This window comes from Apium graveolens, chromosome 1 (assembly GCF_009905375.1).
Source record: "Apium graveolens cultivar Ventura chromosome 1, ASM990537v1, whole genome shotgun sequence".
Classification (NCBI taxonomy): domain Eukaryota; kingdom Viridiplantae; phylum Streptophyta; class Magnoliopsida; order Apiales; family Apiaceae; genus Apium; species Apium graveolens.
Genome location: NC_133647.1, coordinates 202,022,321 through 202,094,409, shown reverse-complemented (window position 1 = coordinate 202,094,409; position 72,089 = coordinate 202,022,321). Strand labels below are relative to the sequence as shown.

Below are 72,089 nucleotides of genomic sequence, written 5' to 3'. Positions count from 1 at the left end.
GGTTCATGTATTTTTATACATGATTCGTAGGTAATTTTAACCATCTTACTTGCCCTGTGTAATCAAGATAGATAACTTGTGCTTAAACTGTTATATTGTCAAATTCTATAGACATATAGGGTCTCAATATATTTGGTGCCTAACCAGCTTCTATCTCTTTTGTGGATGTCTGGTAGAATGGTACTCGTGCAACGAAAGTTGGCGTTTATCAATTTCATGTTGTCTGATTAGTTTCATCACCATCGCATGCTAAGGTTAAGAACAATAAGGCTATTGAATGAAGTATTTAATGACGTTAGAATCCCATGTTGTCATTCATATTAATTCAATCAATCTTATTCTCATAGTTATAATTATTAGTTTAATTCTTAGTTAATAACAAACTCAATTTGTGATTCGTCTTAGCATTGAATAATAACCGTACATTGTTGCTTAGGTGCATGAATTAATTAGTTAACCAATACAGTCTATGTGGGAACGAACTAGAAAAGATTCTATACTACTTGCGAACTCGTATACTTGCGTGTATTATTAGCGCGTGTTTAGAGACTAACACTAGTATATAAAGCATGCACCGGTCATTAGTTCACAAGTAACAAACAGATCTAGATTTTCTTGTATTTCCTCAAGATAGAAGTTGAGTTCTTATTTTCTTAAGAACACGGAAATTGTAGCAAGACAAACTTAATTAATACAAATTAAGTGAGTTTTGAAAGTACTGTGCTTGTTGATTATTTCTGTAAACATAATATCTCTACAAAATCTAAACTGCTTTGTTTACCTAAAATCCAAACAAGTTTAAAAAGGCTAAATATCCAAGAAACACATTCACCCCCCCCATCTGTGTTGCATTCAATATCTAACAGAGGTCCTGGTCGGCCATAAGGCCTCTTGTGGCCTACTCGGCCAAGTCTGCTCTTGGTTGGCCATGGAGCCACCTCCATGGTGGTCCTGGTCGGCCGGGAGGCGAACGTTCCTCAAACTTTTTGCGGTGAATTTCCTACTCTTCACGAAACTTATTTCTGTGGATGTTCTGGTCTTCACGGAACTTGTTCTCGTAGACGCTCCGGTCTTGATGGACCTTGTTCTCGTGGACGTCCTAGTCTTCACAAAACTTATTTCTGTTGAGAGCCAACTTTTCCATTAATTTTCAAGAAAGTCACAGGAGGGCCACCGAAAAACCTTCAGGAGGCCCTGGACCAAACCTACAGGGGTTCTTGGTCGGCCAATCCTGCTCTTGGTCGGCCATGGAGCCACCTACATGATGGTCCTGGTCGACCGGGGGGCGATTATTCTTCAAACTTGTTGCAGTGAACGTCCTACTCTTTTCTGGTGGACGTTCTACTCTTTTTTTGGTGAACGTTCTGTTCTTGTTCTCGTGAATGCTCTGTTCTTCACGAAACTTGTTTTTCAAAACGCTCTCGTGATCGATTCGAGGCTACAGATGGCCATAGATGTTCATCCAGGAGCTTGATCTTGCTCTAATCTTCAAAGCTTTCACTAATCATGGTAATTAGCGTAATTAATCGTTGAGTTAAGACTAACGACTTGTGTTTAGAAAAAAAATCTAAAATTTTTATCATATCACTAAAATATACAGATATTGACATATGTAAGGTTGGATCATTCATAAACATTTTTTAAAAAAAAATAAAACATCGATATTGGACTAACACTAGTAAGAAGTACTGGTCAAACTACTAGTTTACTGTAAAAATAGCAAACCAAATACATTTATTTTTTTCTAAAATTTTTATCATATCATTGAAATATATAGATATTGACATCTGAAAGGTTGGATCATTCATAAATATTTTTTAAAAAATCGAAACATCGGTATGGGAGTAAACACTAGTAATAAATACTGGTCAAACTACTAGATGACTATTAAAATAGCAAATCAAATATATTTATTTTTTTCTAAAGTTTTTATCATATCACTAAAATATATAGATATTGACATCTGTAAAGTTGGATCATTCATAAAGATTATTTGAAAAATTGAAACATCAATGTTGGACTAACACCAAGAAATACTGGTCAAACTACTAGTTGGACTGTTAAAATAGCAAACCAAATACATTTATTTTTTTCTAAAATTTTTATCATATTAATGAAATATATAGATATTGACATTTGTAAGGTTGGATTATTCATAAGCATATTTTAAAAAACCGAAACATCGGTATGGGACTGAACACTAGTAAGAAGTACTGGTTAAACTATTAGTTGACTGTTAAAATAGCAAACCAAATACATTTATTTTTTTCTAAAATTTTTATCATATCACTAAAATATATAGATATTGACATTTGTAAGGTTTATCATTCGTAAATATTTTTTTAAAAATTGAAACATCGATATTGGACTAACACTAGTAAGAAGTACTGTTTAAACTAATAGTTGACTGTTGAAATAGCAAACCAAATACATTTATTTTTTTTCTAAAGTTTTATCATATCACTAAAATATATAGATATTGACATCAGCAAGGTTGGATCATTCATAAACCTTTTTAATAACAATGAAACATCAATATGTGACTAAACACTAGTAAGAAGTAATGGTCAAACTACTGATTAACTGTTAAAATAGAAAACTAAATTCATTTATTTTTTTTAAATTTTTTTATCATATCACTATAATATATAGATTTTAATATCCTTTTTCCGAAGAGCTCAGTTCGCGGACAACTCTAATGAAATCTTTGTGCACTCATTTTGATCCAACGGTTGGAGTAAAAAGTTACCAGGTTACTCAATTAATTTAAAAAAAATTATGAAAATAATAAATATAATCGAATGCAGTTATAATAGATAAATACAACTTATTTATATTAAAATTATAATTTTCAGAAAGGCGGGAAATTTCCCCTCACTTTTGCAACTATTTTTTAGAAAGGCGGAAAATTTTCTACAAATTCAAAATATCAAATTCGACCAAAATCGGTTGAATTTAGGAGTGTCAAAAAAAAAGACCGGCGGTAAAATTCCCCCCATATTTTTATAAGGCTAAATTCGAACGGATGCAGTTGAATTTAGGAGTGCGGCTAAATTCAACCATATATGGTCGAATTTGTTGCTAAGGCCTAACTCCCGAGTTTTTATTAGGGAGGGAAGTAAGTGATAGAGAGGTAAAGTACTTTCATCCCAAAAATGGGATGAAAGTTTTGGAGGTAAAGTATGTAAAATTTAGTTTCATGGTCAGTTGCTTTCGTTCCTTTTAAAAACTTGGGAGCACGATTAAAAATGAAAATGAAACTATGCTTTCCATCATTTTTAAAACTCGGGAGCAACGGGTAAATTTGACCGCGTAAATACAATCGTATATAAATACGACCGCTTGCGATAAATTTAGATGTGTCCTTAAATTCAACCGAAAGTGGTTGAATATAATCTCAGTTGTATTTGTGCAGTTATATTTAACCACACATGACATTTTATAATTATTTTGAAAATTAATTTTATACTCCTATTATTTTTCTATATATTACTTCAGTTATTGAAAGAAAACTTCAACCTTTCAATTTATGTAGATTAATGCTAGCTACTTAATATTTGGTTTAAACACCACAAATGAATTTGTGAAGGGTTCGTAATCTGCAACACTTCAGCAGCGTTCGAGTTAATTAAAAGGATAAAATGCTTAAATTAATTTTAGTAATAGAAATTCAAAAAAGCAAAGTCGTGTTCCTTGTCATGTGTGCAGCAGTCAACAAGTATCAGTTTCCTCCTCTTCCAGCTTTATTAAGTGCTACCTTAACATTCTGATTCACCAAACATTAAAAGAGTGCATAAATTGACCTTATCCAGAAAACAATATATATGATGCGTACGTACACACGAAACACTTGATAAATAATGGTTGAACATATATTTGAACTGTTTGTGAATCATAACTGCTGTAGATTGGACACACAAATTTAAGACAAACAATCAAAATCACATTATGTGGTGTATATGTATATATACTGCATGTCTCTGTATAGAGTTTAACAAGCTGCATGTATGGTTTTAAAATTCATCGACTTTACGAATTAATCATCTGATAAATTGTTATAAGGTACTCTATTAATTCAATTTTTAGAATTTGATTAATCGCTAAATATTTTTTAAATTAATAAATTAAGTTTAATAAATTAAATATTATTATTTTAAAATAAATTCGACTAATATTTCGATTAGACAGCGATATATGATTAATCATTACAAAGTACCTCTACCGATTAATTGTGATTCCCGGTTTTTAGAATATATTAGCCTTATGTGACCAACATTATTGATATATATATAGTGTTTTCTTATTTATCTTCAAACAAATATATATTTATATATATATATATATGAACGGTTTATTTATACAAGGAAATATTGTTTACGTACAATATTTGAAAATGTGACTTTGAATTTACGCTATTAACTGATATTTTATCTTCTTCTGAATATAGTTATCAAAAATCTCAATAAGTTAACAAATGGGATACAAGTGAAACTCTAGATTCGTATATATTATCCTATATTTCATAATTTCTTTTTGGAAAAAAGTAAAATTAATGAAATCATAATATAATTGTTATTCATTTGTTGTAATACTACTTAATTATTAGTTGCACTTAAATTAGTCATGTATATCAAAAATCATGTGATCCATAATCGGCTAGAACGCTTATAAGAGTAAGTTCTTAGAGGCAAAATAGTTTTAGCTATTGCTATAATATAGTATCAAAAAATACATTTTGATTTTAAAATAAAACTTGCTCTGCTAGTTACATAAGTAGTTTCAAATTTTCATAAATCTTTTAACTTATACTTAATTTAATATTATATTGATACTTTAAGATGTACAAGACAATAATTGTTTAACTTTTTTTTCCCATTTGTAATAATATATGATGTGGCAAGGATTCATATATACATCCTTCCTTTCAAATATAGAACCAAGGATGCATATTTGCATCTAAGTATGGCATCGTTGAGTTTTTTTGCATTTGGTACTCTAAGGAATTACAGTTGTGAAGCAAGCTTCGTACAATTGATCATCAGACAAACTACGCAACTACGCAAACTGAGATGTCGTGTTTATATATATTCATGGCAATGATCTTAATTAGCTCAAACGTACACGAAGTGGCGCACACAGGGAAGATATAGATTATATGACCAACTCAGAGCTCAAGAATATTTGTCGCAGATGTCAGGTATTATGTACATGTATATTCTTCGTTGTAAATCCAGGGTATAACGTTCATCAGTTTATGATGACCTTAGCTTAATCGTACAGAAATTAGCATACACATGCAAACACAGACAGTTTAAACAATTTGTAGGAACTTGCATGCTTGATATTTTTCACATCAAATCTCTCGGTATATTACAGAAAAGAATTGAAATAATTCATCTTCCATTTAAATAGTTAATTAACTATGTATGTACTACATATGAGATCACTGATTTTTATATATTTTTTCAAAAATATGAGAAAGATATATAGAGGTAGTGGCTGTGAATCATTTGTTGGATTTTCTGATATCCTCCAACAGATAAGTTGACAATTACAAGAAAAGAATATTTCCTTAGAAGGAGAAAGGAATCTTGTAGTACTTGCGCAGTATTACAGATTTCGAAAACCATAACTATTCGGTTGAGGTACTGATTTACGATTTATCAGATGATTTTTAAATAATCGGATGATTAATCGGCGATTTATTGGAAATTAGTCAAATCGGACAAATATTTTTGAACGATTTTTGAGGAATTTATCGACGATTTTTGAAAAATCGGCCGATTTTTATAACAGAGCTTGCACGTGAGTTTTCATTCCTCGATATGTAATTTATTTACTTTTTTATACTTTTTTCTATATAGTTAATTGATAAAACAAATATTTTAACGGAATAGACAATCGTCCGACTTCTAGAGACAGGGATCGTTCTCATATCTCTATTGTACAAATCTTAGAGAATATATAGCAGAACATGCACATATACAGAATTATATTTTTCTGATTACGGTGCTCATAATTATTCATCTGAATAATTGAATTTTATAGTTGGTAATAATAAATTAATATAAATGTCCTGAAATAAGATACAAGAATATACTGAACCTAGACCGAAAGATGGAATACACGTGGCACTGCATATTTGCATGTTTAAATTATTGCACAATAATAAGTTTAAAAAGATATACGTGTACACATATATATTTTTAGGTTAGTTTATTTTAGAGAGGGAGGAGTTCTGAATAAATAAATTTAAAAAAAAATCAGGCAGGCAAATTATTATTGTCCAAGCAGAAGGACTGTTATTTTTTTTGCTAAACAGAAGGATTGTTAAAATACAAATCCGGACTTGGAATCAGAAATATTATCATTTTAGTCAAAACCTGGAGTTGGATCAATTGAAAGGAAGTTTTTTGTATGTGTCCATGGGTTTGAAATTGGGCTGAATCCTTGTAATTTGTTTTGGGGCTTTTACATCATATTTTTGGCTGGGCCTAATATTTTCCAACCCATCATGTATACATCTAAAATTAGCAGTTAAAAGTGTACTTTATGCCCGTCCTTGGCCTACTTGAGCACTATCGTACGCATATGTTTATGCTTGCTCTCGTAATCTACCAAGCCATCAAAAGAACATTGACTTGAATGCTTCTAGAACGGAATTGTATATACAAGTCTGTAAACTCATTATGTATAATTGCACCGAGAGAAAAACTCGGAGAATGGCCAACATGATATAGCATTGACATATTGACATTCAACCGTTTCGCAATCATTGCTAGTTTGGAAGAATCAAAGATCTAAAGCACTGTTAACCAGTCTAATCTGAGTGTGTATGTGGAGGGGGCCGGGGGTGAACTTCATGCAAGCTAAAAGACAGATTAGGGAAACTGCATCAGACGGCTATGGCCTGTGTATGTCAAACATTACCTCAATGTGACCTTCATTTTCATTCTACATCTTATGAACAACACATAATTAGTCAACCAGGTGAAAATTATTGTTCTGAACACAATGTGTGTGAACTACATATTTACATGCATTATTATACATACAGGTCTATGTGATCATGTGTATACTGTAGGTAATCAGTACTGGACGCTAATAAGTATTCAGCAATTATCGATATCAAGATTTTGATTTTTTTTTAGAGAAGTACGAAATGAAAAAAATATAATAATAAAAAATTAAGGCAAATCCGACTTGATGATATTTATGCTATTTTTTCAAGTTAAATTTGATAAAAATAAGAGAATGTTGAGCTCAATGAAATAGCTCAAGTAAGTAGGAAGAGTTAATCTCTCTTGTCGTCTCACTTCCAGGTGCGCTTCCTCTTAGGCAAGAGTTGTTAGGTCTTGGGTTTGATTCGAGACCAGCAAAGCACCCTCATATAATTAATAGCTCAAAAATAGAGAGTTTGCTAGAGTCATTCTAGATATTACTCCATCTCATGTTCATTAATAAAACGATTCATTAATTAATTATGTCCATTAATAAAATGATTTATTAAGTTAAAAAATATAATTTGTGGTTGTATATTGATCATTAGCTATAGGCATATAATTCTCGCTCATTACGAGATTTGCTAGGTCCTCGGTTTCAATTCTAGACCGGCAAAGCACCCTGACATTGATAATCAAGCTCAAAAAGACGTGGCTTGCTAGAATCATTTCAAATATTTCAACATTCCCTGTCCATTAATAAAACGATTTATTAAGTTTGAAAATATATTTTGTAAATGTATACATCAGCTAGGCATAAATTTTAACACTAGAAATGCATACTCTGTAGAAGACAGGAGATTTTTACATAAGAAATTTATTGATTTGCTAATTAGAAAGGTAGGGAAACTTGTCCGATAAATAGTCACTGAACAAAAGCAAGTAGTTATCTAGTTAGCTAGGATTTATCTATATAGGCATCCTCTGTATGCTGGAGTCAAGTAATCAGGTCCAGTGTTCTCCCTATACATTTGAGGAGTACATGATACTGGAATCAAACAAAGACCTCTGCTGCTAAGATCCAACTTTACATGATCTCCTCTATCTTTTCTGTCTAGTCCTCCCCATGGGTCCTGCAAAATTAATGTATACAATGCATATATTATTACTCAACAAGATGTAAATATAAAAAGATCGATCATCACTTCAATTCAATATCGATGAAAAGACTTAGATAATTGAGAATCTATAGCATAAAGTATTCTTGCTTAATTACCTTGATGTTGTTTGTTGTCTTCATGTATGGATTGCTTAATAACTGTAAAATTAGAAAATTTATAATCAAAATCCAGCATGTTGCAGCCAGCTACGTACCTATAAAGTTTGTATTAATTTTGTTTAAGTATATATATATACACCGATCATAGCTACACTAATATTTTACCTGCACTTGCTCTTGCAGGAACTTTATGTAGCCGATTGCTTCCCATAACACAGATGCAGTATCCGTCTGCAGAATTCAAATAACTATATATAAGATCATAGAATCAATATAATTTGTTAAAGAATCATAGATTAATCAATTTAATTTGCTTCCTGTTGTAATACTTAAGTAATAAACAATTATCCATATATAAGATAATAGATTCAATGTTTGTTAAAGAGTATTGAAACAAAAAAGTATTCTCAGCATAGAGTCAAACCTTTCCAAATGGTGATACAATTTGCTGTAAAGCTGTGATTTTATCTCCCAGTTTAGCCTTTGGCACCTGTACCTATAAACCAAAAAATGATTTATTAACTTCACTAATCAATTAAGGCTAAGGATCGATATGAAGCCAAATTCAATGTTTATGAGCATTAATTTAATAATTTTATTGTAGTTTCTTTTACAAGTGTATATATATACCTTTATGGATGAAGCTGTAGAACTTTCGTGTTTCAGCTTCTTCAGGATAGCATCCGATTTCCCTTCAGATCTTTTCTTTTTCCCTTCGTTTGCAAGCATCTGTCCCTTTCTGTTACTTCTTGCCAGTGTATTATTGCTTGTAGGCTGAAATCATTATTTGTAAGAAGAATAACACGACATGATCGAACACATACAATTAAACATATATTTGGTGCAATTCTCCACACTAATTATTATGTATCTGATCCAGACTAGAGTTGATCAGTTCCAAAGATATTAATTATGTTATGGTGCAATATAATAGACTGCTTAAGCAGTGATTAGTGTAAATTAAAAAAACAGTAAACTAGAAAGAAAGGAGTACTAAACTTACTGTATAGGAAGCTTGTTGTGTATGTTTCTTGCAATCAGATAAATTCAAAGTCTTTAACATAGGTTTAGATGGAGTAATATTATTAGTCGGTGGTAATTTATTGCTGAAGGCGCCATTACTGAAAGCTAGAGCATCTTCCAAATTTCTTCCGTTATTGCAAGAAACATCTTGTACCCCATAGTAAAGCTTGCTGTTATCTCCATTTATGGAATTGTTCATTCCCATTTGATAACCAATCCGAGTACCATTATTATAAGCTCTCGGAAATTGGCTATTTCCATTTACCTCAGCGTTATCATCTCTTTGATCATTAAGCTCTACTTTTAGGTCATGATCATGACCATGAGATGAATATGAACCCAGTTCTCTGTTAACATCTTGCTTCATATAACATACATCACCCGACCCTGAATAATGATCCAAGTTAGGACGACTTAAAGAGATGTTGCATGATTGCGGATCAAATTGAGGTGGACCATTTATTTCTGGATCCGGGGGAGCAATAGACCAGTTGCTAACTAAATTTGACAGCTTAGTTAGCCTTTCAGCTTCAAACATGTTGTCATTGAATGATCCATTGAAGTTCTTCTGATCAAAATTATTGAAAGGAGCAGCGTTATCCCATCCGTTGTCCATCTTCTTCAAGTAATCACATGGTTCGAACATTAAACCAGTTGTCAAGTTCTTTGAAGAGAATGCATTGATCAAATTGTTTCCCGTATCTTGATTGTTGTGCAACTCTCCGTTATTTCCTACATTTCTGTAAATTAAATTAAAATTTAGTTATTAAGAAATTTATCTCACAAACTTACACAAATGATCCGCTACAACAAAAACAGCATCATACAATACACTAATCAGACTAATCATACAACAGTCGAATATACTTAAACACATGTACTTCTATCTGTTTTACAATCATATAGTATACTATTTGATTTTCCTTGTTTTTATTATGTCTTATATTCTTGTTGCTATCAGTGCCCTAGCTATGTTTAGGTTATTAAGTGTAGGAGGACTTACATGTAATATAGCATAGATACGTACATAAAATAAACTTTTCAGAGTAACACAACAATCGGTTGCTTAATTAATATTACAGAAAATAAAATATTATCTGCAAAAAAATGGTGGAGGTGTATAGATAAAAGCATATGTACACAGAAACTTACAGAAAGACATGATTCCAAAGGTGATTATCAGGAGTCTCTCCAATTAACTCGTTATTAGCAACACTTTCGACGAGCCTACGAGACGACTCAACAGTGAGGCCAGAGTGATTAGAGGCATTAGTAAACGAAGTAGACATAGAAACATCTTCCTCTCCTGAAGATCTAGAGTTGTTGGAATTAGGGTTTTGAGGGTTACTCCAGGGATTAATATTACTAGTGTTGTTACTCCACGAACTAAGAGAACTCGAATGAAGATGATTCTCAGCTGGCCACCAATTCGGTATAGAAGAAGATGTTGCAACAGAACTTTCAGTGCAATCTTCAGCCATGGCTGCTCTAATGCTTGAAATGCTGTTGAAAGGAATCATATTGAATTTTTTTTTTCTTTTTAAGATTAGTGGTTGTGGTGTTTAATATATAGAGGAGCTAGGGTATGTATGTAAATGGAGTGACGTACGTACAATTGTATTATGGAGGTCAATTATACTATACGGCAGACAATTAAATATGCAACCTGAATTTTCCACTAAGTTCGTGCGCAATTATTTTATTTTTATAGGACATAGCCACCAATAAGTCTTTCATTATATTGGCTAAAGTTTCTTTGTTTTTTCTCCTCTCCTCTTTTAAGCCCACTGTTTTATAATTAATACATGTATATGTGTGTGGACTGTGGATAAGAGCTTTATTTAAACACAAATTTTACGTTTTAAGAGCTCTGTATACAAAGTGGGTGTAACATAACAGAGTTTTCCGATCTACCTATATCTTTAAATTTTAGGTTAAATTTTTGTTTAACCTAAATGTTGAGAATATTAATTCAGAAAGAGAATTAGGAAGGATTGCACTTTACTTGGCCAGAATATGAACAAGGAGAGTACTCTATATTGTACTCCTATCCATATAAAAATTATACTACTATATATGTAGCTTACTTTGTAATGAGTACAATGTGTGACACTACTTCTACAGACATTGGATACTGTTTGCAGTGATTATAACAATATGATTACAAGTAGGAAAGCTTATGCATCAATGTCAACACCTAAATCTTTGCATTTCTCACATCTAAAGTTGTCGTATTGCTAACATTTTGCTGCCTTTCAAATAGTCATAGGGATGGCTAATGAAATTTGTGAATACAATTCTGAAAACAGATTTTGTGCGAGATATATGTGTTTAGTTAACAAGCGTAAATATAACATTGATCATGACAAGCGATTATTCTGATTATTTGTCCGCTATAATCTTCCGTCGATATGTTTAACATCAAATTTTTTTATAAATTAAGAGTTGTCTATCAACTCTTAATACATTTCTTTGGGTGTTTTTTCGTGTCAACGAAAAATTATAGCGGACAGATGGTTAGCAACAATATATAGTTTGCCAGTTTTCTAGCAATTGTAGTGGACTAATAGATAGTAACAATAGTTAGCAACAATATTTCGTTGTTAATGGTCATATTTGCAGTAGTGATGGTATCATGTCAGTATCTGAAGAAGAGTCTCTAGACTGTAAGTTAGCAAGTTATAGTTTTAATGTGAACGGAGGACAAGCAAAGAAATAGTGTTGTTGTTGTTGAAGTGGTGATCGTATATTTTAATATATGTAATTCAGTAACACAAATGATGATGTTATTAATGTGCCCCCTAATGATTTCTGTTTGAAACTAGTTTAGCACTCGTGCATGCTTCTCTCTTATTCAAACATTTTTCTATCTTTAATTTATTTGTACCCTTGCACTCACCTTAGTGCTAGTAGGCCCCTTGTTGACCCCCACTGTTAACCTAACTAAATTCACAAAAAAGTCAGAGAAGAACTTGACAAAATGACAATACTACAGTAAAAGTAAACATGGTTTATTTCAGCTTATTAGTTAGATAAACATATATACATATTGGTTCAATTTCACAATTAGCACACAACTTATCACCTGATTATAAGTATAACCAAGACATGTTTTGATGTGAAGCTGATGGGGAATTCTGCATCTACATGTTTAATTGTGTTCCTGGCTTTTCTTTGTACAAGGAAGGGTGCTTTCAATGTCCATACTCTACCTTAACCGTTAAGGTGGTAAGTTGACAAAGCAACATGTCACTCTATGACCAGGGTCTTCTTTTATATACAAAAGGTCTTACAAGTCACTAAGCATAAGTTTATATCCCTAATTATTCTATTACTTGATTTATCAGTTCTAATTCCTCTTGCCTTTCTGAGAAATAGTACTATATAGCAGGAGCGAACAATTTCAAGTTGGCAAGTGCTATTCTTTTTATTTATTTGAACTCTCTACATCACTTCTTTTGCAGTTCCACTGAGGTCTACTATATGTCTATACTTCCTTTTCTCGTCCTCTTTCTAACGATGCCAATTCTCCGTGGTTGCTTATAGATTGTAAATACAAAACGAGCTGTATCATATAGCTATAAGCAATAAGGAATTAAGTAAGCATCTCTCGGATATAACGCAATGAGATAACTCAACTAACAAGAGCTTATCTCTTGTGTCAACCTAATTTCAGGATTTGATTTTCGTTCATTTTGAGATTTATTAAAATGCATACTCATTTGTAAGGCGTATAATATTATCTGTCCTGCATAAGTTGCGAATCCAAAGTTCAAGTTTAATGTTTGTACGCAGACAAAGTTAGAGAAATTTAATCTGGGTTCTGAACAATCTTTACTTAATGTAAAGTATTGCAAGTACAAGGCAAACTGTAGCGAAACAAGATTTTCCGACCACAAAAAACGGTGGTCTGGAACGGATGAGACAATGTTCAGTCGAATACTCACAGCGCTAGCTAGTAAGACTCATATTCGGTAGTAAAGATTAAACCATGGAGAGGCTTTAGTATACTTACGCAAGGCGATCTCATAGGTCAGCCGAACCTTTCAATTTCGTGAGATTTCTTGTTAGTTAAATCCCTCACGCACGCACAGTCCACACACACATGTAGCTAATCCATTGTACCTATAACAAAAAATTGCTTCCTTTCTTCATCTATAAATATAAGTAGGTTGATTTTCGATCATCTTTTAACCTTTCCGGTCTTTAAACATTCACCAACACGTATATGAAAAGCAACTTGTTTTATTACTTAACGTTAATATAGTTTTAGTATGTATGTTATTAGGTTTGTTCAAGATAAATTGTGGCCACAAGCGTCACATTTTACTTGGTTAAATCTGAACTAGTACATTCCGTATGCATATAATATGAAGTGAAAATCTGTCCAACCGCCAACTAAAAAAAAAGATACTTATACCTTTGCAAGAAAAGTGTCCCTGTAAATAGTTCCTATCAACTCATAAAACAATGACAAATTTTAGCAAAACCCTAAAACTTATTTATCTTAAAACTTTTCTCAGTATTAAAATTTGACTTTCATCGTTTCTGAAATATTTTGAGAAAAAATATTGTATTCGACCCCAACATAGGCGGATCCGGGGTGAGAGGGTCCCGGGGGTCCTTGACCCCTGAAATTTGAATAAATGTTAGCTAGTTTGTATTTTCACTCATTGTTGCTGCAGAGCAAATGGATTAAGGTTGTGTATCTTACAAACCAGAGCACTTCGATTTCTCTGCATCTTGATTTCATCTCTTGTTTTTACAAATCTATTACACTTCTATTCTAGTCAAACCAGCCTACGGAGGTTAATTTTTTTCAAATTTTAAACATTCTAAATTCGTGCAATGCAAGTATCTGTGCACTAATAATTTTACAATATTAACATGATTAGATTTTCTAAACTAAGGTTAAAACACAAAAATAAAAATATGAAATAGAGATGAGATAGTGTAATGTTTTAACAAGAGTTTGAATGTGGTCGAAATTATCTGCACTAGATTATAAATTTTGATAAGATTTAATGAATTTTTGAATTGAGAACGGCATTTATATATAGCAAAAAAATTAATTTGAACCCCTAAATATAATTTATGCGTCTGATACCACACACAAACAAATGTTTTTAAATGTTAAATTATACTATATTATGATGTGATAAATTGGAATTTGGGTTGTATTTTGTTTAGAAATAAGTACATTATAAATGTTCTTCGGTTAGTTGTAAGTCTCCACGAGTATACGTACAGACACTCTTCCATTTTATCGAAAGCATGTTAATTCATATATATTTTAGGGTCGTGAAAGTTAGGTGAATTCGACACACATCATCCGTGCCTAATATAATCTCTATAGCATTCAATTCAATTAATTAAATAAATCTTCATTATCGATCATAGTGGCATCCAATATTGTCGTATTTTAGACATATGCTTTTTACCTTTCTTTTTGAGATAGCTATTTCTAGATTAACAACTATTTGACACGTGTCAAAGTGTTGTTATTTTATTATCAGGATGGGATGAGACAAGAGCGAGAGTTCAATGGGATGAGACTTTTTAATTTAAATCCGATTAATTTATCTTGAAAAAATCAAGTGAAATGATGACTAATATTGCATAGGATTGTTAAACTTGTATTTTTATTGAAGGCGTGTTTGCTTGTGAATTAATGCGCAGCTACAAGAGCTCCCTAGAAACTGCAGTATCTGTATATATGATTTTATATTCTATACATGACTCCATCTTGACTTGGTAAAATTGGCATGGATTGATGATTAAGTTTCCTACACTTCTACTAGAAAGTTCCTGCAGTTGTAACCCTCTTTTGTTCGACGGAAGACCTAAAAATGGCAGACACCGATTATGTACTGATGTATGTATAGTATAGTCGTATATAGACAGAGTTTATGTTTAGGTGTAATGTAAGTAGTGGGGCGAATACGGGTTGTTTTGGTCGGGTTAGCAACCCAATTTTAATAGTTAGGTTAAAATTTTTAACTCATAACCTAAAAATATTTTTTTTTTAACCAGTCCTATTAATTATTTGTACTAACTTAAATTCCGTGTTATACACGCATTTATTACTATTCAAATAATTTTAAAATTTTGTTGTTCTAATAAAATTTAAGTTAATGAAACTACATATAATTAAAAAGAAAAATTGCATTAATCGTACAATTTTATTTATTATATATTTTAAAATAATTTTTTATAATTATTATTTAATATTGATATTTTGATTCCGGCCCGTGTTTCGCACGGCTTATTTACTAGTTTTTTAAATGTTAAATTATACTATATATTATGATGTGATGAATATAATAAATATATATTTATAATAAAAATATTAAAAGAATTTGGAAGAAGTGTAATCGTAGTTTAGCAGGATAAGTTTTGATCGTAGTTTAGCAATTTAGTAGTTTAACATGTACATAATACTATTTATTTTTATTTTTAATGATTAAAATACAGGATAACCGTTGAAGCAAAATATACCTCATTCCAGTTATTATATTATAGTATGGATAGATGTTGGGTTAACTTGGGTTGGATTGGGTTGGATTAAAACCCAACTATATCACGTCAACAACCAAATATTCATCCAACGTTAAATTCAAAATCATAATAATTCAAAATTTCACTAAAAATTTTGCAATGTTAAATTATTACAGTAGTCCCCAATATCTCCCCAATATCAATTACACAAAATTCACTAATTTAAAATTTAAAATAATAGCAATTATTATTTAATCCAGCTTTAAATAACATGATAATTCATAACATGACATAATTTTTTATGAATAATTTGTTAACAATACAAATCAAACAACTTTTTATTTTGTTATTTATGAAAATATGATAAAAGAAAGATTATGATTAATAACACTACAATAAATTGTGAGATATTTGGGAAGAGGCTGAATTATGAGAATGAGAATAGGAAAGAGTCGCTACTGTCTTCCCGACCTTGATAGTGTATGTATGTGTGTATATATATATAATAAAATATTTATTTATATTATACAAAATAATTTATTAAAAAATTTTAAAATATTTAAATTTTAAAAAATATATAATCTATAATTTATTGATCAATTTTTTTACATTATATAATAATATTAGATATTTTTATAGTTTTTAAATATGTCGCTTATTTGTACTATATATTTATTTTAATATGATTTGATGTTAAATATATGAGATATTATCATTATATTTATATATTAAGAAGTAGTAGATTATTTTTTAATTAAAAAATATATTTTATAACATAAAAATATTATTTTTAATTAAAGAAAAATGCATTTAATCATCATGGGGATCCCCGTTCCTCATTCGAGGCGGGGATCGGAGAGGAATAAAATCCCCATTATGGGTTCGGGGCGTGTTTGGGGATCGGTATCGAATTCGTGGATCGGGACAAGGATACCATTCCCGACCCTAAAGTGCCCTCGTGTCCATCCCTAAATCAAACCTATTCGGTTTAGAAAATTGAACCCATTTATACTTTAGTTTTGAGCGGCTCGATTGGTCGGCTCAAAAAAATGATGGATTGGGTTGGGATTATTTTTGCAGGATGATCGGATCTTTTTTAATCACTAGTATGTACCTAAAAGTCAAACTGCCTTTTTATTTGAGTTCTTAACTCAAAATATAAGGAAAAATAATGAAATTGGAACTATAATAGGCTCTAAGCTACTGACTTCTCATATCACTAAAAATCTTTCTTTCTTTATAATATTAAAAAGGAATATGTTAGGAGAATGTTAAACTTGGCCCTAGTTATAACTTGTAACTCATATTTTATAGTAAAAAAATCTTCTCACTTTTTTTCTTTCCCCTTCTGTCATGATTTACTCTAAATGAGATTATTGCATTGTTATAACGATGTTATTGGTCTATCAATTATCACGTGCTCAATCATGTGCTAACATTTCAACTAGTATTATTTTAAATAGCAGTACTAGTGGTTGTTAGTATTGGACTAGTAGTTTGCTGACACGTGTCGTGTTACAGCCTCTATATATAGTCCAGGGGATGTTATTGGTAAAATCATGAATTGAGAATCATCTTTTGCTTTTACCTTCTGTCTTGTCTCATAGTGTAAACATCTAACTGTGAAATCCTAACCCTACCTCTGACACTTGGTATCAGAGCTTTAGCTCCTCGGCCGCCGCTTACCCAAAAACTCATAATCACCATGACAGAGAAAAGTAGTCTACAGAAATGTGAAAGCTCAATTTCTACCATGGCTGATAAACTGAGTATGTTTGAAGAAGGTCAGTCTTTTACTCAAGAACAGATCTCTTCCTTAAGATCTGAGTTTGAGACCCTTTCTCAAGATAACAAGGAAATGAAGAAGGGTATTGCAGAACTCACTGAGCTATTCAGAAGGGATTTTTTATTGAGAAACAAGGAGCTGGACACCGGACAACAAACAAACCCACATACCACGTTATTCACCACTACTGTAAGTCATACACCCCAAACCCCTACTCATTTTGCTACAGTTAATGATTCTACTAGTAATATGCAGTCTAAATCTAGAAGCATAAACTGGGAAGGGCAGGTTTACAACCCTATTACCCAGCCCTTCGAGTTATCTGCTAGATTCATTGACCCATTTTCGTTACCTGAATACAGACATCTTACACCTAGAAACTTCACTCATCCACCGCCTTTTAACACTGAACAGTCACACCATTCCACTCAATACATACCATCAAGTCTCAATCCCTTTGCACAACCGTTATATCTACAGTACCCACCCCCTTCCTACTCCACCATGTTTTCCGCCCAGGGCACCACCCCTGTTAATGTTATACCTTCCAGCACTGTAATACACACAAACACCAATATGGAACAAACTCACAACCGACCACCAAACCCCAACCATCTCACTTATAAAGTACCTAAGCTTGATTTCCCAAAATTTGAGGGTAAAGATCCCAGGGGATGGATCAGTAAATGTGACAAATTCTTTCAACTACACCCCCATACTGATTTAAGGTCCAGAGTTTTATGTGCTGCTCTGCACATGGTGGGTGAGGCAGATGTTTGGTACAGATGTTTGGAGAAGGAAAAATACAACTTATTGTGGCCTGAATTTGTGACCTTAGTGTGCCAAAGATTTGCTAAGTCGGGTTACGAGAATTTGGTAGGACAGTTCAATAAGCTCACGCAAAAAGACAGAGTAGATGATTATATCTATCAGTTTGACGAGTTAAGAAACTATATGATGGTGGATGAGGGATTCCACATGGAGTCATATTATGTGGATAACTTTATCAGTGGATTGAAGGAAGAGATAGCACAACACCTCTATAACCACAAACCAAAAAATCTCCAAGAAGCTAGAGAACTAGCTAGAGGGCAAGAGCATTATCTGAGTGTTCTTGACAAGAGATACAAGTCTGCAGGCCAGAATCAGAAACCAAACTCAGTTTCTTATACCTCTAATAAACCTACTAAGCCTTACCAAGAGAATACCCTAACAACAACCAATACAGAGGGATATAAAAAACTTACACTGGCAGAAATTACTGACAGGAAACAAAAGGGGCTTTGTTTTTATTGTGACCAGAAATTTGAACCTGGCCACAACTGTAGGAAGAAGAAACTATTTATTATGATAGGAGAGGAAGGAGGAAAATCTGAGCAGAACAATGAAGAGACAGCTTTAGTTTGGGAAGGTGATGATGCTGCCACTATAATTCCAGAGAAGGAGTTGAAGGTTTCCCTGAATGCACTAACAGGGTGGAAGGGTACTAATACCCTGAAAATACAAGGGAAGACTCAAAACAAGCTTATCAGCATTCTGTTGGACAGTGGATCTACTAATAATTTTCTTTCACAAGGCCTAGCCAAGCAATTGCAACTGAGACTAAAGCCATGTTCACCAATGCAAGTAACAGTTGCAAATGGTGAAGTGTTGTCCTGCTCCAATGTTGTTGAACAATTTAAGTGGACTATGGCGGGTGAGATCTTTATTGTTGTTGTACACATACTACCTCTAGGGGGTTATGACCTCATATTGGGTGTAGAATGGATGGCATCTGTCAGCCCATTAACCTTTGATTATGAAGAGGAAATAGTCACTATAAAGAAGGATGATAAAAAAGTCGTATTATCCCAATACTCTTTGTCACCCCAAGTCAAGTTACAACTAAAACCATCAGCTATGAAACAACGTAAGAAGAAGCTTTCTTCCTGGTCCAAATAGCTGCTATTGAGGAGGTCGAAACCACTGATAAACCAACAGCCCCAAACCCTGTAATCTCTGACCTGATCATGACATACTCAGACATCTTTGCCCATCCAACCAACCTTCCACCACCGAGAAAACAAGATCACCACATTCCCTTAAAACCTAATAGCTTCCCAGTTAACTCTCACCCATACCGTTGTCCCATAGCTCATAGAGAAGAAATAGAAAAAATTACAAGGGAAATGCTTTCGGCTGGCATAATCAGAACCAGCACCTCTCCGTTTGCTTCTCCTGTGCTGCTTGTTAGGAAAAAAGACAACATTTGGAGGCTTGTTGTCGATTATCGAGCCCTCAATGAACTCACTATCAAAAACAGATTTCCTATTCCCGTCATTGAAGAGCTGTTGTCAGCTTTGAAAGGAAGCCAAGTCTATTCTAAATTGGACCTCAGAAGTGGATACCACCAAATTAAGATTCATCCGGATGATATCTACAAAACGGCGTTCAGGACTCACCAAGGGTTGTTCGAATTTGTAGTCATGCCCTTTGGCTTGACAAACGCACCAGCCTCCTTTCAAGAACTGATGAACGAGGTTTTCTCAGATTATCTCAGAAAGTTCGTCCTGGTCTTCTTCGACGACATTCTGGTTTACAGCAATTCGTTGGATGAGCACAAGAAGCATCTCCAATTAGTTTTTGATAAACTCAGTGAGCACAAACTCTTCGTGAAAGCCAGTAAATGTGAGTTTGCTAGGCCACAGGTTGAATACCTTGGCCATATCATATCGGGTAGCGGAGTGGCAGCCGATGACAAGAAAATACAGGCCATGAAGGACTGGCCAACTCCAACAAATGTCAAGTCGCTCAGAGGATTCTTGGGTCTAACGGGCTATTATCGAAGGTTCATAAGAGGGTATGGCATGCTGAGTAAACCACTGACCCAGCTGCTCAAAAAGGGGAAGTTCTCATGGGGAAATGAAGCACAAGAAGCCTTCACCACTCTCAAAACAGTGATGGCTACCCCCCAGTACTTGTTGTCCCGGATTTCACCAAACCTCTCGTAATTGAAACAGATGCGAGCAAGAATGGGGTAGGGGCCGTTATGATGCAAGATGGACAACCCATAGCATTTCTGAGTAAAGCATTGGGACCAAAACACTTGGGTTTGTCCACTTACGAGAAAGAATTGCTCGCTGTGATCATTGCCACCCAGAAATGGAGGTCATATCTGCTTGGCCACCACTTCATCATAAAGACCGATCAGGAAGCACTCAAGCATATTATGGAACAGAAGATCACTACTAGTCTCCAACAAAAATGGTTATCAAAACTTTTAGGATTTGACTATTCAGTGCAATACAAAAAGGGGAAAGAGAATGTTGCGGCCGATACCTTGTCACGGATGCATGGTGACAGCGAATTATATTCTCTAAGGCACAATATTAAGCCTATGTGGAAGGAGGAGTTGTCTGAAAGTCTGGATCAAGATCCTGTTGCTCAACAGATCATCTTAGAGCTATCTATAACTCCCTCGAATAGTGAAGGATATCATATACTCAATGGGGAACTCAAAAAAGACAACCGATTCTATGTTGGTGCAGCCACAGAATTAAGGCAAAGGATCATCTCAACATTACACAGTGGACCTGAAGGAGGACATTCGGGTATTGCTGCAACAATAAAAAGAATAGAAAGAATTTTCTACTGGCCAGGTCTCAAAAATGATGTTACCAAGTTTGTCAAGGAGTGCACTATATGTCAGACAAATAAAACTGAGCATGTCAAGACTTCGGGGCTACTACAACCGATTGAACTACCAAATAATGCTTGGGAGGCCATCAGTATGGATTTTGTTGAGGGGCTGCCAAGATCAAAGGGGAATGACACTATCTTAGTGGTGGTTGACAGATTTACTAAATACTGCCATCTAATCCCTCTGTCTCATCCATACACAGCATCTAAGGTGGCTCAAGAAGTCCTTGATAATGTTATAAAACTCCATGGAATGCCACAGATTATAATCTCAGACAGGGATCCTATCTTCATCAGTTCTTTTTGGAAGGAATTATTCAAATCACTGGGCACAAAAGTCAAGCTTAGCTCAGCCTACCACCCTCAAACTGATGGCCAAACCGAGCGAGTAAATCAATGCATAGAAATGTTCCTACGTTGCCTTGCGGGTCACAAACCAGGATCGTGGTCTTCTTGGTTATCCCTGGCCGAATGGTGGTACAACACTTCACACCACTCAGCCATCAACATGTCCCCCTTCCAGGCTCTATACTCTGTTTCCCCTCCCTCTGTTAACTTCTTGTATCACAGAACCGCAGACAGCCAAGTAAATAAGTTTCTCAGGGATAGGAGCTCAACTCAACAGCTAATTAAAGACAACCTCATTAAAGCCCAGGAGCGTATGAAGTGGTTCGCGGATAAGAAACGTAGTGAAAGGGCATTCTCAGTAGGTGATGAAGTCTATTTGAAGCTACAACCGTATAGACAACAGTCACTAAATGAAAGAAGGAATCATAAGCTCTCTGCTAGATTTTATGGTCCTTACAAGGTTCTGAGCAAGATTGGACAGGTGGCTTATAAACTTGATCTCCCTCCCTCAACAAAAATACATGACATCTTTCATGTCTCGCAGTTAAAGAAGAAAATTGGTCACAATAAAGAGATTCAGAACTCTCTGCCAACTGCTGATGATAATGGTATCCTAAATCCTCAACCTGTAGCTGTGTTAGACCGGGGATTGGTTAAAAGAGGTAACAAGCCGGATGTTATGGTATTGATCCAGTGGGAAAATGGTTCTCCTCAGAATACAACGTGGGAACGATTGGAGTCCATCAACAAACGTTTTCCAGACTTCCATCCTTGAGGTCAAGGATGCAGTGAAGAACGGGGATATGTCATGATTTACTCTAAATGAGATTATTGCATTGTTATAACGATGTTGTTGGTCTACCAATTATCACGTGCTCAATCATGTGCTAACATTTCAACTAGTATTATTTTAAATAGCAGTACTAGTGGTTGTTAGTATTGGACTAGTAGTTTGCTGACACGTGTCGTGTTACAGCCTCTATATATAGTCCAGGGGATGTTATTGGTAAAATCATGAATTGAGAATTATCTTTTGCTTTTACCTTCTGTCTTGTCTCGTAGTGTAAACATCTAACTGTGAAATCCTAACCCTACCTCTGACACCTTCTTTGTTCTTTTGCAATTTCAATGTAATTTTAATTATAAAATAATAAAATAATGAATGAGTTCAAAGATTATTTTGCTGAAAATGAATCTACATTATTTTAATACAAGCTAATTTTGTATATTACTTATAAAGACGAGGCTAAGAGCAAGTTGCAGATGCTCCAATTATTAGATTAATAAGTGTGTGATATCAACTATATATCGAGTCATTAGAAATTCATCAAAATATGGGGCAACGCTTCTAGGAGTACTTTAAGATATAGTGCAAAATATTTAATGATTTTTTTTTATAAAAAGTTGTGATAATTTTAAAAAGAAAACTTATCTTTCAAGATTAAATAAATCAAGGTGTAGTAAGCAAACAATAATTTATCCGACTCAATCACTGTAAACTAGTTAAATTACAATAATACATATATAAATTTTATGCTTATACAATAGTATTACCAATATTTTTACAATCTATTATATTTTTTCTATTTTACTATCTAGTAATAGCTGAAATTAGGATTGTAGCCCAAATCTAACGTAATTTAAGCCGAAATATGCCCCAATATATGATAATAAGTTGCACAATTCATGACATGTGACATCCAAGTCATGACTATAGTTTCTTCTTGATAAACACAGCTGATAATGGCCAATGATTAGCACAATCATCTAGAGGACAAAATATGTCAAATACGCGTGATCACAAGTTTCACTTAGACAGGTCTAACCATCTACAACACCATCACTACTAGAAATTTGGCCTTAGACATCGGGTAAATCCCAATGTCTTTGTAAAAAATGAGTGATGTTAAAAGTATTTTTACATAGATATTGCGTAAAATTCGATGTCAAAAGCAGTCTTACACAATACTTTTGGAAGATTACCGATGTCATTATCACATTTTTGTAGTATAATTGAATAACCACAAGTTTAGAACTGCAATATCAGGAAGTCTGGATGTATTTAAATATGTAATACATGGGAAAGAAAACAGCATTAATATCGGTTATATAGAAAAAGTGATGTCTATTAAATTAATTAACATCACTTTTCTAAGGAACCGATTTTAATTTCCATGAATGACATCGGTTTTATCTTTGTAGTCGTCCTTATTTTTAATTTTTAGCATCGGTTTTATTTGTCTAACTGATGTTAACCTCACATATTAACATCGGTTTTGTTCTTCTGGATGTTGTTAACTTCTGTTTTTAACATCGATTTTAGAACTTCAACTGTTTTTATATCCTTTTGTTCACATTGATTTCTTTAGTTGTAGTTGTTGTCTTTGTAGTTTTTAGAAATCAGATTTATGTCATAAAAGTGTATTGCACTGCTTTCATATGAACTAAACTAATAAATTAGTCAACCAACAAAAATTACAGCACTTACTACATATCATTCGTAACTCCAATTTAAAGTCAAGCAAAATAAATAGCCGATACAATTCATGTTATCTACAACTAACAAACTAGACATAAAACATCCGACAACAACACTTGCAATCATCTAGGACTTTCAACTGCTTCTGCAAGTGATTCCTTTGTATCTGAATCAATAAAAATCTCCTTCATTATTCCCCATTATGACATTGAACTGGATCTGGGAGTAATTCCTTGAATTGGCTCTTTTATGCCATATATAATTGATGCCTCTACTCTGTTCGCTATCTCCAAGCTTGATGTTCAGAAGACAATTCAGCGCACTCTAGTATTCCTGATTCAGCAAGAAAGAAAACCATAAGAAAACATACATAAATATGGTTTACTACACTGATTCTAATATCAAGAATTTAATCTCAACTATAAAAATCAAAAAGTGCAAACTGATTACCAATATACGTTGGGATTGTTAGGTCACACAACACTGTAGAAGGGGGTTGAATACAGTGTTTAATACAATCAAATCGATTTTGAACACAAGTAACAGTAAACAGATATATTCAATATGATAAACTCTGTTACAATAGAACTGTTCTCTCTCAGTGATGAACAATTATCACTAAGAGCTGCTAGGTTACAATGTATAATCTTCTCGATAATGATAACACATATAGTATAAACCCTAAGCTGTGTTTATATACTACACAGTTACAAGATATATTCTAATTGATATGGAATATAATTATGTCTCCTAAAATATATCAATCAGATATCCTCTACAAGTCTTTCAGTCCTCTAACTCTTTCCATGCATATTTTCCTTTGTTTTAGTCTCGATCTTCTACTGTAAATCAGCTTCCTTCCTTAACTGTAAGTCCTCCCGTACTTAAGTTCTGATATGACCTTAAGTCCTGATATTATGTTCTGACTTCCAGTAAGTCCTGATTTCAGTAAGTCCTGATATTTTCTGTTAGTTAAGATCTGAAAACTAAACATGAAACATATTAGACATGACATCTCAAATATATCTAGCAATCTCCCCCAACTTGTAAATTATGCAAAATATACAAGTTAATAGATTTGATGATGTCAAAAACATTTAAGTACAAATGCATTAAGAGTTTAACTGAATAACTAACTACAACTTACAGTCCTTGTAGCTTTTACCAATCTCACTGAGTCAATCTGAATCCATAATGATTCTTAACAAAGTTTGATATCGGCTTTTCTTCTTTAATCCTCAGGACCTGAGAGAGTGTAGTCTTGACTTGCTTCATCTCTTCATTCTGACTTCCAATCTGATAGATTGCAGTCCTTATAGCAGAGATATGGTTTCTTTATAAACCATCATTCAGTCTTATTACCCTAGGATGAGAAGAATCTTCATTTTAGTAGAGACATTTCTCATTCAGTATTACCTCAAGCTTAGCAGAATCTTTCTTCATAGGAATTTCACTTCCATCATCTTCAACAATATTTGGAATGAATTTTGTAAATCTTGAACTAGAAATTCTTGCTTTATCTCTGATGGTCTTCAATATGAATTCTGACCATCTCCTGGTAATATCAGACTTTACCTCTAAAAGGTAATGAAAGAATTGAAGTTCTTTCAGAGTTTTGTTCAGTACATCTGATTCTGACATCTGATATGTCCTTCCATCTTCAAGAAATAGAATCATATTTTCTTTGATTTTGTGCTTGTTATGAGCATCCAGTACCACTTGAACAGATATAACTTTATCAAGATGTTTTTGTGTAACATCTTCAAGAGGTCTGCCAGTCAATAGAAATGGATCTCTAGTAGCAACTTCAACTCATGTCTTGATTTTAGCTTCATCAGATTCTAGTCCAGCCCTGTCTCTTGCTTCTCTGGCTTTCAATCCAACAGTCATGAAATCAGATAACAATTGGCTTTTCTTTGGATCTGATGGTTTGATATTCTTCCACATAAGTTTCTTTTTATCAGATATTTCCATCTTGTCTAAATCAACTTGAGCAATATCAGAGGTTAATTTCTTGACTTTATCAGAACTTGCTGCTTCTTTTGTAGCTTGATGTTTCTCACTCTGAACAACTTGAGCTTTGTCAGAGGTTGTCTTTGATTCTTCAGAAATCTTCTTTCTTTTCAGAGTTTGAACATCTTCATCTTCAGCAAGAATATCATCAATAACTTGAACCAGTTTGCACACAGGTTTTATCAGGATTTGAGAAATTTTCATCTCCTGTGGTTTTATAGGTTCATCAACTTTTTCTTTCCCTTTGTCTTTGGGATCAATCTGTGATCTTGTCATGGGCTTTGAAGCCTCAGAATTTGACTTCTCCTTGATCACAATGCCTTTCTCTTTAGGCCTAGGAGGTTTCTTTGCAACAGAAGCTTTAGACTTTAAATCTGTCTTTTCAGCTTTAAATCTTGCTTCTTCCTTCTTGAGACTTTCCAAATCCATTCCTGGATTATGCTTCAGAAATAATCTTCTAGCAATTTCATCATCAAATGTCTGAATCTTGGGATCCTTGTAGTAGACAATTGTTTGCTTTCCCTTGAGCTTCAGAGTTTGCATGACTTTTGAGAATCTTGAATTCCACCTTGTATTTCAGCTTTAAATCTAGCTTCTTCTTCCTTGAGACTTTCCAAATCCATTCCTGGATTATGCTTCAGAAATAATCTTCTAGCAATTTCCTCATCAAGTGTCTGAATCTTAGGATCCATGTAGTAGACAGTTGTCTGCTTTCCCTTGAGCTTCAGAGTTTGCATGAACTTCTGATAATCTTGACTTCCACCTTGTACCAGAACATCAGGCTTTGTCATCAGACTTTGCTCATCAGAACTTGATATCAGATTTTGAGTATCAATACTTGCTATCAGATTTTGAGTTTGAGCAGCTTCAGAACTTATCTTCTTTTGAATAGAAGATTTGCTTGCATCAGTAATTAGTTTCCTTGAAGAAACCTTGCTGCTCTGCCCTTTACTTTGAACTTGACCTCTACCCTTGCTAGGTTTTCCCTGGACATCAGCTTCATCATCTTTCTTCTTCAGTGCTTGATCATTAGAGCATTTGGACTTAACTATCTTCTCCCCCTATTTGGTATCATCAGGTAGTAGGAGTGAGAGAAGAAGTTCTACTGAAGATTGAATTTCATTCAACTGAGTTTGCTGAGAAGCTTGATTTTGTAGGACCTCGGAAATTTGGGTTTGTTGCTTCTCTTGAGCTTTCTCAATTGCTTCTACCTTTTCAAGTGTAGCTCAGGATATGTCAATTCATATGTAACATTTGTTTGTCAAATCATCACAAATTATTAGTAACCACAATATTAATCAAAATATTCATCAAGAAATACATTTCAAGTAGATGAAGTAAAGATTAACAGGTTACAATGATAACATTCACAAGCACATAACACGAGATAAACAAAGACTAAATCTTGCAATCAACAGAAATTTCATTAAAATATCAAAAGAGTACGTTATATGAAATTTGTAGATTATATGCAAAAGATTACAAGATAATCCTAGTCTAAGATAGTGAACATCAACATCCTTGGTCTCAGAAGGAAAGCGATCAATTAGTTCCTCCTGCTGCTGACAAATAACACTGCAAGACGGATGATCCGTTCTTGCTGAAGAAGAGCCTCTCTCCGTTCTTCTTCCAAGTGATCAAGATGAAGTTGATAGTCCATCTCAAAGAACAAGAGATTTGTCTGAACCTCTTGTGGAACCAAGTTCCAGATCTCTTCAGGAATGGCAGTGATGTGCCATTCCTGTTCCCAATCACCACAACTGAACTCGACGTTGAAGTTTTCATAATTCATAATCATGTTTACAAGAACCATTTTTATGAAGAAGGAAAATGGTGAGAATTAAAAGAGAGAGAGAGAGAGAGAATGATTTTGTGTGAGAATAGGAGATGATTTGTCTGAGATGATATGTCGGTTAAATAGCCAATGGAATATCAAGGGACTAGAGGATTAATTAATGATTAAGTGTAGATTTAATGATGCCTCGTCTTCCTAGACCGATATGTAATGATAACAGTCAGTAAAAAGTTAAAGCAGGAGTTAATGGGCACAAGAAATAAGTAACAATTACTGTGTACATGCAGGTTTTCAAGACAAACATGTTTACCACTAACCCAAATGATTATGACTATTTATATCTCACCTAATTATATTCTGATTTAATATGACCGTTACAGTATTTAACACAAATAAGTCAAGTAAAAATAATGTCACGTAAGCATCAGAGTTTCCATCAGAATTTAATATCAGAACTTGACTATTATCAGATCTTAACAGTCATCAGAACAGGGATTCTTTACTCAAAAAGTGAATGTTTGTATCTGTGATTCTTTATACAAATACTGACTTGTTTTCTTCAGAGTTTAATCATCAGAACTTGTCCTCAGAATTTATGCAAATGACACTTAACTGTTTATCTAAAATAACTTAATCACCACAATAATTTTCATCATTCATATGGAGTGAGAGTGTGTGCATTTAGCAAAATATCAGATAAAGATTGAAGTCTGATAAACTTCAGTACATCTTAGAAATAAGGCATAACTAAGAAAGGTGCTTAAAATCTATCATTAATAATGAAGTCTAATATAGAATAAATTTATGCAAGAGTCCACCTCAACTGTTTGTGCTCATTTGATGCATATTTTAACATTTTTTTCACAGTGGCTTCTCAGTGTAAGTGAGTCACGAATGCTATCATAATTTATGCTATTTATCAGAGTATTTCTCCAGTAATCAGAGAATGTGAAAAGTCACCAAGAAAAATTTATTTGCTTTTCTAATGCATATTACTTAATACCAGGAATGCACTTAGGTCTTCCCTTCCACATATTTACTCTAGATCTCAAAGGGGTACCTGACATTAATTTATTTATTTTTTCTTCAGATAAGTGAGGCTTATCAAGCATGTGATTCATCCTTAAGATTTACTGACATCAGAATTTGATAGATGAGAAGCAAGAATCTAGTTTGTGACTTAATAATAAGATACACAAAGTAAATTTGACTAAGCTCTAAATCAAAATTTACCTATGTTAATGAGTTTCCACATAAACAACTAATTCAAACATGGGATTTCTAGTATGTTAGAGACTACTAGGTCAGCATCTAGCACAGTTATCCTTTTGGATTGAATAGTCACGGAACATTCAAATCCCTATCAAAGTATATAGATCCACATCAAATAACAATCAGCATTTAATGTATTACAATTTAAGCACAGATTACATAGAAATAAGACAATTTGTAAACACTGATCATAAAGTCTGATGCATGAGAACAAAAACTAAGCAGATTTAGAAAAAGAACCTGAAATCATTCCAAGTTCATTTACCAGTCTTGTAAAAGTAGCTTCACAAAGTGGTTTTGTGAAGATATCTGCTAGTTGTTGATCTGTTGGGATAAAATACATTTCCACTGTACCTTCTATTACATGTTCCCTTATGAAATGGTACCTAATGCTGATGTGCTTTGTCATTGAGTGTTGAACTGGATTACCTATCATAGCAATAGCACTTTGATTATCACAGTAAATAGGTATTTTAGAAAATTCTAACCCATAGTTCAGTAATTGATTCTTCATCCAAAGAATCTGTGCACAACAGCTTTCTGCAGCAATATATTCTGCTTCTGCAGTTGATATGGAAATTGACGTATGTTTCTTGCTAAACCAAGAAACCAATCTGCCTCCAAGAAATTGGCAGCTTCCACTAGTGCTTTTTCTGTCTATTTTGCATCCTGTAAAATCTCTATAGTTAGTAATATCTATTGATGAACCGGTATCTTTATCTAACTTGGTTGCAGTGGCCATGGGAGTTGAAGCAGTAGAACTGTCTTGCATTCCAAATTTCTTGAGTAGATTTCTGGTGTACTTGGATTGACTGATGAAAGTACCTTCTTTAGTTTGTTTGACTTGAAGTCCCAGAAAATAACTCAACTCTCCCATCATACTCATTTGATATCTTGACTACATTAGCTTGGAAAATCTTTCACAAAGCTTTGTATTTGTAGAGCCAAAAATGATATCATCAACATATATCTGTACCAAAAGTAAGTCCTTTCCATGGTTGAGGTAAAATAAAGTCTTGTCAATTGTGCCTCTGTTAAAACCACTTTCCAGAAGAAATTGAGCTAAAGTCTCATACCATGCTCTTGGAGCTTGCTTAAGACCATAAAGTGCTTTATCAAGCCTGTAGATATGATTTGGAAATTTAGGATCTATAAAGCCTGAAGGTTGTTCAACATATACCTTTTCTTCCAATTCTCCATTGAGAAAAGCACTTTTTACATCCATTTGAAAGACTTTGAACTTCTTGTGAGCAGCATAAGCCAAAAATATTCTTATGGCTTCCAATCTAGCAACTGGTACAAATGGTTCATCATAATCAATACCCTCCTGTTGAGAGTAGCCTTTAACAACCAGTCCTGCTTTATTCCTTGTAATTATGCCATCACTGTCAGTTTTATTTCTCAACACCCATTTAGTACCAACAACAGATCTATTCTTTGGTCTTGGCAATAAAGTCCAGACTTTATTTCTTTCGAATTCATTTAACTCTTTCCGCATTGCTTGTACTCAATCAGCATCTTGAAGAGCTTCTTCCACTTTCTTTGGTTCAGTCTGGGATAGAAAGGAATGATAGAGACATTCATTTGATGTTGCAGTTCTAGTTCTGACACCTGCTTCAGGATCTCCAATTATTAAGTCAGGTGTATGTGCTTTAGTCCACTTCCTTGCAGATGGAAGTTGTTCTCTAGAACTGGATCCTCCCTCATGATCCATGTTGTCTCCATCAGCATTTTCTGATACTCCCCCTGTCGTTATGCTCTCTAAGACTTCAGAATTTGAGTTGGATCCATCAGGATTTGAAGAATCAGAGTTTCCAGAATTTTCAGAATTTGGCTCATCAGAACTTAATGAATCAGAACTTGAAGAGCCAGTGACAGGTTTTGATGCTTCTTGAGAGTCTTGAGTTGTGGTAGGATCTTCAGCTTGCTCCCCTGGACAGGTGCATTTTCCCTTAGAGTAGTTACCACAGTTTCAATGACATCAGACTTTAACCCGTCAGAACTTACAGGATCAGGATTTAAGTCATCAGAACTTGCAGAATCAGAATTTAAATCTTCATTTTCAAATCTCAGCTGATCATGATCATTGAAATCTTCAAGTCCAGTAATCTTCTTATCATCAAAAGATACATTGATAGATTCCATGACAACCCTTGTTCTTAAATTGTAGACTCTGAAGGCTTTTGGGGAAAGTGGATATCCAACAAAAATTCCTTCATCAGCTTTTAGATCAAATTTTGACAGCTGTTCAGGATGAGTCTTAAGAACAAAACACTTGCATCCAAATACATGAAAATATTTCAGATTTGGCTTCTTTTTCTTCACCATTTCATATGGTGTTTATCCATGCTTGTTGATCAGAGTTGAATTCTGAGTAAAACAAGCAGTCTACACAGCTTCAGCCCAAAAGTAGGTTGGTAGCTTTGCTTCATCAAGCAAAGTTCGTGCAGCTTCAATGAGAGTTCTGTTCTTTCTTTCTACAACTCCATTTTGCTGTGGAGTTCCAGGTGCAGAAAATTCCTGTTTGATTCTATGCTCTTTGCAGAACTCTTCCACTATTGAATTCTTGAACTCAGTGCCATTATCACTCCTTATGATTTTAACAGAATCTTTGACCAATTTATCCAGCTATTTGACATGATCAGTTAGAGTAGATGCAGTTTCAGTCTTCTTGTGCAAGAAATACACCCAAGTGTATCTTGTGAACTCATCCACTATAACCATGGCATATTTCTTCTTTGCAATAGACATGACATTGACTGGACCAAATAAATCAACATGCAGTAAGTGATAAGGCTCAAGAATTGAGGATTCAGTTTTGCTCTTGAATGAAGATTTTCTTTATTTTGCCTTTTGACATGAATCACAAAGGCCATCAGGAGCAAATACTAATTTTGGCAGTCCTCTCACAATGTCTTTCTTTACAAGCTCATTTATCTTGTTGAAATTTAAATGAGAGATTTCTTGTGTCAATTCCAGCTTTCTTCAATTGATGCTCTACTCAACAGACAGATTGCAGAACCATCAGAGTTTGTTGAAAGTTTGGCTTCATAAATGTTACCATGCCTGTAACCTTTCAGAACCACTTTGCATGTAGAATTGCTTACAACTTCACAGTGTTCTTCAAAGAAATTCACATGATAATCTCTGTCACAGATTTGACTCACACTTAGCAGATTGTGTTTAAGCCCTGAGACAAGAGCGACATTCCCAAGATTGATATTGCCATATCCCAATATTTTTCCCATGTTTTCATCTCCATAAGAAACTCCTGGGCCAGCTTTCTCCACAAAGTCTGATAGCAGGGCTTTATTTCCAGTCATATGTCCTGAACATCCACTATCAAGAACTAGGATGTTTTTCCTGTTACCCTGCAATCGCAAAGACCACTATTGGTTAGTTTTAAGGACCCAGACTTGCTTGGATCCTTTGGCCTTATTAAGTTTGTTAGCATTTGCAGCGGATTTAATTTCAGAGTTTATGCTAACATGTTGTTTATCAGAATTTACAGTATCAGACTTTGCATCAGAACTTAAACTACAAGGAATAATGCTAACTTTCTTTAAAGAAGGTTATATTTGATAATAATCATAGTACAAACTATGATATTCCTTACAAGTATAAATGGAATGCCATAAACTACCACAATGAAAACAAGGATTTTGTGGCTTAAACCTAACAGACTGATTCTTAACTCCTGATTTAGGAGGTAAAGAGTTTATATCCTTATTTTTCCTGCAAAAAAAAGCAAGATGGTTAGAGTTTCCACAGTTATAACATCTCTTTCTAGGAGCATTAGGAACAGGCATATAATTATTACTTTTATTCACACCTTCCTTTCCATTCCTATTTTTCCTAGCTTTCTTTACCTTGTTTACATTTCTGATCTCTTTCAGCTTATGTTTAAGATGTTTTTTTATCATTAAGCCTATGTTAACTTCACCTGGTTTATCATGTTTTAATTTGTCAGAAGTAGACTTTTCTTTGACTTTTGTCCTAGACTCTTTCATCTTTTCAGAATCAGAGTTTACAGTTTTAGCTACAAACTTAATAGGATTTACCTTTGGATTGACAATTTGTTTAACAACGATTGGCTCAATTTGCTTAGTTCCTTTTTCACTTTTTTTTTCTCCATAACCTAATCCCTCTTTCCAGTTTCCACTACTTAGCAAATTCTGAGTTGTTCTGCCAGAGTTAGTCCAAGTCCTGATAATCTCCCTTTCTTTTTCTAATTCAGTTTTAAGAGATTCATTCAATTTTAGCACTTCATCTCTAGCATACACAGCATCATCTCTCTCTTTCTGAATTTGATGGAACATAACTAACTCATTCTCTAAATAGTCATTCCTTTTCTTAAAAACAAGATTTTCAGAAGTTAATCTTTCACATGTTAAAGTTTGATCTCTATAACTAATGAACATGGTTTTAAGATATAATCTCAACTTAGTAATATCATCAGTATGAAAAGCATAAGTTGTTTGAGGTACCTTCAATTCAGCAGTTTCAGAACTGCTATCAGCATTTGCCATTAAGGCATAATTTACCTCTTTTTCAGAATCTGAAGTGTCTTCCAGGTTTTTCTTGCAATCAAGAGAGATATGGCCTTTGTCAGACTTTCCTCCTTTGACTTCAGTCTTTCTGAGCCCTTTCTTTTTAGGACTTCCACTTTTCCTGGAAAGCTTCTTTACGGGGTCTTATGTTTTTGATTGATCAGACATGATTGATTGTTTGGATCTTTACTAGGCCCACCTGGGTACTCTATATAATATTTTTTATGTGTGTTAACAGAAAGGCTCTGATACCACTTGTTAGGTCACACAACACTATAGAAGGGGGTTGAATACAGTGCTTAGTACAATCAAATTGATTTTAAACACAAGTAACAGTAAACAGATATATTCAATATGATAAACTCTGTTACAATGGAACTGTTCTCTCTCAGTGATGAACAAATATCACTAAAAGCAACTTAGCAAAAAAAAATATCACTAAGAGCTGCTAGGTTACAATGTATAATCTTCTCGATAATGATAACACATATAGCGTAAACCCTAAGTTGTGTTTATATACTACATAGTTACAAGATATATTCTAATTGATATGGAATATAATTCTGTCTCCTGAAATATATCAATAAGATATCTTCTACAAGTCTTTCAGTCCTCTAACTCTTTCCATGCATATCTTCCTTTGTTTTAGTCTCGATCTTCTACTGTAAATCAGCTTCCTTCCTTAATTGTAAATCCTCCCGTACTTAAGTTCTGATATGACCTTAAGTCCTGATATTATGTTCTGACTTCCAGTAAGTCCTGATTTCAGTAAGTCCTGATTTCAGTAAGTCCTAATATTTCCTGTTAGTTAAGATCTGAAAACTAAACATGAAACATATTAGACATGACATCTCAAATATATCTAATAGGGATAAATATTAATAGATTAGCTTCTTTTAGAAGTGTGTGCACTACATGTTTGTGTATATGCTTTTATGTGTTTCTATATTGATATAATTGAGTATTTACATCCTAACTTATGGTAATCTACCATTTAAAACTGATTAAACACCGTAATTTTGCACAATCAGTGGAAAGCTTATGGTATTAACTCATTCCACTTTGATTCATCAAGATATATATTCTTACAAAGTCAAGATACAATCAAATAAAAATCAAGAAAAATATACTATATGCAGGAGAATTAATTCTTGATGTCCATCAACACCTTGTTATTCCCAAACAATCTAACAACTAGAATTATAGAAGGGGGTTGAATGTAATTCTTGGTTTCTTTTCGATTTTAAGAACTTCTCACAAATATAAATATATCAGTGTTTGAAAATGCAAAAGTGCGGACTGAAAATATAGATGTATTCAAACACAAAGTAATTAAACACAAGGATTAAAAACATTCTGGGGGATTGAACTTACCCACTGGAGATATATATATATTGATGAGAACTCTGTGATGCAAAAATGCACACAGCTACTTACAAGTATGATACACTTAGAACAGAGAAATTCTTAACAGATACAGATTTTTTTATTTCTCAGTTCTTGCTTGCATAGTTTTCAACTTGCTACTCTTGATTTATATATCACCAAGTTACATGATAAAAAGACAAACTAGTAAGACAAAAGTGTCTTAGTCTAATTACATGCTGCTCCATTTATCCATCCAACATCTTTGTATTTCTTCAAGTTAGCATGGAAGTGGAAATGCTTCTTTGTTCTCTAAAACCTATTATAGCTTCCACATTCCATTTGCATACAATCAACCCATGTGACTGTCAAGTCACTATCAACTGCTTTTTCAATTTGATCATCTGTTGAAACTCTGTTGGGTAATCCGTTGAGACTTTGTTGGATCATCCGTTGAAACTCTAGTTGATCATCCGTTAAAACCTTGTGGAATATCCGTTGAGATTATTTTTATAGCAGTTAACTCTATTTCACTTATGCAAGATTACAAGGCATCTAATATTTAAAATTAGCCAACCTATTTTGCATATCAATCTAGTAGTCAACATGACTTAGAATATATATCCTACAACTTCTAGTTCTTTAAGGCATTACAATATGCAGGAATATGCTACCAAAACTTATTTAAACATAAGCTACTCTTTCAACAGATGACAGAGTACATTATCTGTTGAAAGCTACAATTACACTTAATCAAATCTATTAAGGTGTTTTGTAGCATATCATCAAGTCTACAACATATTCCTAATAATATCCCCCAATTTATGTCTACTAGAATTGTAGGCATAAATTTAGAGGTACTTGATGATAACAAAACACCTTTTTTACATAGAGATTAGTCAACATTAGATAAAGCTGATAAGTGCTGCAATTTATTGAAAATTGTACAAAAAAAGTTCATAGAAATCTCACAAGCCATTTTTCAAGGTGCTCCTCTAGTCTGAGCAAATTAATATTTTCTCCTTGAATGTCTAGTCTTCTTTCCCATCCTTTCATTGTTCTCTTCAATCTGGTGTTGGAGTTATTTGTAGAATTCAGATTCATCTTCATTTGATTGATCCAGCATCTCCTGTATTTTCTTAAGAGTTTCATTGCTTGATATCTTTATTTGATCATCTAATTTGAATAATCTTCTTATGTTCTTTTCATCCTTGAACTCCATTAGTTAATATGGCCTCAAATGCACTTTATCCCCAGTGTAAAGAATAGTTAAGACTCTTGGGAGTGCATTTGGGTCTCTCCAGCTTTGTCTTATTCTTTCAATCTGGTTGAGTATCTGCTTTTTGGCAGCAATCTTAAAGCCAAAGTTTTTTTTGATTGAAGAGAAAATCTTCACTAAGACAGAGAAGCCTTCATTGAGAATCCTATGAAGAGGCCAATTGACTTCCATGCCACCCTTGTACTTGAACACCAATATGTTTGGTATTCTTTTATGAGCATCAATAGCCCTTACTTCATCTAGCTCATTAGGTTGATGTCAGAAAATTCCTTTATGTCACAAATATAGAGTTGATCTCCTTTGTTGACAGTAGGTTTGGGTGTGGATAATGTTTTGGATTTTGATGGTATGGACTTTACTAGTTTGTTTGGTTTGTTCTTTCTTCTTTTAGAGGAAGTTAGAATAGGGAGATTAAGATCAGGGATAGGTAGGCTTTCCCAGTCTATTATTTCATCCTTTGGAATGATTGGTTCACCATGAAAATTCACATCAGGATTGACCTTGAATTCAGCTTGCTTCATTGTGGGTAAAGTTGATTGATTTGTAGTAGTAGACTGGGTAGGCTCAGGTTCATCTTCTTTCTTTTCTTTTTCTTCAAATTCCAGCTTCCTTTTGGCTCTTTGCTTTCTATACCCCTTTCATGGTTTATGCTTTGGTTCTTCACTCTTCTCAATTTCAGTTATTGTGGCAGGCTTCTGAATTTTTGATTTGGTAGCAACCTTTTCAGCTTCATTCTTAGCTTCTAAGGCATCCTGCCTTTTCTAATTCTTGAGTCTCGGTTTCTCTTCTTTCTTGGCTTCTACAAATTGTGGATGTCCAGCCAGCACATAAATTTCTTTTCCATGTCTATAGACTTTTGCTATCCTTTTCTTTAAAACTGAGTCTTTGGGATCCTTGATATTTGCAATAGAGTGACCAAGTAATTTCTTTTCATCAGATTGTGGAGTTGCATAGACTAGGTCCAAAGAATTCTTGGTAGAATGTTTTGATGAATGATTCTTGGGCTTCAAGATCACATTGGCATTTGACTGTCTTCTAGCAGAAGTTTGACCTCTCTCCATATTCCTCAAGCTCATTTCACTAATAGGGATTTGTCTCAATTATGTGAAGTGGTTCACAAATTTATCTTGCTTTGCAATTGGACCAATAACCTTTTCAATCCTTTCATCGATCTTCTTTATTTGTTCATTTAACCTGAGCTTAGTTGTTGCAATATTGATCAAGTCAATATTGTCTATAACTGGTGGTTTTGAGAAAGTAATTGATGGAACAATCACTTTGCTGACTTGAATGTGCACATCCTTCTCCCCCTCACTAGTTTGGACAATAGCATCTTTCTCCCCCTTTTTGTTATCATCAAGTAAGGCAGAGGTTGAAGTTTGAGCATCCACCAATTTCTGAAGAAGGAGTGTCTGATGAACTTGGTTGATCTGGATCTTGGTGATTAAATTTTCCAGTGTTGTCAGCCTAGTGTCCAAAGAATCAATTTTTCTACTTAAGTCATCATCCTTCCTGATTTTCTGGTGAATGTCTCTTATTTTAGCTTCAAGAAGTTTAGACTCCATTCTTTTATTGATGTCCTTCTTGACTTGTGCAATATTTATCTTGATGTCATCCACATCTTGACTCTGTTTGAGAGATTGAATCTTGTGCAGTTGTAGAGATTCAAGATGGGCTTGGAGAATACTTTTGGTTGGCATCTGTAGTGGCTTGAAAAGCTATTTGAGTTTGATGGGTAAGTTGGTGTATAATTGATTTAAAATGATGGTCACTGCAGTCCTTGCTAAACATCCAGGCTGGAGTGCTTGTGCTTGAGCTAGGACCTGCATCTCCTCCTATGTCTATGACATCATCCTCCTCATTAGAAGCATATCCAAATGTACCACTAGAATCTAACTCAAAGTCATCACTAGATGTAGGTGGATGAGAGTTGATTGCATCATTGGACCTTAGCATGGAAGATGTTGTGTGCATCATATTTAATGACTTCTCAGCAGCCTCATTTCCCTGTTCAGCTAGAATTTGATAAGCTGGAACAAGATGAGTAAATGCCTCAGTTTAAAAAGAAACAGAGTCTAAAACAGCTTGATATTCTTGTTAAAATAGCTACTTCTTTTCTGCCTCATTGACATCCTTTAACTCACTAACAATGGGCTCTTCTCATTCTTCTATGGTACCTGCATTTCTCTCATTATCTCTCTTTTGTTGCATCAAGGGCTCCCCTTGGCTTCCCACCCTCACCTTCACCATCTAAGGTGGGACTCCTCTCACTCACTTTTGCCATGATGGAAGAAATATCATGCATTGGGTCACTCTTTTCCTCTCCTTTTGCCTTAAAGAAACTAAGCCTCTCACTCAGTTCACTCCCTTCCCTCAATCATAATAGTGATTGAACAACCACTAAGTCATCCACACTTGTAACATTTGTAGAAATTTCAAGTTGTGTAGAGATTTTCAACGGATGAGTGACATCCTTCGAATTATTAGTTGTGAATGTCAATGGATAATTGTTGTTAAGCTTATCCGTCGAGAGACAATCATAAATTGACGGATGATGAATATCTGTCGAGAGAGGAGAATTGATAGAGTTAGGAGTTGAAACTAATGTAGAATCTGTGGTAATTGATTTGAGATTATGCACATATTTCTCAGTAAAATCAAAAAGAAATGGCAAGTTAGCTAACAAATTATTTATAAGATGATACTCACTTGTTTTGGATTTTGGCTCTTCCATGAGAGTTAAAGAAGGAGAATCAGGAATTGATGAATTTATCATGTCCACATCTAGTGAGTTTGTGGGAGAATTTTGTGTTTGAGGTGTTTCAATTATGAGAGATTTTGGTTGTGACTCCATATTTATTGGAGCCACATCAATCTGACTTTGAGATGGTGCAGTAACTGAGTCTTTGACTGCAGTTGGCACTGTGTGTGCACCCTGTGACTCCCCTATAGGTTTAGATTTCTTCTTTCTAATATAAGTTTGAGGTTGGTTTGTGTCCCTTCCCCTTTTGTCATGTGCTCTTGGTTGAGAGCTTGTTTCAATAGGTACATCCTTTTGGGAGGATGCAACTAGTAAAGAGCTTATATCCTTATTAAGCACTGCAGTCTGTTGGGAAACTGCAGTGTGGTTGGCTTGGGTCACACAAACCTTACTCTCCTTATCCTTTGGGTTTCTTTGATGTTCACCCTGTCCCTCACCAATCTTACTTCCCTTCACACTCCCCTCTTTGGATTTAGTAGTTTTTGAAACTAGTCCCTTTTGAGAGAAACTAGAGTGGGGTTTCTTAGACTTGAACTTTGAAATTTTTAATTGTGTGACTTGGGTAGGCATCTATTTAGTCATTATCACAGATGCCATTGTCACGGAAGTTTTCAAAGAAATTGGTGGTTGGGAAGTAGTAGAGACAGAAGTGTTTACCTCACTTACCTGAGGTTCCTCCATGATTGGCAAAAGGATGAGGGGAACCTCACTGTGGTGATTTGCCTTGTTTAAATCAGCAATAACTCTCTTCTCTTGGACCCAACAATCAAGCTTATTTGTTGGGTTCTCAATAGGGAGATCCGTAGAAATATGATTAGCTATCATCATAAAGAATCTAGTATAATAGATATTCTTATTTCTCTTCTTAATGTCTCCTAATTTGAAACCTAACTCATACATGACAAACTCACTAAAGTTATAGTACTTATCACTAAGTAGCATATATAGCATGTTAACAAGTGAGTATGTAACTGCATCAAAATTGCTTATCTTACCAGAAAATGCCTAATAAAGGAATCACAAAGAAAGCTCCATTCTTTTCTAAGGCCCATCCTCCTAACTTCACCTAACTTGGCAGGGTTAAGAGCATAGCCCATAGAAATAAGCATGGCACTGACATCTGTGTCTGTGTGTGGAACTAGTGTATTGTTTTCAGGCAATTGTAAGAAAGCTTGAATTTCATCACTATTTATACAGTAATCATTACCTTTCAGAGTGAAGGCAATAGTTTTGTCTTTGGAGTTGTACACTGCTGTAGTCCATATCTCCTCCACAACCTCACAGTAGATTACTGGTGATGCCAACATTGCATAGCTCAGTTTGCAACCTTGAATGAAGTCCATCATTTTGTGATAGGCCTCAGAAGCAGCAATACCCTTGTTCACCAGTTCTATAAAGTTGTTCTTTTTATACACGAATCCAGAATGAGACATTATCTTGACTACAGGTGTCATTGTTGTGAATGAAAACAGTTACAGAAAAGAGGGGTTTTGGTTTGGAGACGAAGAGAGAGTAGAAATTGCTTTGAGAAAGATAAAAGTAAAATATAAAATGAAATGGGGCATATATACTTTCTTAGAAATAAACAAAAAAAAATAAAAAGTAAAATAAAGTACCAAATAAATTTTGCCCAAAATAGCCGTTTAAAAATAAACAAACTGTAGAAATTCTAGAAATAATCCGTCGAGTTATCCTTACAGACTGTAAGTAAATTCAACGATTAAGGAATAGAATTAACGGCTATGATGAAAGCAATTCAACGGATATGGATTAAACAGATATCCGCCGATATATAAAGTACCTAGAAAAATATTTAATTTTCAACAGATAATGAAATTCAACGGATATTCATTTTCAACGGACAATAAACATCCGTCGAGATGTAAATTTTGACTTAGCCAAAATTTCATCTTAATAATAAAAATCAAATATGATTCTGGCTGCAATACAAATTGCTTAGACATCAAAATAATTCAAGAATAATTAAGTATACCTAACTCACTTACCAACCTAGTGAAGGTGGACTCATTAAGTGGTTTGGTAAAGATGTCTACAAGTTGCTTCTCACTTGGAATAAAATAAAGTTCCACGGTACCATTCATGACATGTTCTCGAATAAAGTGGTAGTTGATGTCAATGTGCTTTGTCCTTGAATGCTGCACAGGATTTTCAGTAATGGCAATGGCACTTGTGTTGTCACAGAAGATTGGAATCTTGTCCATTTATGGACCATAATCCAATAATTGATTTTTCATCCATAAAATATATGCACGGAAACTGCCAGCAGCAATATATTTAGTCTCAGCTGTAGAAGTAGAGACTGAATTTTGTTTCTTACTAAACCAGGACAGTAGCTTGTTTCCTAGAAATTGACAGGTTCATGTTGTACTTTTTCTATAAATTTTACAACCTGCATATTCTGCATCTGAATAACCAATTAGATCAAAACCAGAATCTCTAGAATACCAAATGCCAAGTTTTCGTGTTCCTTTGAAATATCTGAAAATTCTCTTAATAGCTACTAAATGAGATTCTCTAAGATCAGCTTGAAATCTAGCACAAAATAAGTAGCAAATATAATATCTGGCCTACTGGCTGTTAAATATAAAAGTGAGCCAATCATGCCTCCATAACTTGAAATGTCCACAGACTTTTCAGTAGTGTTCAATTCAAGTTTAGTAGCAGTGGCCATGAGAATTTTTGCAGATGTGCAATCCATTAGGTCAAACTTCTTTAAAAGATCATAAATATATTTGGTTTGACTAATGAATATTCCATCACTAACTTGCTCAACTTGTAAACCAAGAAAGTAAGTTAGTTCTCCCATCATGCTCATTTCATATTTACTTTGCATCAATTTAACAAACTTTTTGCAAACTTTTTCATCTGTAGAGCCAAATATAATATCATCTACATAAATCTGAACAAGTATATTAGAGCCATTAACATTTCTAAAAAAAGAGTTTTATCAATAGTACCTCTTGTGAAGTGATTTTCTAAAAGGAACTTTGACAAAGTATCATATCAGGCTATAGGTGCTTGCTTGAAACCATACAGTGCTGTCAAAAGATAGTAGACATAGTCTGGAAAGTTGGGGTCTTCAAAACCAAGAGGCTGGCTGACATAGACTTCCTCTTCCAAATCTCCATTCAGAAATGCACTTTTAACATCCATTTGATAGACCTTGAAATTTGCATGAGCTGCATAGGCTAGAAAGATTCTGATGGCTTCAAGTCTTGCAACAGGAGCAAATGTCTCATCAAAATCTATTCCTTCTTGTTGACAATAGCCCTTGGTAACCAATCTAGCTTTGTTCCTGACTACTATGCCATTTTCATCCATCTTATTTTTGAATACCCATTTGGTGTCAATATGATTTTTGCCTTTAGGCTTGGGTATCAGTTTCCAAACTTTATTTTTTTCAAATTGGTTTAGCTCCTCCTGCATAGCTAAAACCCAATAAGGATCCAACAAAGTTTCTTTTACCTTCTTAGGCTCTTCCTGAGACAGGAAGCTGCTATATAGATATTCTTCTTTAGTTGCTTTTCTGGTTTGCACTCTTGAAGATACATCACCAATAATTAGTTCAAAGGGGTGATCTCTAGTCCATTTTATTTATTGTGGTAGATTAGCTCTAGATGAAGAGGCCTCATAGTTGTCTTGATGTGTGACTGAGTTTTGATTAGAAGAAACTCCCCCTGAGTTTGTGGATCTTTGACTCGAAGTTGGGGTTGTTTCACTGTGTGATCTAAAATGACCTTCAACTTCTATTGATGGCTCAACGGATGTTGATCTTTGCCTTTCAACGGATGATGCAGTTTGTCTTTCAACGGATGATGCACTTTGTCTTTTGACGGATGATGAGTTATGTGCTTCATTTGTTGTTGATTTTTCTACAATCTCCTTAGGAATTATTTCTTGATCACTATTATCATCACTTTCATCACAATACATCTCAACATTGTCAAATTTGAGGCTTTCATGGAAGCCTCCATCTTTCAGTCCTTCAATCTTCTTATCATCAAACACAACATGTACATATTCCATAATAATGTTGGTTTTAAGATTGTAGACCCTATATGCTTTTCCCACAGCACATCCAACAAATATCCCTTCATCAGCTTTGGCATCAAACTTTCCATGTTGCTCAGTTTAATTCCTTATAATATAGCATTTGTATCCAAAGACATGTAGAAAGTTAAGTGTTAATTTCTTGTTCTTGAACAATTGATAGGGAGTCATGCATTTTGCTTGATTGACCAAAGAAATATTCTGAGTGTAGCATGCAGTATTTACAGTTTCAGCTTAAAAGTAAGTTGGTAACTTTGATTCTTCTTGCATTATCCTTGCAGCTTCAATAAGAGATCTGTTCTTCCTTTCCACCACTCCATTTTGTTGTGGAGTCCTTGCTGCTGAAAATTCATGCATGATCCCATTTTCTTCACAAAATAACCTCATAACATAATTCTTGAACTCAGTTCCATTGTCACTCCTAATTCTTTTAACTTTGAGACCAGGATGATTGTTGACTTGTCTTATACGATTGATATGATTTCACTAGCTTCATCTTTAGTTTTGAGAAAGTATGTCCAAGTAAACTTTGAGAAAGCATCAACAATCATTAGGCAGTATTTTTTCTTTGAGATTGACAACACATTGACTGGTCTAACCAAATCCATATGCAGAAGTTGTAGAGGTTCTTCAATTTTAGATTCAAGTTTCTTCTTGAATGATGCCTTGATTTGCTTTTCCTTTTGACAGGCATCACACAGTCCATCCTTTGAGAACTCAAATTGAGGAATGCCTCTAACAAGATCTTTCCTAACTAATGCAATCATAATCTTGAAGTTCGGATGGGACAGCTTCTTGTGTCATAGCCAACTTTCATCTTGACTTGCTTTGCTGAAAAGACAAGTAATAGAATTTGCACTTGATGAGTTGAAGTCAGCTAAATAAACCTTTCATTTTCTCACTCCAATGAGAACCACTTTGTTGTCCTTCTTATTTGTAACAACACAAGCTTCAGAATTGAATGTACTGATTTGCCCTTGTCACATAGCTGGCTGACACTCAAGAGATTGTGTTTGAGTCCATCCACTAAAGCAACTTCTTCAATGATGGCATTGTCTTTTCAAATCAAGTCATATCCCACAATATACCCTTTGTTATCATCTCCAAAAGTAATATTGGGGCCAACTTTCTCCTTAAACTCAGTGAGCAGGGTAGAATCTCCAGTTATTAGTCTTGAGCAACCACTATCCAGATACCAGAGATTCTTTATATTTCCCTGCACACAACAAAATCAAATCAAGTTGATTTTGGTACCCAAGTCTCCTTGGTTCCTGCTTTGTTAGCCTTCTTTTTAGGTTTTTTAAGCTTTTCCTCATTTAACTTAGGTGACTGAGATTCAACCTTAGTCATTAGAGTAGGGCTTTGAAAATCATTCATCACAACAGATTTATCATACACAGGTTAGTTAACATGAAATGGCATACTTTGTGCAAACATGTAATTCCAGTAAGGCATGCTAAATGGAATTTAAGGTATATTAAATGCAGCATAGTAGGGGTTTTGTGCAAATGGCATATTAGCAAATTATGAATTCAGATTCGGTGTCGGCATAACAGGCATGACATTCAAAGGCAATGTAGGCATGTTGGGAAATGAGGGAGGTGCAGACATGGATGCAGGCATAACATATTTGCAATTAACAGACAAGTGATTAACACCACCATACTTAACACGGATTTTTCTAGGAGCATATTTTCCAGGTGTGTAGTTGTTATGTTTGTTAATATCCACTTTTCCATTCCTATTGTTTTTCCTTTTTGAGTCTGCTTTAACCTCAATTTTATCCAATCTGTCATTCAATTGCTTAATTGACAGATGTCCTACATTAGCAATCTTGTTTTCCTTGACTTGACTTGTTTCTACTGTAACAAAGTTCTTGGAAATTGATCCATATTTTTTATTTAATTTAGAGAGTGTAGAATTGCTAAGGAGGAACTGACTGAATCCTTAAAGAAAGAGGAGATTTTAAGAAAGCAACTTGAACGAGAAAAGGAGGTAATTAAGGCTTGGAAATCATCTAGAGATGTCCATACTCAAATTACCAAAGTTCAAGTTATAAAGTCTTTCTGTGAGGAAGCCTGGAAAAAGAGTAAAGAGAAACTGGATCCTAGTTTGGTAGAAGGACTTTTAACGGATGTGGATTCAACAGATAAACTCAATAAGTTGAGTTTCTAACACAACATTTCTCTCACTTAAAAACAAATTATTATCTTTTATTCTTGTGTTCTTTTTGGTGAGTGATTTAAGTGTAACATACAAATGATATAACTCCGTGGACACGTCATTTATAGCATCATTACACTCATCTTTAAAAAGATGTGTTAGGTTAATGGTGATTACCTGATTGCTTGAAGAACTGACTTCTGCTTCATCTGATTTAGCCATCAGGGCTAGGTTGACATAGTTTGTTTCTTCATCTTCATATATCCCATCTGTAGCCCAATCATTTTCCTGAGTCAAAAAAGCACTTACCTTTTGTTTGAGCAGCTCAAAGTACTTCTTTTTGTAATCCACGGGCTAAAACTTCTTTTTCTCAGAATCAGGCTTTCTGCATTCACTAGAAAAATGACCACTCAAGCCACATTTGAAACACTTGAATTTGGATTTATCCACCATGTTTCAATTTGGCTTGGTTGCTCCAAAATTCTTTTTATATTTGAGCTTGGCAAACCTTCTTGACAAGAAAGCTAGATATTCATCTACATTTTCCATTTCATCTTGACTAAGATGATCTTCATGATCAACTACTAGCCCATTTCCTTTGCCTTCACATACCCTAGAGTTTGGTGCAGATTTCAAGCTTCAACCTTCATCTCTTTCCCTCTCTCTTGCTCAACTACCAGTGCTATAGATCCTCCCTTCTTCCTTCCATTCTCTATTTGCTCATCTTGTTCTAACTTGAGTTCATAAGTTTTTAGAATTCCATACAGTCTCTCCAAGGTGAATTCCTTATAATCTTGTGAATTTCTGAGAGAGACAGTCATATGATTCCATTCCTTTGGGAGAGATCTAAGGAACTTCAAGTTTGAATCTTTGGTTTTATAGACCCTTCCATGCAGCTTCAGTGCATTCAGTAGTTTTTGAAATCTACTAAAGATATCACTTAAAGATTCACTGTCTTCATAATAAAAGTGCTCACACTGCTGGATTAAGAGTTGCATCTTGTTCTCCCTACTTGTTCAGTTTCATCACATATGATTTGAATTGTATCCCAAATTTCCTTAGAGTGCGTTTGAAAACTTTCATTTCAATTTAGAAATTTTAAATGATAGGATTTGAGTTGTCATTTTAAATTTTCATGTTTATACTAATATTTGAATGTCCTGGATTTCAAATAAAATCCAAATCCAAATTCCCAAATACCTTATTTGATGAAATCCATAATTTCAAATGAAATCCAGTTTTCCAAACGGACCATTAGCAGTTTTGCAATTGATGACATTGTCAAACATATCTTCATCTAGACCATTGAACAGAATATTCATAGCCTTTTATCTTTATGTACTTGCTCAATGTCTTCATCTGTCCATTCTGCTTGTGGCTTTGGAACAGTTTGTTCATTGCCTACAGCACCATCAGCATCTGTAGCAGCTCTTCGAGGAACATGAGGTCCTTTCTCAATGCAATCAACATACCTTTCATCATTAGAGAGAAGACGCAGGTGCATTTTCACCTTCCAATAGTGATAATTGTCTTTATCTAAGAACGGGAACTTTACTCCAACATCCTTCATGCTCATATTGTTAGTTGATTTGATCTTTAAACTCTTAGTGTGTCAAGAGCTTGCTCTGATTCCAATTATTATTCCCAAACAATCTAACAACTAGAATTACATAAGGGGGGTTGAATGTAATTCTTGTTTTCTTTTCGATTTTAAGAACTTCTCACAAATATAAATATATCAGTGTTTGAATATGCAAAAGTGCGGACTGAAAATATAGATGTATTCAAACACAAAGTAATTAAACACAAGGATTAAAAATTTTCTGGTAGATTAAACTTATCCACCAGAGATATATATATTGATGAGAACTCTATGATGCAAAAATGCACACAGCTGCTTACAAGTATGATACACTTAGAATAGAGAAATTCTTAACAGATACAGATTTTTCTATTTCTCAGTTCTTGCTTGCATAGTTTTCAACTTGCTACTCTTGGTTTATATATCACCAAGTTACATGATAAAAAGACAAACTAATAAGACAAAAGTGTCCTAGTCTATTACATGCTGCTCCATTTCTCCATCCAGCATCTTTGTATTTCTTCAAGTTAGCATGGAAGTGGAAATTCTTCTTTGTTCTCTAAAACCTGTTAATAGACTGCCACATTCCATTTGCAAACAATCAACCCATGTGACTGTCAAGTCACTATCAAGTGTTTTTTGAATTTGATCATCCGTTGAAACTTTGTTGGGTCATCTGTTGAGACTTTGTTGGATTATCCGTTGAAACTCTAGTTGATCATCCGTTGAAACCTTGTGAAATATCCGTTGAGAGTATCTTCAAAGCAGTTAACTCTATTTCACTTATGCAATATTACAAGGCATCTAATATTTACAATTAGCCAACCTATTTTGCATATCAATCTAGTAGTCAACATGACTTAGAATATCCTACAACTTCTAGTTCTTTAAGGTATTACAATATGCAGGAATATGCTATCAAAACTTATTTAAACATAAATTACTCTTTCTACGGATGACAAAGTACATTATACATTGAAAGCTACAATTACACTTAATCAAATCTACCAAGGTATTTTGTAGCATATCATCAAGTCTACAACATATTCCTAACACACCTGTCAATTTTGTTTAAAAAAAATCTCATAATTTAGCTAAGAATATACAGTAAGATGCAAGTTTAAATTTTGAAAATTATAAATCCTTGATTTGATATTAACTTTCTCTTGAAAAAGTTAGGTTGTCTAACCATTAACAAAGTTCTCCATTTATATTCAAGCGCCTACCAATCCAATCTCTAAGTAGCTCATAATATTATACTAACTGTTTTCACGAATTTTCACCGAGATCATTGGTGGGAATTCCTCTAGAAACTAGCAACAAACCAGAAATTAAAACCATAAGTTATATATCAACCAATATATGAAAGTGAGAAAGCTTACAAGAATCATGTTGTCCAAATTGCGGAGAGCTTGCAGATTAACATAAAAATAAATTATGGGTGTGTAAGTCCTCACCAGTATCATAGCATAAAATCAATAATACAAGGAGAAATTTATTAAATATTATTTAGGGTCTACAAGTCATTACCTATATCATAGCATATTTCTATAATACATAAATAATTATGACAAAATAAATATATGACAGAATTACATAGAAACCGTCACAAAGTTCATGCTCTAATTAAGCAGCTTTATAGGTCAAAATTGACAATTCTGCACAGGATCTAATTTGCAAACAATTTGTCAAAAGAAAATAGGTTACAAATTAATTCAATTCAGGAAAATCTGCAAAATCAGCAAATTAATTTCACCATTGAACTAATAGGCCGTGCCATTACAAAATCTGTAAAAAAAATAAATTAATTAAAACCAAAATCTGGCTACTATTGTAAAAATAATTGTCACGCTTTATCTAAGCATATAGTTTTTTTGCATCTTACAAGATTTAAGTAGCTCGTCAATTTAAACATTCGGTATGCCCGACTACCAAAAGTTGGGATCCCGTTTCATGAACAACATGTAGTTTTGTCCAAGAAGCACACAGATATAACACATTTTTAAGTTTTTCAGAAAAAAAATAAAAGCCAAAATTGGTTTACCTGGATGCATAAAATATCCTCCTTCGAGCTGACAGGCACACTCAAGCAAATGACCAACTAAAGATCCATGTGTAGCACCTGAAACTTATTCCAGTCGCAACCTAGTTCATAAACATATTCATATATATTTATATAAGACTGATTTTAAAACATCACTAAAGAATTATACTATACTAGAAATTGAAGAATTCTGGCATTAACAATAAATTCAGCATTTTAATTACAATTATAGTAGACCATACTTGTACAAACCTTAATTTTTTGTAAGCAGATGCAAGAAAACTCAACTAAATTTAAGAAAATATAGCTTATATAAATATATACATACAAATTAAAGAGAGCACAAAAAGATGAAGAACAAGTAAATAAACCTCAGCAATTCAATTACAGCTTGCTTAACTCAGAAAAGGGGGAAAAGAGCAAACAAGTTGCAGTCTAAGCTCCAGTCTGTAAAAAAGTAAGAAACGAAATTGGGCAAGACCCAATGGAGTTATATTCAAAATTAATTCAACAGGAAGAATAACCAAAACTCAATCGAAAGAGAAAAATACCAATTAAGATCGTTAAATTAGTGTTTCTCAAAGTTTGAGTTCCATTAATTGAAGTTATCCTTCAATTAGGATTTCAATTGGTGCCCAAATTACAAGGAAATATAAACGGTGAGAGAAAATTGAGGTTTTAATTTAAGGCATGGGAGAGAGAGAGAGAGAGACGAGACGAGACGAGACGAGAGAGACGGGAGAGTTAGTCGGGGAGTGAGAGAAAGTGAGTCGAGAGAGGGGTGAAGTGAGAGAGAGGGGGAATGGGGGAAGTAGATTTGAGTTGGGGGGGACGATTTTGATGTTAAAGGGGGGAATATTTTGGAAATAATGGGGGAAGCGGTATTTGTGCCTTTTTATAATTTTTTTAAAAAATAATGATCTACAAGGGTTAAGTTTTAAACTGATGTCTAAGTAAAGTTGACAACGGTTATCTCAAGAATCAATGTTTAAGTTGTGTTTTCTATTTTCAAAAAATTATGATCAATAACAGTTATTTTATATAGCGATGTCTAATAGAAATTGTAACATCGTTTTTAAAAAAAACCGATGTCTAAAGAGGCTTTAACATCGGTTTCCTAACCAACCGATGTCTAAATACCAATGTTATATCATATTTTTCTAGTAGTGCATGTATACAATTAACGCTCGTGTGTTCTTATTGCATTAAAATTAACGCCCATGATTAAAAGTATCATCCCCCAAATCTTAATCCTTGGCCACTCCCTATATATTTTTAGATCTCTCTCATATTTTATTATCTCCTGTCAACTATTTTCTTATTCTTATTTTATACAATTAGCAGCTACAGCACATTCTGAGAAAGTAGCGAGGCAAGGAAGGACTAGATCTATAAAGAGAGTGTTCATTGACGCTAGAAGAATCTCGGGTTTGACATTGTTTTGTGGTCAAGGCGTGCCACTGAACCCGACTACACCAACAAGCCCTTTTAGATCTGAAAGTACCATAAGTAAACACTCGATAAGAACCACAAATCATCATGATCTCCTTGAAAATTATATTATTAAAACATAGAGTAACATGTATATAGAATGATTAGCCCTAACCTTAAATATGTTAGCCCATATCTGTTTATTTTTGTTATAAATATTTGAGATATTAGTCCTTATTTTAATTGAGATTGGTATTATTTACTTTGAGATTTACTTTTAACATAAACCTTTTTCTATATGAATGCATACGTATACTTAAGCAAACGATGATCGTTCGTAAAAATAAATTTTGCCATATTAAACACCTACTTTGAATTGTTATACTCCATACTATGTATAAGTCACGGTCAGGGTTTCAAAATCAATCGAGATTTAGAATTAAAGATAACTCTCAAAGATCTCCTTATAAATATACTGAGGACCAAATTATGGTTCAGACTAGGACAACACACCCTTTTGAACCTATTTCGTCCTGATGATTGACGAGTAATATAAGTGCACTTTTGGATCTCTCTCATTTCTTAATTATCTCCTTTCAAATCTTTTCTTATTCTCACACTCTTGTGGGGATCAAATCACCCTTCAATATTATTTTGTAGACTCCCAACTAGCATTACACCACATTGCGAGTAAAGAGTGAGACGGGAAGGGACTAGATCGAGAAAACGAGTTATCAACTAGCATTGATCATTGTTATAAAAGTAAGGGTACTCTTGTATATTCACTATAATTTTAAAGTGATTAGATTTTATACTTTATTATGGGGAACTAATTCAAAAAATTAAAATAGTCTAAAATTACTTTAAAATATTTTCAACATATTTCAAAAGTAAAGAACATTTATGTTTTGTAGAAAATTTTTAAACTTTTTCGGCTTTTTATTACCTATAAAAGTAAAAAAAAAATGTTAAGTTTATAAATATGAAAAATAAATTTTATTCTCCTATACATACTTGCATTTGTATATAAAAATAAAGAATTGTATAAGTTCGAGAAGTAATACCAATCCTATTTCACTTTTTGGTCCGTATATATAAATCGATCTTATTCGATCACACTCTATGATGTCATATGTTTATTAGCCATTGCAAAAATGGCTTACTTATGCAATTTAAGTCTCTATTTTGGCAAAAAAAATTGCATCACGAACATGCTTACAAAAACTAAATGTAAAGATAAATTTGAATGTAATTCAAAATCTCAGCCAAATTTTGAAAATTAACTATAAAATAGAATCACGAACATGCTTACACAAAATTACATGTTTGTCCACTTTCATTTGATGTTTGAGACTCACAATATCTTCCCAGATTTCTTTGTCTGGGTAGTAATTGATTTTTCTCACCTTCTTCGCCTTTTTATAAGCACAATAACCATTGATCAAATCTTCCCGGTTGAATAGACACCGGGATTATCCTCATCCTATATCACTTAAAAATTTAGCGAACAGAAAATAATAAATTACCTGACAAAAAAAGGCTAAACTACTGAGTTTATAAAAGATCTGACAATAAAAGATCCGCCAATATACCATTCACGGTTTCCGTAATAAGTTTGGAACCTTGCAATGATAGAACAAAATAGATGTGCTAATTTAGATGTATTCCACAAAAAATTAGTTGGCGTTTTATTTGATGCTAAAGTGTACAATTTATAAAATTTGAATTAGGAGCAAAGAAAGGGGGCGTGCAAGAGAAGCCTCCATATTTTGTAGGAAAAAATGGATATTTTGTAGAAGAGGGGATATATTTTAATCTATTTTTATGACAAAATGCACGTGCAACTGACGAAGAAACTGAGTAGTTGACATGCAAGTAGAGATGCACAAAAAGCCTGGGTCCGAAAATCTGGCCCAGCCCGATCCGGTCAAAGCCCATTCAAGCCCGGCCCGGGCTTCGGGCCCGGACGGGCCCTATATTTTTATGCAAAGCCCGGCCCGGCCCGGTTAAAAGCCCGGGCTTCGGCCCGGCCCGATTAAAAACCCGAAAAAACTCGGTTAAAATCTGATTATTCTAATATATTTTCTTATATATTTATAGATTCACATTTATTATAAATATAAATAATACTTTAAATACATATATATTTACATATTTGTGATTAATAATATTATTTATATACTTTGTTGCATAAATAATGAAAGAAGATATAATAAGTACACTATATATATTTGGATAACAATGATAAAACATATTATTCAATAAAAATGTTTATTTTTTGCCGAACTTAAATGTTTTCAACGAAGTAATGTTTTCATAAAATATTCCATGTAAACTAATACATTTTTACGATGATCTAGTTGCTAACATATGTATCTTCGGAATCTCTAATAAAACTCAATCCGTTTTAAATTAGAAAAAAGCCCGGCCCGATCCAATCCGGCCCGAAAAAAAGTCCGATTAGGCCCGCCTCGAGGGCCCAAACGGGCTCTGACATTTTCGGAAAGCCCGGCCCGGCCCGGTCAAAGTCAAAGCCCGAAAAGTCCGGCCCGGTCAAAGCCCGGATTTTTTAAGGCCCGGTCAAAACCCGGCCCGGTGGGCCTTTTGTGCATCTCTACATGCAAGTGCCGGTAATTTTGTAATTTAACTGAAAAGGAGTGGTAAAGACCTAAAATGAAAGACTACTGTGGACGATACGGGACAAATCACGCAACAGAAACTATTATATAATAGATATATTAAAGACATGTTTGTTTTAAGAAATATTATAGTGAATTTTGAAATGTAAGTATGACACATCTCTCTCCTAACGTTATACTGTATTAATTTTCCTTATGTCAAATCTTTGTGCTCGTAAATTTGAGTGTTTTATTTTAGCGTATATTTTAATTTTGCAAAGGAAACATAGCCGATTGATATGGACTAAGAAACAACTCCATAGATGGGCTATTTGAAAAGCAAAAGCCCAAGCTTCTACCCACAACTAAACCAAATGGGCAACCATTTTGGGCCACTGCACATAAGTCTCATAGCAATAATACAAATAACGGGAAAAGATGCAAAAATGGTCACAAATAAATTATAAGTCCCATTATTTCATAATAACTAACATTAATTCCCTTTATTTTTTCCATTATAATTAAAATTATTATGATATTTCTTATATTTTTAGTATTTTTAATTATTATAATGTAATATTTATAATTTTGATAAACGAGACATAACTCTTTTACGCATGATTATAGAAATCGGTCAATTTTTCAAAAATTACCAATAAATTAGTAAAAAAATATTTGTATCAATTTCTGATAAGTCACTCAATTTTTTAAAAATTACTTAATAAATCATAAATCGATATTTCAATCTAATAGTTCTGATTTATAAAATCTGTAAGCGTGCGAGATATTAAATAACTAGAATACATATTAAATTGGCTAAAAATCTCACTTAAATGAAAACAATCCTACGAGATATTCTCAACATAAACAAACTAAAAACACACTTGTGTATTGTCTCAACATATACACACACAATTGGGGTTTCTCAGTGTTGTGTAATAACAAACGATTCATTTCACAAAAACAACCATGGAGAACGAGATTTCAACTGAGCACCAGATGCTTATATCTTCCTTTCTCGAAATCGCTGCTGGTCAGACTGTAGACACTGCTAGACAATTCTTACAGGTATAAATCTTGTTCAATTCGATGATTTTGTCTTTTCGGTTGCACATTTCTTGATGGGTTGTTGATTGATTTCTTGATTTTAGTTAAAGATGTGATTTTTATTGTACTAGTTGAAAGCACTTTTGATTTTTTGGTTTCGGATTTGTGGTTCTTGAAATTTGGGTGTAAAGATTAAAGATTGGATTTTTGTGTGTGATAATTGAAAACCCTTTTTGTATGAGTTGTTTTTTGTTGTTTTGGTGTTTCGGGTTTGCGGGAAATTTGATTGTGTGTGTATGTTGAGTGATATAGTTGCTATGTACATTGTAGATTTACTGTCAGTTCATTGAAGTAATAAAAAAGGGGGCTTTTTTCGGTTTAGTAGAGGAGAATGCGTTTTAAACTTATTCTCTTGGATTTATTGATTTGGGATTTGTGTTTCTTGAAATTTGGGTGTTTAGATTAGAAATTGGATTTTTCTGTGTGAGACTTGAAAACCTTTTTTGTATGAGTTGTTTTTGGTTGTTTTGTTGTTTCGGGTTTGTGGGAAATTAGATTGTGTGTGTATCAGACTATCAGTGTATGTATGTTAAGTGATTTTTATGTACGTTTGTTTAAGGGGGGTCAAATAAACGCCTGACAACAGTCCTGTTTCTTCTGGTTTCACAGTGTATTTAATAACCAAGTCATCTCATGGACAAAATCCCACTTACTTTTTATTTCATGTTCACGGTGATTACTTATTGTTATGTTGCCGCATATCAGATATTACTGATTATTTGTGATTTTTGTTGCCTCTGAATAGCTATTAAATGCTAGTAATGCACTTCAAAAGTTACCATAAATAGTTCAAAACCAATATTATGGATGAGGATTACAATGTGCAAGTTCTGAAAGTGAAATGAATAATAATAATCAGGACATTTTTTTAAAATATATTGTTGCTGTAGCTTATTAATGTTATAATGAATCCATGTGTTTAAGATCTGTGTATATTGCTTCGATGAATTGCACGCTTTGTGTTTGCGCATTGCGCTTATGCTATAGAATTCCTTTGTCCTACCTTGCGCATTGCGTGTTGGATAACAATGGTCGCCTATAATTGTCAGTCCTATTGAAATTTGTCTAGTTCCTGTAACATGTAAAAAGTCTCATCATAGTTAAAGCTGATGGTATGTATTATGTACACAGGCCACTGGTTGGAAGCTTGAGGATGCTCTTCAGCTCTTTTATGTTGGAAATGATAGTGGAATTGTTGCAGCATCTTCAGAATTTCCTCCTTTAGTGACTGAAAGTACCCAAAATGAAGAAAGTCTAAGGTAAGTGAAGTGTGTTTGGGAGGAATTTATCAATGTGTAGCTGTTATCTCCACATTAATCTCTCTGATCACTACATTTGTTTATTAGTGGACCAGGAAAGGACTTAAGTCAAGAACATGCATTGCCTGATGAGTCTGAAGTACGAGCTCCTCTACCAGTTAAGAGGGATGTTCTCTATGATGGGCCAATGCTTTATGGGTATTTGATCTGAGCTTAGAGTTTTTGTTTACCTTTTCAAGATGATTATGTCTTTTTCGTGTTTTCTACTTCTTTTTAGTGATATCATTTTTTACTTCTTTGCCTTATTTGGTGTCTCTCAATATTTGATATTGTTTCTTCCCTTTTAGCTAATAAAAGAAAGTTGGTCTGTGGCGGTGTCAGTTCTCATGTGTATTGTTTAATGGAAGTTAGAAACATGTTACTTTCAAATTATTAATTTTTTCATTCGTTCTTGCCTGTGTTCTCTCTTCTTGCAAGCAGTTGCAAATATATTTGAGCCCTTGATGAGTTTCATGATGACCTTTGTATATGCTGGTATATGGACTTCTTATTGTAATATTCAGGGCAGGAGATAAGTAAATATTTAACACCTTCCCTCTTTTTCTCTGTGGTTACTCAGACCTAGAATGGGCAATACTTCTCATGGAGCTCGTTCGGTTGTACCATTCCGAAATTTTGACCAGGAACTAAAGCATCCTGGGATCTGGGAAGCAGACCAATCTTCTGCATCTGCAGTTGATAATTCTCGAGATAATCTTGCCTCATTATATCGTCCACCTTTTGCAATAATGCTCCAAGGGCCCTTTGAGAAGGTAAACAAGCCACATGAAAATTATTATCTATTGTACAAGGCTCCTGTCAGTGTGGGCTCTAAGTTTATATTAGGCTTTCTAACTAAAACCTTGATAAGGGTTGACAAATATTAAAATCCGAACTTACTAATTCTAATACATGAGTGGCTAGTTTTATGAATGGATCCCTGCCATCCTGTTTATCTAACTCATGGATGTTTTTCCCCTCCTATGTAGGCAAAAGATGCAGCTAAATCTCAAAACAGATGGCTTCTGGTTAATTTACAGTCCACAAGGGAATTCAGCTCCCATATGGTATTGTCGGCTGATATTTTGTAGTTTCTATAATTCTCTCTTTCTCATATTTATGGAACCCTCTCTTTTTTTCTTTGGGAAATTCACTTGCGGTCTTTTGAATGTTTGTATAGCTTAACAGGGACACCTGGGCAAATGAGGCTGTTGCACAAACCATCATTTCTAATTTCATCTTCTGGCAGGTTTGTTTTGTTCTTTTTGTAGCACTGTCTTCTTTTGTTATAATGGTTCCATTATATTTCTAGTACATTAGTGTATTGCATTTTTTCATTAGGCATTCCTAAATATAGATTGTTATTTTGTTATGAAAATATTGTTAAATTAAAGGCCTGTCCGGATGTTTACAAGTATGTCTTCTTGGTTGAATTGTTAATATTTGGTACTTCTTGTTTGGTCATTGTATTTGTGCAGTATTTAAAATATAGCCAACTCTAGCCATATGCTCATGTTTATGTAATTACACATTTTTATTGTATTTTATTAGTGTAATATTTTAATTAGTTAGTACGTCATTTTTTCTTTTTACGCTTGGTTTTTCCCAACATTATGCAACTGAAACAAGTCGTGTCGCAGACACATCATAGGCTGGTAAGGGGGTAATGATTGATTATTTGATTAAATCAGTTTCAAGTATTTATCACCTACAATCTAGAAGTGTGGAGGATACTTTTTGGGAGTGAAATCACCAGTTAAATCTATCTAACAAGGAAAAAAATTTAAGCAAAAAATTACTAAAAATTAACTATGAGAGACCTTCTAATATTTATGAAGACCTCTCCGACGTGAATTATAGTGCCTACGTTTATCCCCCAGAATGCCACACTCATACTCAATTAAAGTAACTAAAGACTATTAAGAACCAATTATAGGAGTTTAACAATCCGCATTTAATCTCCCGATCTAATGTCTATCATATCATGTACTAGAATTGTAGCAATCTTCCATTTCATTATCATTCACATAGATTTAATTGAAAGTGCTTTATGATAGATTAACAAATCAAGAGAAATCAAAATATTGTCCACATTTAGTTTATAGGACAAATTGACTGTTAATTTTGTTAATATATTTAGAAAGTAGTACATTTCTTTGGTAATTATAGTGGCAGTAGTGCTTTAAATTGCAAACCTAAGAGGTGACCGCACTAATTTTCATGACAATATATATATAGAATTTCCCAACTAGGTCATATGATTTCATCATTCTACCATAAACCATTGACTATACTGACCGAGTAATGAACAGCATGCATTAGATCTGAAGATTCAAAATCTTACATGAAAATCAATGAAATGAACATTATATTGTTGATTTAATCTGGTATATCAGAATTTTAATGAAGGAAGAGGAGCAAACAAACACTATTAGTACACCAAATATTATTTTTAGTTATTACACTTCTTTTAAAATCTAAAACATCTTTATTAAATATAATTATTTAATGATAAAACAAGGATTTAAAAGTTTATCTATATATATATATATCCCTCCTTCCCATGTCTTTTGTCCACATATAGAATTCCATGTTTTGTTCAAATAAACAATTAGTGTTATTTTAAGGATGTCACTGTTCTCTTAAATAGCGTGTATGATTGTCTACAGTAGAGTGAATCACTCCTTTTGTTTACTCGATTTTGTGATTTCTTGTTTCTGTCTAAATTTATCATCTGTATATGTGATATTCAGGTATATGATGACACCGAGGAGGGCAGTAAGGTCTGTACTTACTACAAGTTGGATTCAAGTCCTATAGTTCTTGTTATTGACCCCATTACGGGACAGAAAATGCGATCATGGCGGGGAATGGTTCAACCAGAGACATTGCTGGAGGTACATACTTTACAAATTATGTAGGTGTACTTGTGGTGTAGACAATTTTATATACGTGCATGGATTTTGAAAGTGTACTCAAAAGACCTTTGGCCCAATAGTCCCCTGGTTTAGGTTCTCTTGAAAGACGCATATATATTTCCTGGTTTAGGTTCTCTTGAAAGACACATATAAATGTATGTGAGTTCAACTGGCACACAAAAGAAAGGGGTATTAAAAGTATCAAGTGAAGGATATTAAACGTCTGAATAAGAAACTTGACGTAAATAATGTTGTTGAGATTTTATCGAAGTATATTCTTCTTCGGACCAATATTATCTTCACAGACCTGATGCATTTGGTTTGAATTAATGTTTTCTTTTGCAAATCTTTGTTATGTCTTTCATTTTGTTTCTTTATGAAGTATACTTCCTTGACATTTTATTTTAAAGTACACGTATCGTTTTTTGTAGATTTACAGGTGAGTGTGCAGCATGATTTCTTTTTTTGGGTCAGAGTGTGCAGCATGAGTTGAATACACTATCCAAGTGACTATTATATGTTTTTGAATTAAAGGGACCTCAAAGGTCCTAGAATGTGTCTCTTGTTGGTGTTTTGCTACTTTATTTTACTCACTGAATTAGAGTGTTAGTTAACTGTTAGTTAACAGTGTGGAATCTGTGCAAGTATAAGCATTGTAACTTTGAAATGCTTTTACATAATAAATCATTATGTGTTCTTGTAGGATCTTATACCATTCTTGGATGGTAGCCCTAAGGATCATCATATCAGTTTGTCTCATAAAAGACCTAGAGAAACTACTCAGGTTACCCCTCAGAAAGTGCAAGGTATGGGCAGTCCTTGTCTTTTTATGTCATCATCTAATAATGTGATCAGCTCACCTTTCATGAATTTTAATATGGTCTCCCTACACTTTCCTTTCGTGATTATTATGTTATGCCTGCTAAAATGAAAACAATCAGGTTGGACCTTATTATGTTACCACAAATAAATGTGTGAATTTGTACAATATCAGTGCAGCCAAACCACTTTCAGATTCTAGAACTTTTTTGAGGCCTACAAACTAAGTTTTGCCTAGAACATTATCACCTCGACTGTTGTGCTGCAACCCATGAAGTAGTATATGATAAAAGAGATGGTAAACTGAAATTAAATAAGTAAGAATGTTTTAGAAATCTAAAGGCATTGAAAATTTTGAATTTTCTTCGCAAAGGACTTTTCGGGTTTTACCAAGGACCAATTGACCATGGATCTTATCTTGTTTTTTCTTCTATGTTCTACATGGCAAGTTGGCAACACATGACTAGATGAAAACACTAAACTTGCCATCATAATATTTAAATCATTCCATAATATTCCACAGTCTACATCAACGAATTGTTAAGGTTGTATGAATGCGGGACGTTTACCTCATTGGTAGATGTATTTACCTGCAAAATATTGTCTTGTGTAATATTCATCCAATGTATCTTTAATTTTGTTCTTAGAAATTTTATGATTGGAAGTAAATTTATAATGTGGATCTCCTGCTTGTTCTAGAGTTGCGAAGGAGCACGTTGAGTATCTTTTAGTACAACTTATATTTGATGTTTTCAGTTGCAGCAGGTGAAACTAATGAGGATGAGGAAATGCTATTAGCATTAGCAGCTTCAATGGAAGGCATTAAAGATACTAGTGGAGTCTCACGAGATATGGATATAACTGATGCTGAGGAAGAAAAATACAAATTGAAGAAGCCAACATTTCCACCCCTGCCTGAGGAGCCAAAAGCTGATAAGAAAGCTGATAAGAACCTCCTTTGCAAGGTTGGAGTGCGACTTCCTGATGGACGAAGGCTGCAGAGGAACTTTCTACGCACTGACCCAATACAGGTAGAGATTTTTCTCCCAACCCTCGTTTCCAATAGTTTCTTTATGTCGCAATGTTTTGTTCTCATGCACGGAAAGTAATTGAAATATTTAGGGTTCTTTTTGTGTTGATATGAAGACATTCGTATACATGGAAAGTACACAAAATTGATTTCATATAGTGTGTGTATTTGGGGGGGGGGGCTGTCCTTGCCAAGACGAAAGTACACAACACGATGGTCAGGTCTAACCTTGATTTGTAGTTGGTGGGAAAACCTTGGAGATTGAAAAGGAAATAGCATGACAAATCTAGAAGCATATCAGATTTTAAAATTACATAATTTACTTACATAAAGTAAATATTTAATTTCTAATCAGCCCGACTTATTTTTTTCCCTATAAGTATAAATCTTCGACATAAATTGTTATGTTCTATGTTACTCCGAATCGGGTACGGAGTGTCGGACACGAAACGTATCCGAGTGTCAGAATTTAGAAGTGTAAAAATTGGGGACACGGCCTATTTTACTAATAAGTAAGTATTTTAAGTTAGACATCTAAGAATAAAGTAAAAATAGAACTTAGATTAAAGTTAATTTTCTAAAGAACTTTACGAGTTTGGCATCTTCCCTACTTTTATCTCATTCTCGCTTCTTTCATTTTTCTTACATATTTATTTTAAATATTAAGTGTGACTAATATTTGCTTAATAAATTGGTCAAAGTGTCCATGTTTCGGTCAAAGGATTCGACACAGAATAAGTGTCGTGTCCGAGTGTCCAAGTGTCCGAAACGGGTACGGCTACCTAAACAGAAGAGTCGGGATAACGTACTTATGTTAGCGAGAGAAATGTAATTTTATATAATCGAGTCTCACAGTGTGGTTTTCCAATTAACATTCAACATAGTTATTATTATAATTTTCAAATAGTTGCAAAATATATGTGATTGCAATGGTGCTATTAGAGTGTAAATCCCTCGACTTAAACAAAACACATAAAAGAAAATAATTTTTAGAGACATGTTATATTGCTCTGATGTAATTGCATACCTTTTTTCGCTTAAACATTATTTTAAAAAAGTGGCAACGATTTTACTCCCACGCCATTTTCAGAACATTAAATTTATCAAGTCTTTATATTTTTTTGTGATGATGCACTTTCGAAACTCAAAACTAAATTTGAGTCGGGCTGGACTTGGAGATTCACATTTGAAAAAAAGGGAGATATTGCTTTAAAATTAGAATAAGTATATACTGGAATGAGTTGGATATATCCGCCCTGCCTATACATAATAGTAGCTGGAATGATTTTTACTAGGCCTTAATTGTAGTGATGTTGAAATAGTAACAGTAACGTGGTCTAGGTTCATACCTACTCGCCTATCTCCTCCCCCTCTTTTGTGTTGGGATCACAAATTTGAAATTCATTTGTTTCTCAGTGTCGTAATTTGTGTTGTGTGCAAAAGTTTTCGTTAAATTAAAATTTTCATTTTTTAAGTGGCAAATATTTTGCTCGCACGCGCCATTTTTTAAAACATTCTACGCTTTTTGAACCCTGTTTGAAGTCTGAACCCTCTATAAGAGGCAACCACTGTCTAAATACGAAATGACACAGAAAACGATAGTTATTATGAAACTAGACAATTGACTTAGTTCCGCTTATGATGACAATTATGTATAAAAATTTTAAATTAAACATTGTATGTAACTACATTCAATTTAATTTAATTTTTTGCTAGTTAAACACATCCACACACCCACCTTGTCTCCGACAAGGTTCGAACCCTCGACAGCTCGTAAAGGGAGCGTGGGAGATACCGCTGCACCAAGAGGTGTTGGGTAAATACATTTATTTATTTGTTTATTTCGTGCACAGTACTTCTGTGTCATGTTTGTGTACTTGAACTGAAAACCCGAATCACTACACTACATGTATCCATGTATCTATGTATTTTTGTGTTCATTTACTTTCGTGTTCTGTATAAGATTTTCAAAACCCAAACTCTATATTTAAGGGTCGGACAAGACTTAGAGATTTACATTTACAAAATGGCAGATAATTTTTTAGTACTACAAGTTACTCGAATGAGCTACCCTCCCTATGCATGGTAGTAGCTGGAAAGGTTTGGTAGTACTTATTAATTGGAGTGATACTGATAATAAAATAGTAATTTTTCGATGTAATTGTTATGTGTAGGCTCAACTGGGACTTTTAAAATGCCAACTAGTCTAGGCTTATACTTAATTACCTTTCTTCCTCCCTTTTGTCATTGGCCAGCAAATTTAATATTCATATGTTTCTCGTTTCGTAAATGTGTGTTGTTTACAGAATTTTTATGTTAGATTAAACATTATATTGAAAAGAGACCAGCAAGTATTTTATTTGTGTAGACCATTTTTAGTATATTCTACACTTTCTGCACCCCTTCGAAACATTAAGAAGAAGTGGCAGCCACTTTCTAAATATGAAATGCCATCAAAAAGCGATACGTATATGAAGTTAATATGAAAATAAATAAGTCAAGTCCCGCTTATGATGACAAAGTGTATAAATTGGAATTTATATAAAAAAGTCCATGCATTTTTATAGACATTATTACTTTATTTGGTGTTTGTGTCATGTACCAAATTGTCGGGCCTAATCATGGTGACTGATCGTTCCCTCATATGAAATGGCTCGAAAAGCCTTTATGGATATTTCTTTATGTCGTGGCTAGGCAAACACATTATTATCACAACTTGTCATTACTCTTTTACTTGCGGTTACTATAGATGTTTTTTTCGGCTTTCCAATTTTACTAATTTTTTTTTAAAATTTTCAGCTGTTGTGGTCATTTTGCAATTCCCAACTTGATGAAGCTGATGCTCGACAGTTCCGCTTGAATCAAGCAATCCCGGGTGCTTCAAGATTCTTGGAATATGAAAGCAACTTGACGTTCGGTGAATCTGGTTTAGCTAACTCAATGATTTCGGTCACTTGGGAGTGAAGCATGTTTATGCCTAAAAATATTGGTTTTTTCTAGGCAATGTTAGTTTAAACTGCCAATACTTTTGTGTTCTATTTAAGTCTCGTTTCGTAAATTGAGTTCTATAGGATGGGTGTGTTATGGATGAGAAGACACAAACTAAACCTTCCATGTATATATTGTATGCATCCCTGTTGAAGGTTTGCAACTGTTTTTTTTTTAAATTGATAGGGTACATGATCAGTTTTACAGCTAATTTTGGTGTTTTAGTTGGCTCATCGACAAGATTTAGAAGTTTTGTTTATTTTTCTCTATTTCAAGAGGGGGAAAAAGCATTACAGACTTGTGGTTTTTCTGTGCGAGTTTGAACTCTGATGAGATAGTTTTCTGATCAGCTAACCATCATATCCACAATTAAGTTCACAGGCCATCCCCTAAAAACTGTAGTTAACCTGCGGGCCAGAACTATTAGCTTGCCTGTGGCCTATAATGATCTTGGCTTTGATGAGATTGGGAACTATGCTGACATGCTTACATAAGCTTTTGATAGCTTTTGTGATTACTCTTGACCTGTACTTTCCCCTCATATTCTTGATATATTTGACCTAAATTCAAAGTGGAGCCAAGTTTAACATATTTAAATCCATGCCAATTGTGAGCACTTGCTCACAAATATATTAGATTCAACCAAATTACTGCAAATTTAAAAGAAAGGGTCAATATTTAACTTGGTCCTCTGATCATTTATCACCTCAAAACACCAGTTATATAAACAAAGTACTGCAAATTTATATAACGAGGACAGTGGGTGGTTTATGTTCATAATCATATCCCACAGACCTTCAATCAATCAATTATGCCCGGTGTATATCGCATAAAGCAGTGGGAAGAATATATTATACGCAGTCTTACCCTTGTTCAAAATAATGAAAAGACAGCCTTACCCTTATTCAAAAGAATGGAAAGACTGTTTTCACAAAATACCCTCGACTTGTTTATGCACTGATATGTGTATTTCAGGTACAAGGTGATATACAATTAGAACTGTAACTGAACCGACTGTTCGTTAGCAAACTCGTGTTCGGCTCGTTAAGGGCTCGGTTCTTAAGTACTCGAGCTCGAAAATATGTGCGATAAGCTTAACGAGCTCGAGTTGAGTTTTAGCATGTGCGACTCGAGTTCGCCTTGAACTCGTTCGGCTCGAGTTCGACTCGTTAAGGACTCGAAAAAAACATAAATATATCCAGATTTTTAAAAATGTTTCTAATATTTTAAGTTTGAAATTACTCTCAACTATTTAATACACAAATAATTTGAATTATTTTTTTTTTGCTAAGCAATTTGAATTATCTGAGATTAATAGATTAAAATTTGAGTTTCAGTTGTCTGAAACTAACTGATAATAAGTTGATCGAAGCGTGTTTCAATCATTTTTTTTAAATTAAATGTTACTGTTCACGAGCTGTTCATTAGGGGCTCGAGTTCGGTTTGACTCGTTTTTGTCCGATAAAAGCTCGAGTTTGGCTCGGTTCGTTAACAATCTCGAGCTCGAACACAATTTTTGTGTGATAATAAAAGCTCGGCTCAGCTCGGTTCGTTAAGAAAAAAAGTTAAGCTTGGCTCGTTAAGTACAAAACTCGACTCGACTCGACTCAGTTCGTTTACAACCCTATATACAATGATACATAAAATTACGTAAAAGTAATCGAGACAATATTTTGGCTCATGGTGTTTTTTTTATCGTAGTTAACCCGCAGCCGCTACCATTTGGGTGCGCACTGGGTAAACCCTACGGGCTCCCGTAATAGCATGCAAACCAGGTGAACCAAGATAAACCGTGGGATTCGAATCTGTGAAAAAAAATGATAGTTATTCCTTATTTAACCAACTGAACCAACCCTTGCGGGCCGGCCCATGGTTTTGGTTTTCTTCACATGGGACTTATCCATGCCGTGAAAATATTCGCTCAATTACTTAAGCCCTTCTTCTCCGACCTTATTTGATTAGTTAAGCCCTTCTCGTCCGACCAGTTTGCCCGTTGCGAATCCCTCAACTAATTAAACAAATCAGAGAGGTACACTGGACCTTCGCAAACCCCTAACCCCTAGTTCTTTGGTAATTATGATTTGGGTTCAGATTACTAGTTCTAATAGAATCACCTTATGACACTTCATTTATCTATCGAGACTTGAGGCTGTTTTACTTTATTCTCCCCTATCCTTTTGAAGATGATAAAATAAGGAACAACAATGAACAAACCACACCAAAGAACGGCAAGAACCAGCAATACTTAAAGAGAGCATGAAAGCACCTATATTATACCATAGATAATATTGTGTAATCGCCGACTCAATACACTTTTTGAAAATTCTCAACATTACTGTGATACGTTCTAAAACTTTATGATTACATTTTTCTACAGATAAAATGATCAAATAATTCTTCCCTAATAGGGTCTTAAAAGTTACTTCTGTGTGTTCTACTCCATAGCGCTCAACTGGGGCTTCTTGAAGACAATGCCGGAGCCCCATGCCTCCCAACCACCAATTACATCCAAATAACCCTAACTAAACATAACTAGTTTAAGAAATGCATACATAGAATTTCTCTTCTCATTAAAATGCTTAAGCTGGTATATTGAGGTAGCAACAGTTGTACAGGGAAGAAGCAAGACAAAGTGCACACATATTGCTCAAAAAGCACTTCCAGCATCGTTCTAGTTCCTTGTATACGAGCATCTAGGAGAACCTAACGTAGTGGCCCATAATGGAATGTCTTTGAAATATCTGCATCAGATTAAGTGAAAGAAGATGCAAGTTATACAGGGTATTCCGTAATATTTACAGGAGGAATCACAAAAATATCATAGTTTACATATATGTTGAAACTTTTAAGAGAAAAAGGGAAATCAGATAAACCTGATACATGGAGTATGTTTAGATGAGGTGAAACGACACTGGAATGGAATGCATGTGCCAGTTCTATAAACGACAACTTCCTTCATATGGGACCACAATCATCCAAACTCTACGGTATATAGTCTACATGTGTTTACATCTCTTTCATCTAAATCATGGTATGTTTTTGAAATTTAAATTATGAATTTACATGAATATAGAACAGAACTGAAAGGAGAAGCTAAGACACCCTGATGAACACATTGTTTTGATAGATTTATACTGTATAAGACTAAACGAGGCCGTTTAACCTGATATAAAGGTTGTGGTTATATCAGGTTAATCTGATATTCCTTAACCCCAACTATTAAACTAGTCTCTAGGTAAAGAAAGTATATTCCCTGCGCCAAATGAATGCAATTTATCTGTTATAACAAGCATCACCATTAAAATGCGACAATTCACGCTTTCCACCATTGAGAAGATAGAAAGCTTAGAAAATTATTTCCTATTAACCAAACTTAGTGTGGGCACTGCCCTCTAAGTGTGACAACCTTGGTCAAATCCCCAAGGCCATATCAAAATCCATGAGTATCCTATTCCTGAATTTGAAATAAGTTTCAATTCAGACCCAGATGCAACTAGCAGGCGTAATCCAGAGAGCCTTGTTGGTGCACTTGGTAGTCAAACTTAAACAACATAAGAAAGTGTCCAACATGCTTCTATGTGGGGAAGGGATATTACCCTTGTACTTCATTACATTTCTGTTGATAAATTTGGATAAAACCACATGAATAATTCTCTTCCTCAGAAAGTAAAATTAATCGGTACTTCATTATACAAATAACAGGGTGTTAACAGACTATGTCCAAGTAATGTAGGCAACATTCTATAATGGAATTTTAATATATAGAAACATCAAATTCTTATCTAAAGACCGGAGGTAGCTTCCTAATTTCATGCAGTATATGAGTTACAAGTAAACAACCTACTTAACTAATTGTAATGTATGTAAAAAGTACACACAAATAACAATAATATATTCTGGATTTCTTTTGCTAGATATCGATTCTAAAAAGTTACTATAACAAAGAATCAAATTTGTACCTTTCGGAAAGAGAAGGAGAACAGACAGATGACTTCACATTCCTAGCCTCTTAAAACCACATTCTGAGCAAAACTTAGATGTTTCTCTCAAATAGGGAGCTCCACATTCATCGCAATACTTTGGAGGACCAGAGGGCTGCAGGTCACAATTTGAAGAGGCAGCAATTAGAACACGAAGTATAAAAATTTAAATAATAATCAGTTGCAGACCCTCATGATTAGATGGAAAATAGGCATTAACAGTACATGATACAAACAAGAAATGTAAACAGCTACATGATAGGAAACAGAAGTAAACTAAATGTATGCAACAGAACTTCAAAATAAAGAAAGTTTCGAGAAACGCTCACCAGTACATGCAAACGCCCTGCGGAATGACCAAGTGGTTGTATGCAAGCCATATGTTGCGAAATAGATGTGGGTTGCTGCCCATTTGAAACACCAGAAAGATGGCTTGAGGGTCCACACTGGTGGTTGTGGGAGAAGTGCCCTACATGTTGACGTTGATCGATAGATTGACTTTGTTGCAGGGGATGAAACTGACCCGAATGTGACACAGTTTGAATGTGCTGGTTTGATGAGATCTGCTGTTGTTGAGGCTGTAGCAATATAATTAAGAAGAATAGTATCAGCTATACTATAGTGTAAACATTCCTTGGCCAGGTAGCAAAAGTGTTTTTTCTAGGAAGGTGTTCAAGAAATAGTAAGGCTTACCTCAGTGATAGAGTGATAACCTTGTGAAGTATTCATTGGAGAAGCGGAATCTGTATTGGAAAAGGACTGAACAGAATATCAAGGAGCTATAATCAGCTTGAATAAAGTTGTCAACTGAAGTATGTAACGAATACTCTGAAAGATCTGTCAAGCTTACAGGCAAACCAAGGACACTGGATACAGAACTTGAAGATGAAACACGCCTGTATTTGTGCCGCGGAGCATAAAATTTGTAGTCCCTAGAAGAGATAGCTACTTCACTCCGACCGGTCAATCTTTTAAACCTATACAATTCAGCATATCACATTACAAGGCTTCAAAGTTCATGAAATCCATTCCCTTCAATATCTCTTTAAAGGACTGTTTGTGCCTCTGAATCCCATGCTATCAAAATGAAGTGAACTGACATCTTTGGCAATTTGAATCATCCACAAGAAACTAAATTACAACAAGTATAGATTAAACTTCACATTACATCAGAACTCATCCTGTCCTATGAACCTGCTTATGGGCATCTTTGACTAATACATTCTTTTTGGTCCAGCTGATAATATGGTTGACCTTGCTGGGCTCAACTTATTCATAAGCTACACAGTTACATTCTTCTATTTCTAAACCCGAGCTCTTAGAGTATTAAATTTCCTGCATCTTAGTGAGGCTTGAGGTACATATTTTATATAGCTATAGCTTCGGTTTATGGAGTGTTTTTAAGTAAACAAAACACTGTTAGTATGTCACTGAGAATATTTTACGTTTTTTTGGTAAGTGTACAATCGCCTTAGTTTGAGTTTCGAGTGTTTAAATAGAATACATGATAATCAACATAGAAAGTATATAATCATAACCAAAAACAACTGAAAAGGCACACTCCAGGCTTACCACTCTGCATCATCAATACTCACATCAGCTGGCCTCTCGTTGATTTCCAAACCATTGACAACGACAAAACGGACTCGCTTTTCATCTTGTATTACTAGCTCCGGAAATCTTGATCTTGTCTCCATTGAAGTTGCCAATTCCCTTCTCTTGAATATGCATGGTCCTACTTGTAAGCATAAGAAGATGTGAGAGTCTAAGACTTGGTCACACTACAAAAAACTTTTGAAGATAGGAAATGCTAAATGAAACTTCAATTATATTTAGATAGATCTTATAAACATTGACTTGATCAGTGGAAAACAAGTGCAATGGCGAGTAATCAACAGGGACATACTGTTCCCAAATTCAATATGTATGAACCAAGGAGTGAAAGAAAAACAAGAACCGGGAAAAGCAAAAATAAACGGATCCTATCACTGATTGATTCTAAATTCAGATAGGTACAAAATGTATTATGTAAACAAACCCACAAAGAAATGATTATATGCCACAGAGTGGATCCTAAACTTGGATGATCTTAAAATTTCTTTAAGTAAAAACTTGATAATTGACCAAATATATATACATAAATCACACCTTTCCTAGGAAACTTTTTGGCAAGCTTTCTGTACAGACCACCAGCTGCTTCGAGGGGGACCCCAATGGACTTTTCACGCATGCCGTTTACTGAAGAAAGTTTCATATTAACTTCATTAACCAATGTTTCATACATATTAGCCACATACATCATAGGCAATACAAAACGTGCATCTCCTTCCAACAGACTCTCTTTCAACTTCCTCTTGCTTTCTTTATCTTCTGCAGCCTGAGATATATAGTCTGCCGCCAGATCTCTTGCTTCAGTTACATGTGGAGTTATAAAATGATCCACCAAAATGTCCAAAAACCTTGACCTAGCTTCTTCAATTGGTGTAACATCTAACACAAATACTAATTATATTGAAATACAGATAGGAGAAAAACACAAATAAGCAACTTCATGCTCCTAATCTCAGTTCTAGCTCACGACTGCTAAACCAGAACTCACCCTCAATGGTACACACGCCGTAAGGATCTAAAGAAGGCCCATTATTTTCAAGACTGGAACGATCTTCATCCACCCCAACACAGGGAAGTGGCAGAGAATTACTGTATGATTCATGTATGCAATCCTGAAAAGAATAAGGTTTAGGAAAAAACAAATTTATGTGTAAAATTACCACTTTAAGGTCTCGCAATTCCGATTCCAGGTACGTTACCCAATAGTATATTACTTCCCCTTAAATATTAATGCACACTCTTTCAAATTACCAAGCTAATACAAATAATCCTCAACTTAATCACCAGAAGATCCTTTTCCAATTCACATTTTCCAAATAGTTAAATCCTCAAGTGTCCAGAAGTGCCCGAAGGTTAATCAAATAGTTCAATGGATATTACAACATTGCAGATACATTTCATTATTTATTTACAGACAAGCAGGATTTTGACGGAGCCCTTACCCTTCACGCACATGTCTCCACTCAAACTCGAACCCTCGTAAGGGTATCTACTAGGATACAATGATGCGTCATTCGTCAATACTACAAATGATACATTTCATTTTGCTAGCAAACATATGGTAAATTTAAATTAAGCTCTTTATAAATTAATCTGAATTCCCAATTAGTATTAAAGGCAAGCCGGGTATTCATGAATTCCTTATCCCTTATATGCACAGACACATGTTCCAGTCATACTCGAACCCTACAGAGTGTATCCACTACGGTCTACTCAACAATGCGCCGTCAGTCAATGCTTGCAAAAATATAGCCAACTTAAACTAACCTCTACGTACATTAATCTAAATTCACAATTTAGTTAATAATAATTAAGGAAAACCAAATAGAACTCACAACAGCAACAGATTCTCCATCATTATCCAAGTTACCATCCGTAACACCATCGTGCTCAGAACCATCAATTTCACCAGGATGCCTACTATCATCAGTCTTAAGATCGCGTGCAGACTTGCTTCCTCCAATATAAGAACTAGTTGATCTCAGATTATAGTTTGGAACTGGAACCCTAGTTTGCATCTTCTTGAAGCCCTGCAATTTTCTTTAAAGATACAAACTTTATCAACAATTTCATAAATGCTTGTCTATTAAGTCAAATTTCACACGTAGAGCAGATTAAAAGTAAAGACACTTTTTTGATGTTAAAATTTGAATCTTTCCATTAGTTAAATATACTAAATCTTTAAAGTTACAAACTTTATCATCAAATTGTTAAATTCTTGTCAATTAAACCAACTCAAGTACATGTAGAGCAGATTAAAAGTAAAGACACACTTTTATATTAAAATTTGAATCTTTCCATTAGTTAAATATACTGAATCTTTCAAGTTACAAACTTCATCAGCAAATTGTTAAATTCTTGTCAATTAAACCAAGTTAAGTACATGTAGAGCAGATTAAAAGGTAAAAGACACAAAATAGATGTTAAAAATTGAATCTTTACAATATAACTTAACTGAATCTTTAAAGTTACAAACTTTATCAGCAATTTGTTAAATTATTGTCAATTAAACCATTTTAAGCAAATGTAGAGCAGATTAAAATTGAAAAGATACTAAATTGATGTTAAAAATTGAATCTTTCCCATAGATATAAATTGAATCATTAAAGTTACAAACTTCATCAAGAATTTATTAAATTCTACATGTAGAGCAGATTAAAAGGGAAAAGACACTAAATTTCTAAATTGACAATTAAACCAAATTAAGTACATGTAGAAAAGATTAAAAGTGAAAAGAAACTAAATTGATGTTAAAGATTGAATCTTTAAAATATAAATTCAGAGGTGAGAATTTGAAATTGAAACCCTAATTGAGTTGGTGGCAAAAAGGGGGGAAAAGGGTCCGAGGCTAGGGTGTTACCTGAGGTTTGGGGGGTCCTGGCCTAGTAAAGATCTCTGCTTCAGTCCTCCAAGCCGACAAACAAGTGAAAGAAGCTAATTAGCAAAATTTCATGGGATGTTTTTTTTTTAATTTAGAAAATGAAAATTTGTAAATATATTAAATATACTGGATGTATTTAATTCATATTTTAGGATTGTATTCAATTGAGATTTTGAAAATTTGATAATAATTTGTTAAAAATGAAAGATTGATTCCAATTTGTTTTCTCTCCTTCTATGTGAGAGGTGTGAATGTTTTCTCTCCTTCTATAACCTAGAATTGTGAGAGGCTGTGATCTTCATGGCAACAATGGATGACATAGAGATGCAGATGGAGGATTTGAATATTGAAAATGAGGAGAATGAAGAGTTAGTCTTTGATAAAGGGGTGGAAGAGGACTGCAACAGATTTGAATTATGTATTGTGGGACGCTTTCTAACGAAGAAAAACATCAATGGCCGTGCAATGAGGACAAACCTTG

General features: G+C 34.1%; 3 protein-coding genes across 6 annotated transcripts; 1 reads left to right on the top strand and 2 right to left on the bottom strand.

Moving 5' to 3' along the window:
- Positions 1-7,693: 7,693 nt before the first annotated feature.
- Positions 7,694-10,782, bottom strand: LOC141724379 (uncharacterized). Its single transcript, XM_074526507.1, has 7 exons — positions 10,396-10,782; positions 9,224-9,983; positions 8,851-8,994; positions 8,645-8,716; positions 8,386-8,451; positions 8,218-8,259; positions 7,694-8,074 (listed from the first exon to the last, which is right to left on the bottom strand). Exons 1-7 carry the CDS (start codon positions 10,761-10,763, stop codon positions 7,907-7,909), a joined length of 1,620 nt encoding a protein of 539 aa, XP_074382608.1. The 5' UTR covers positions 10,764-10,782; the 3' UTR covers positions 7,694-7,906.
- Positions 10,783-53,837: 43,055 nt separating this feature from the next.
- LOC141678878 (plant UBX domain-containing protein 7-like) lies at positions 53,838-63,347 on the top strand. 3 transcript variants are annotated; one of them, XM_074485315.1, is made up of 10 exons: positions 53,838-54,044; positions 55,215-55,342; positions 55,430-55,540; positions 55,962-56,154; positions 56,371-56,448; positions 56,562-56,630; positions 58,135-58,278; positions 59,003-59,105; positions 59,884-60,149; positions 62,948-63,347. In XM_074485315.1, the coding sequence occupies exons 1-10, from the start codon at positions 53,946-53,948 to the stop codon at positions 63,110-63,112; spliced, it is 1,356 nt and encodes a 451-aa protein (XP_074341416.1). In that variant the 5' UTR covers positions 53,838-53,945; the 3' UTR covers positions 63,113-63,347. The 3 variants fall into 3 exon arrangements, with proteins under 3 accessions (XP_074341416.1, XP_074341409.1, XP_074341403.1); XM_074485308.1 differs by having other exon boundaries at positions 59,881-60,149; XM_074485302.1 differs by having other exon boundaries at positions 53,840-54,044; positions 59,875-60,149.
- A 2,077-nt stretch (positions 63,348-65,424) lies between these two features.
- On the bottom strand, positions 65,425-71,716 carry LOC141678868 (uncharacterized protein At2g02148). 2 transcript variants are annotated; one of them, XM_074485288.1, is made up of 10 exons: positions 71,588-71,716; positions 70,563-70,767; positions 69,716-69,839; positions 69,265-69,618; positions 68,689-68,851; positions 67,967-68,093; positions 67,810-67,875; positions 67,446-67,694; positions 67,096-67,231; positions 65,425-65,877 (listed from the first exon to the last, which is right to left on the bottom strand). In XM_074485288.1, exons 2-9 carry the CDS (start codon positions 70,743-70,745, stop codon positions 67,130-67,132), a joined length of 1,368 nt encoding a protein of 455 aa, XP_074341389.1. In that variant the 5' UTR covers positions 70,746-70,767; positions 71,588-71,716; the 3' UTR covers positions 65,425-65,877; positions 67,096-67,129. The 2 variants fall into 2 exon arrangements, with proteins under 2 accessions (XP_074341389.1, XP_074341395.1); XM_074485294.1 differs by having other exon boundaries at positions 69,265-69,606.
- Between the last annotated feature and the right edge of the window lie 373 nt (positions 71,717-72,089).

Coding starts and splice junctions, on each gene's coding strand:
- LOC141678868 (XM_074485288.1), bottom strand. CDS start 70,745: ATGCAAACTAGGGTTCCAGTTCCAAACTATAATCTGAGATCAACTAGT. Junction 68,852..69,264: donor CAAAAAGTTTCCTAGGAAAG/GTGTGATTTATG, acceptor GCTTACAAGTAG/GACCATGCATATTCAAGAGA. Junction 67,232..67,445: donor CAGGGCGTTTGCATGTACTG/GTGAGCGTTTCT, acceptor TGTGACCTGCAG/CCCTCTGGTCCTCCAAAGTA.
- LOC141678878 (XM_074485302.1), top strand. CDS start 53,946: ATGGAGAACGAGATTTCAACTGAGCACCAGATGCTTATATCTTCCTTT. Junction 55,343..55,429: donor CAAAATGAAGAAAGTCTAAG/GTAAGTGAAGTG, acceptor TTTGTTTATTAG/TGGACCAGGAAAGGACTTAA. Junction 55,541..55,961: donor GATGGGCCAATGCTTTATGG/GTATTTGATCTG, acceptor GTGGTTACTCAG/ACCTAGAATGGGCAATACTT.
- LOC141724379 (XM_074526507.1), bottom strand. CDS start 10,763: ATGATTCCTTTCAACAGCATTTCAAGCATTAGAGCAGCCATGGCTGAA. Junction 8,995..9,223: donor CACAACAAGCTTCCTATACA/GTAAGTTTAGTA, acceptor TAATGATTTCAG/CCTACAAGCAATAATACACT. Junction 8,260..8,385: donor TCCTGCAAGAGCAAGTGCAG/GTAAAATATTAG, acceptor CTAATTTTACAG/TTATTAAGCAATCCATACAT.